This window comes from Pongo abelii, chromosome 5 (genome assembly GCF_028885655.2).
Source record: "Pongo abelii isolate AG06213 chromosome 5, NHGRI_mPonAbe1-v2.0_pri, whole genome shotgun sequence".
Classification (NCBI taxonomy): Eukaryota; Metazoa; Chordata; class Mammalia; order Primates; family Hominidae; genus Pongo; species Pongo abelii.
The window spans coordinates 171,189,693-171,261,202 of record NC_071990.2 but is presented as its reverse complement, the minus strand read 5'-3'; the positions used below and the strand labels follow the sequence as shown (position 1 = coordinate 171,261,202).

At 48.0% G+C, this 71,510-nt stretch overlaps 1 protein-coding gene and 1 long non-coding RNA gene across 2 annotated transcripts; one reads left to right on the top strand and one right to left on the bottom strand.

Moving 5' to 3' along the window:
• Window positions 1-15,315: 15,315 nt before the first annotated feature.
• Window positions 15,316-54,817, top strand: THBS2 (thrombospondin 2). The gene is made up of 23 exons (XM_024248277.3): window positions 15,316-15,434; window positions 15,528-15,700; window positions 18,699-18,772; window positions 20,549-21,105; window positions 23,420-23,504; window positions 27,890-28,086; window positions 29,159-29,299; window positions 30,056-30,152; window positions 31,955-32,125; window positions 32,404-32,580; window positions 34,787-34,960; window positions 37,356-37,483; window positions 37,558-37,710; window positions 38,181-38,399; window positions 40,739-40,846; window positions 42,177-42,336; window positions 44,172-44,290; window positions 45,064-45,298; window positions 46,974-47,201; window positions 47,992-48,263; window positions 48,935-49,032; window positions 50,158-50,297; window positions 52,782-54,817. Exons 3-23 carry the CDS (start codon window positions 18,721-18,723, stop codon window positions 52,787-52,789), a joined length of 3,519 nt encoding a protein of 1,172 aa, XP_024104045.1. The 5' UTR covers window positions 15,316-15,434; window positions 15,528-15,700; window positions 18,699-18,720; the 3' UTR covers window positions 52,790-54,817.
• On the bottom strand, window positions 30,085-31,977 carry LOC112133779 (uncharacterized). Its single transcript, XR_008526606.1, has 3 exons — window positions 31,749-31,977; window positions 30,984-31,079; window positions 30,085-30,526 (listed from the first exon to the last, which is right to left on the bottom strand). It is a non-coding gene; the product is annotated as an uncharacterized LOC112133779 (long non-coding RNA).
• Window positions 54,818-71,510: the final 16,693 nt, after the last annotated feature.

Genomic DNA, 71,510 nt, shown 5'->3' with positions numbered 1-71,510 from the left:
TATAAGACCTTGGCACATCATTCTGAGGAAGAGACTCTGGACTGCTTCTGGGACAGCACAGATAAAACAGGGTTTAGACATACTAAATCTCTTGTCCCTGGGCCCATGGCCTGTAATGTTTGAATGAGGAACTGACTCATAGATTTTGCTTTCAATTTCATCTCTCTTACAACCACAGCAGTTTCCAAATTTTAACTTCTTTTCTAAGTTCAGCTACTTATTTTGGGATTTCTCTGTTGCTGTCAACTCCCACATCACGAGCAGAAGGCTCTTTCCAACTTCTGCTCCAGCTGACATTCTCTCATCCAGCTTACTTCCCACTTATTATAGTAAACAGGGTCCAGAGCCCCACCTGCCTCCGTCATTGCAAAACAACTGAGCTGGAACATGCATGAGCAAATCTTGGAATTCACTTATTTTGTTAAATTTTATCTCTACTTTTATAGCAGGCAATGAAATGAACTTTACTCTCGGCAATGACAGCAACAAGGGTGCATGGCTCCATGCAGGGTCTCAGCAATGACAGCAACAAGGGTGTGTGGCTCCAGGCACGGTGTCGACAATGACAGCAACAAGGGTGCGTGGCTCCATGCAGGGTCTCGGTGAGGATAGCAACAAGGGTGCATGGCTCCGTGCAGGGTCAGTATCCCACAACCCATCTCTTCCACCCTTGGTTCCTGCACCAGCAGTTCTTAGCCCCTGGTTTGAGGAGTTGAGCCTGGACTTGCAGTGAGAAAGGCAGCAAGATTCTGGCCTTCCAGGCTCATTTTGCGGAGGGTATTCAAAATCCCTGGGCTTCTGTGATTTATCTGCTGTTAATGAACTACTGTACAGGGCAGATGCAAAGACCAGAATAAGAATGTCATGGGAAAACTCATTGCTGGTACTTAATGGCCCTGGAAGAAAAGAGACTAAAAATCTATGTTCTCATGGAGCTTTTGTTCTAGCACAGCAGTTCTTTATAAATTCCAAAGTTCCAGGTAACTATAGGCAGTAACATTTAATCCAGTTAGAGCCATGGGCCTCTCTGTAGTATAACTGAAATCCATAGACCTTCTCCCCAGAAAAACATCCACATATCCACACCTATATTTTCATTTAATCTCAGCAGTTTTAGTTGTTCAAACATTGATTCTACCCTAAAAGCCTCTCCGCATCTAAATGCTCTTCTAAATGAGTGAAATAAAATACTTGACAATCAAAACTTTCCATCTTTTCCATTTTTCATATCTTCAAAAATTAGAAGCACACCAAAATGCATGTGATAGGAAGCACTTTCAGGATCAAAGATCTAAACTAAATGGGTTCCTTTTAAACCCCTCCTGCTATGGCTCGTTTTTTATCCCCCCTCCCTTCCCTGAAGCTTTAAGGCAGTTGCTGGAGGAGTGAGTGTGTTCTTGATAAGTGTCATTGCATGGCTCATGGCTGACCTGTGCTCACTGGGAAACTCCACTCAACAGAGGCCATCCGTTTGCTTTTTCTTCTTTTGGGGCTTTTAATTTTTGCTCATGTAAGATGTGAAGGTTAATTTTATGTGTCAACTTGACTGGGCCATGGGTGCCCAGATATTTGGTTGAATGCTACTTCTGGGGTATCTGTGAGGATGCTCTGAATGAGATGAACCTTCGAATTGAAACACTGAGTAGAGCAGATGGTCCTCCCCAGTGTGGGTGGGCCTTGTCCAATCAGCTGAAGGCCTGAACAGAACAAAAAAGCTGACCCTCCTCCAAATAAGAGAACTCCTGCCTGATTGCCTTTGAGCTGAGGCATCAGTCTTTTTCCTTCTTTGGGGCTGGAATCAAAGTATTGGTTCCTCCTGGGTATTGAGACTGTCAGCCTCCAGACAAGAACTACACCACCAGCTCCCCTGGGTCAACAGTTTGCTGACTGCAGATCTTAGGGTCTTGTCAGCCTCCCTAATCACGTGATCTGATTCTTCATACTAGATCTCTTTCTCTTTCTCTGCACACACACACACACACACACACACACACACACACATTCTATTGGTTCTATTTCTCTGGAGAGCCCTGGGTAATACACAAGGTTTGCCAAGCACTTTTCAAAACTGTCCAAAACTGAGTAGAAAATGAAGGACCTGAGGCCTCTTTATGAGGTCATACACTTTAGGGAATCTTGCAAAATTTGGCCTTATCACTAACTTACAATGACACTGAAAAGAAAGATACTCTAAACTCTTTCCATGATGGCCTTTTGCAAAAGGTTAAGCTTGCTCAATATTGGGAGTCATATTTACATCTGTCATGCTAGCTAAGGTATTTTATAATCACTGAAATTCTTCTGCCCTTTTTGACTAAATAATAAATTCCACAATAATAAGGCGCGCACATGCACACAGCAAGTGAGTGGTGAGCACAAAGGCGATGGCTGAGCGTCCTCAACTTGGTCTCCATGCTCAAATTCCTGCCTAATTACAAAAATATTGTGCAAATGTCAGTCACATGAATCTGTTTGTGAAAACGCCACGGCCATGTGTGCATCCTCCCAGGACACCACACAGAGGGTGACTCAGGACCAATATGTTTCCCTGCAGAAGATGAATATTGAGAAAACACCCCTGAAGTTAAGCAAATGAGGACAGAATCCTGCTGAAACGCGACATGAATGTTCATTCTTCTTAATCACATATGATGATAGGAAATAGGCCCAACTGTGTCTAAAACAGCCATCCCCATTCCTAGATCTGGTTGGTGTGGCAGAACCTGGTTTTTTCTATATTATGACTAATAGGATGACAGCCTTTAAGATTTGTAAACAATAAAAGCACCAGGAATCGCTACCAAGTTAAACAACACAAATGCATACAAGTGGATCCTTGTTGAAGATGTGATGGAAATCCTTTCTTCTCATTGAATGAGGCTGCTGCTCTGCAGGTTCAATAGCCGATGAGACCTTATGAGTGTGAGCAGAGACCGCCCAGCCCAGGTTCTGCATGGAACAGAGATGGCTGCAGCCACCCCCAGAGGATCTCTCAACCAACCCCTGTGTATGGGGAGTGACAGCACACCCCCTACCCCACCCCCGGGGGCCCTGGGACACACAAGCTCCCATGCCAGAGAGAAGGGTATTGGCTTGTTCATAAGAGGAAAAGGTTGCTCCCTCACTAACAACGGCACAGGATCCAGTCACGGGAAATGCCCTTAATCTCTCTTCACTCTGGCTTATTCTTCTATCCCTGTGTTCCCTGTATTCTCCCAATTCAAGAACCTTCTAGAAATGGGGCCACCCTAAGCCCAGCTCTCCCCTTCTGCATGGGTCCCTCCTGACAAGGCCAGAAGTAGGTTTTTAGCCCAGCCCCAATATCTCCTGGTCCTGGGGCAATGCTTCTGCACACCCACAACTCCATGCATGAGCCCACCTTGGATTTTCTCTCTTGAACTTGGCATCCTCACTAAGCCTGGACCCTTTTAGAACCTGCGCTGGCTCCTGCAAGGCCCTGGCCCCCAGCCAGGCCTGTTTCTCACTCCCTTCATCAGAGGAGCAGGATTAGATTCCTGGTCTCTCCCCACATGTTGCTGCCAGGGCCCAGGTGACCTCAAGATTTTACTGTGGCCCCAATGTCCTCCACCGCACAGTAGCCTTGCAGAATTAAAGAACCTGACACCAGGGTTTGCCTCCAGGAAACCTGTGTGCATTGGAGCCGGGTTGCCGTGGGGCGTGGGCACCTGCCTTTCTGTCACTATGGCCAGGCCAGTGTCTCCGGCTTCATCTGTTCCGTTTCAGCTGCTCCTCCCCTCCCTCGCCTCCTGATCTCCTTCTTCCATGGCCTGTTTAGCTGAGGCCTCGTGTGTGGCCCCTGAGCCCACACTGTTATGAGGCAACATCACAGAGTGACCACGGCTCAGAGACAGGAGGTGGGGAGCCGGGAGAGGCCCAGGTGGTGGAGAGACACTGCCTGGTGCCTTACGAGAACTCAGTCCTTCCCGAGGGCGCTGGCTGCTCCCCTGCTTCCCACAGACGAGCTCGTCTTGCGAATCACTCCCCTGTCCCTGCTGCTTTTCAACCCGCTATCTGCACTCGCGGGGCCACAGGCACCTGTCTGGGTTCCAAGACTCTTCCTTTGGGTGCCTTCACATTCTGCCCTAAATGCCACCCCAAGCCAGGATTAGCGCCTCGCCTCAGATGCGAGCTAATGCTATGTGTGTGGGCACTGCACCTAAAGTTCTGATTCCTGCCACTTCATAGACGGGGGTTTCCCTGCACTTCCTTCCTCAAGTGCTTTCTCCACCTCTAGCTGGATCCTCTCCCAGAGCCTGATCCACTCTCGTGGCACTGACGTCTGCTTCTGTGGATGTTGCTATCAGTCAGCCCATCCTAATTGCAAAGCAGTTCCCCCCTACCCTGCCTTTGTGCCAGCTTCAGGAGGAGGAGGGTACATCAAGGGACCCCCACACCCTCAGGGAATGCACTGGGGGATCTCAGGGACGCATTTGAAAAAGGGCTTCTAGCCCTCCTATTTCTCCGAGGTCCATGCTGTGTTTTCCGTGGCATGCTGGGCCCTCAACCTGGCACCTTCACTAGTACTTCCAAGAACTCTGAGTATCCCAGTGATGTTTGGGGACAGGCACAGAGCTGGTGCAGGCCCAGCAGATGCCAGCGGGCTCTGCTGCCCTTGGCCTGAGCACATTACTAAGCTTCTTTGATTCTCAGTCTCTGTAAAATGCGGCCAGTGATTCTCACTGCTTGTGAGGATCAGAGGAGATGCATTGAACGGAAGGCCCAGACATGGCGGGCATTTATCCCTGTGGATGGCGTCTATCCCTGTGGATGGCATCAATCCCTGTGGATACAAAAAGTAGGTCCAGACCTACCCCTTCTCTTTTTGCTGTCAAGAACTCACCCACCAGTAGTCTGGGGTTCCCACCTGCATCTACCTCTCAGCCTCCATTTGGGTACATTGGATCCGCCCCTGACGTTTCTCTTTCCTCTGAGCACTGACTGCTTCCGGCGTGCAGAGAGGCCTGGACCTGTGCTCCTGTGCCCATCCCTGTGAAACAACTCAGTGTCCAAAGCACAGGACCAGGCCCTCTGCTTCCTCCGCCATCCTCAGAGCCCCTGCCCCACTCTCTCCCACCATGCTGAGCAGCGGCTTTCTGGGGCCCACAGGAGAGGGGATTCTGAGCCTGTGACAGTGAAAGCTCTGCAGAGCCAGCAACGCTCACAGGAGATTTCCGGTAGCAGAAGCCGTCCTTCTCAATTCTGGAAAGTAGGAGCTCAGCTCTGTTCCTTAGATTTGAGATTGATGTCTCAGATAAAGAACTCTGTAAGAAGCAGCCTCAGAACTCATCATTGCACTGGATTCTCCCTCCACAAAAGCAGGGTGCTGTGTGCTACGTTCACAGCCGGCACCTGCTCAGGGTGCTGTGTGCTAGGTTCACAGCCAGCACCTGCTCTGGGTGCTGTGTGCTACGTTCGCAGCTGGCGCCCGCTCTGGGTGCTGTGTGCTACGTTCGCAGCCCGTGCCTGCTCAGGGTGCTGTGTGCTATGTTCACAGCTAGTTCATGCTCATTGACTAGCAGAGTCCTGGGTGTATGGTATTTAGTAAATTTATGATTGACTTAACAAATGAACAAAGATATTAGTTCATTCACTTCTGTGTGAAAACCAGAGTTTCTTCTCCGCATGTGGTGAGCACCAGTCAGATTCTGGTCAGACCAGCTTGGCTACTTTCCATCTCTCTCAGCGAAACACCAACACCCAGGCTCACAGCCAGGAGTGGGCCCGTCTGCCAAGAGGCTCATGCCCTCAGCCAGTGTCCGTCGCTGGCTCTGTGCTTCACTCTGCTCTGGATGGGTGATGCAGAGCAACCGAGAGAGGAAGGTTTGGTGCTGGTCCCCGAGATTCTCTTCTAGAGGAGCTCATGCTGGTGGGCAAGAAGCCGGATGTGCGTGGTAGATGGCCAGCAAGCTGACCTCAAAGACAGCCAGCTGACAGATGCTGAGGGACTGGGGTGCAGGGTGGGGGATTTGGGGCCGGTGGTCAGAGAAGACCCTTGGAGGAGGGTTTGGGCCTGGGGTCTGGGTGACTAAAGATCCAGCCTCTGAGGATGTGGTGGGAGAAGGACAGTGAGCTCAAGGACGGCATCTGAGGCACAGAAAGGCAGCCGGGAGGGAGGGGAAGCCTGGAAGGGGCAGGGCCAGACTGTGGGAGGAAGCTGTGAGAGTCGGCTCTTACTAAGTGCACTGGGAGGCCCCTGGGGGCTTTTTTTCCAGCGGGGTCTCCATCACTGATGTCCCTGTGGTTGCTATGTGGGGAGGGACTGGTGAGAGGGTGGGTGCAGGGACGGAGGATTGGGATGCCTGGCACTAGTGAGCCACTGACCTCTCTCTGCTGTTAGGCTGGGATCTGTTCTGAGCACTCTGTGGGATGTGGCCTCAGCTCCCCAGGAGAGGGCCCCAGGCTCGTCCCCATTTTATTATGATTGTGCTGGTCAGAAGGCGGCTAGGTGGCTTCCTGGGGACACTGAGTGAGGATGTACGCTGACCACTCCCATGGCCGGGATCCAGAGGGAGAAGATAGTGGAAACCTGGCTTTGCAGTAGTGGCCGCGGGTGCAGGAGGCTTGGAGGGGCCTGGTGGAACCCTGGTTTTGCAGTAGTGGCCACGGGTGCAGGAAGCTCGGAGGTGCCTGGTGGAACCCTGGCTTTGCAGTAGTGGCCACGGGTGCAGGAAGCTCGGAGGGGCCTGGTGGAACCCTGGGTTTGCAGTAGTGGCCACGGGTGCAGGAAGCTTGGAGGGGGCCTGGTGGAACCCTGGGTTTGCAGTAGTGGCCACAGGTGCAGGAGGCTCAGAGGGGCCTGGTGGAACCCTGGCTTTGCAGTAGTGGCTGTGGGGGCACGAGGCTCAGAGGGGCCTGGTGGAACCCTGGCTTTGCAGTAATGGCCGCGGGTGCAGGAAGCTTGGAGGGGGCCTGGTGGAACCCTGGGTTTGCAGTAGTGGCCACAGGTGCAGGAGGCTCGGAGGGGCCTGGTGGAACCCTGGCTTTGCAGTAATGGCAGCGGGTGCAGGAGGTACAGAGGGGGCCTGGGCCAGGGCTGTGCTCTTGGGACTTGCAGGTGGATTGGACTCCAGTTCCAGGGAGGGATAAGAATCAGAGGTGACACAGAGGTCTTGCCTTGTGGAGCCTAGTGATCAGGACACTTGCTGGTTTGGGGGAGGTTGGGATGGGGTGGCCTCTGTTCCTGGGGAGCGGGGAGGAGTTTTACACCTGATGGGCGTATTTCAGTGGAAGCCCCATGGATGGGTCTAAAGCTTGGGCAATCCTTCATTAGACGTGATGTTTAAATCCATGGGCAGGAGACAGGTGAGGCCACTGGAAAGAGGGAGGCGGAGAGGGGCAGACAGAGCCCCCGGGACATGGACCTCTGGCTGGAGCTGAACCACAGGTGTGGTGAGGGAGAGGGCTCCCTTCTGCCCCGGAAACTCCTGTCCCTGAACCATGATTTCCGTTGTCCGGTTGTGCATGGACTGTGTCAGAAACAGCAAATCCTGGTGTGGCTCTGTTCCTTTCACAGTGACAAAGGGGGTTGAAAAGCAAGCGGACACATTGAATGTGCAGAGGCCTGAGCTGAAGAAAAGAGCACGGGCTGGGGACCAGGGCCAGGCACACTTGTCACAGCCCTTCTGACTCAGAGGTTTTTATATCACCTCCCCTTGCTCTTCTCTCTGGCCTGAACCTGCTTCCTAAGCACCCCAAGGTGATCTGGGGATACTTGCCAGATGGGCGCTGCTTGGTGCAAGAGGCCTAGCTTTCAGCCTGTCTCAGCTTTTGATATGCCTTCCTCACTAAGCTTAATCAGTTCTAGCTTTTGATTTGCAGTGAGAAATCAAAACTCTCCCTTTCACTTGAATTCTTAGAGGCCATTGTAGGTTATTAATTGGCCTAATTTCAATATTGTTGCATCTCAGGGAATAGGGAGGCCCGAAGAGAGGGAGAGAGATGGAATGACCATTGGTGGGGAAGTGAGAGCACACACAATCCTCATCGATTTTGTTCACCATCTTACAGGGGTGCAATTTTTGATGGCCCCAAACAATTAAAGTAGTTAACACTGAAGGTCACTGATCACAGATCACCAGCACAGACAGAATAATAATAAAAAATGTGAAATAGCATAAGAATTATAAAGCATGACACAGAGCCGTGAAGTGAGCCCTTGTTGTTGGAGAAATGACACTTGCAGACTTGCCACAGACCTTCAGTTTGTTAAGATGCAGTATCCGTGCAGATGCATTGCCTGAAACTTCCATTATTCCAGAATGGCATGAGAAGGACCGTGGGCTCTGTGCACAGTCCTGGCCATGAGCGTTCCTGTCAGTGACCAGTGCCACAGAGGAGACAGCCAGCAAACTCACATCTGTGACAGCCCTGGAGGCAAGGTCAATATGTGTGATGAAGGGGCAAAAGGTCTCAGCAGGTGGAAAAGGCAGCCCAAGCTAGTCATCCAAATGGCCCATGCAGAATAGGAGGAAGCTTGCCTTCCAGGGGCACCAGACTGGGCCAGATCAAAGTCTCCACAATCTGGAAACCAAACTCCCCAAATGGAGGGCAGGTGAACGTAGGGGCTGAGAGGCAAAGAGGGGAAGTGAGGGAGACATTCAGTGTCTGGAACACTGGCACTTCCAGTCCAGCAGGAAACAGGCATGACCCAGGAAATAAGGGGCTCTTGGGATAGGGAGGATGAATTGGGTGTCCAGGCAGCTCAGTGCAAGAGGATGAAGTGACACACATCCACCTGCTGAAGCATGACCTCCACTCCAGGCATGACCTCCACTGCAGCGATGACCTCCCTCCACTCCAGGGGTGACCTCCCTCCACTCCAGGGGTGACCTCCCTCCACTCCAGGCATGACCTCCACTCCAGGCATGACCTCCCTCCACTCTAGGGATGACCTCCACTCCAGGGCAGGCGATAGGGGGAGGGGGCTTGGGCTATGCCCGCAGGAAGCCTGGGCCATGAATGCAGCCCCTGGGCCTCCTGATGTGGAGCGCATGGGCTCGGGTCCTCGCTGGGTTTACAAGGGGAGTGATAGCTGGGCAGGTGAAGAAGGGGGCCACACAAATGTCCAAGAAGGCCCTGCCACTGCCTTGGAATATTTGCACAACACCTGGGAAAGGGAATCTGTAGTTTTCGGGACATAATTAGAATTTATGCACAACAGAAATGAGTAGAAGATTCCTGCTCACCCCTTACAGCTGCCTGTGAGGCAGGAGGCTCCAGTCACACAAGACACAGAGCATCAGCTGATGACCACAGTTCCACAAGGCTTAGTGGGAATTCAATTAGGCAGCAGGCCAGGCTACATAGGCGCCCCAAAGGGCAGGAACCTGTTTATGCCTCATATGTACCGTGCTGTTTGCAGTGTCTGGGATGTGTTAGGTGCCACAGATGCTCAATGAGTATTTTTTGAATAAATGGATGAGCAAACGGAGCCTTAAACAAATCGACAAAGTGGCCCCTGTTCCTTTTCCTGTGTATGCTCCAAGTCAGTGCAGCTTGGGTGGAATCAAAGCCAGAGGGACTGGCCTCAGCCCTGGCCCTGGGAATTCTGGGCCCCACTCCAGGGAAGGATCCTGGTCCCAAGGACCCTAGGGTCGACAAGGCGAGGCCAGAGCCAGGAACTTTGATTTCTCCTCTGTAGAATGAGTGTGACAACAAACCCACCCCAGGGTGGTGGCCAGGATAACAGTGCCCTGCTGAGTTCCAGTCACTAAAGTCTTGCTGCTCCAAGCGTGATCTTGGAGCAGGGGAGCTTGTTCAAAACCCACCATCAGATTCCCCAACCCCACACCTACTGAGTTGGAATCTGCCTTTGGGCCAGGCCCAGTGTCCTGTGTGCGCATTTCAGCTGGAGAAGCCGTGCAGGGGAAGTCTGTCTGCTTGCTCTTTTGATAATTTTAACAAGCTCCAAGCAGCGCCCATCCGGCAAGTATCCCCAGATCACCTTGGGGTGCTTAGGAAGCAGGTTCAGGCCAGAGAGAAGAGTGAGGGGAGGTGATATAAAAACCTCTGAGTCAGAAGGGCTGTGACGAGTGTGCCTGGCCCTGGTCCCCAGCCCATGCTCTTTTCTTCAGCTCAGGCCTCTGCACATTCAGTGTGTCTGCTTGTTTTTCAACCCCCCTGCGTCACTGTGAAAGGAACAGAGCCACACCAGGATTTGCTGTTTCTGACGCAGTCCATGCACAACTGGACAACAGAAATCATGGTTCAGGGACAGGAGTTTCCGGGGCAGAAGGGAGCCCTCTCCCTCACCACACCTGTGGTTCAGCTCCAGCCAGAGGTCCATGCCCTGGGGCTTTGTCTGCCCCTCCCCGCCTCCCTCTTTCCAGTGGCCTCACCTGTCTCCTGCCCATGGATTTAAACATCATCTCTAAGGAAGGATTGCCCAGGCTTTAGACCCATCCATCGGGCTTCCACTGAAATATGCCCATCAGATGTAATACACACCATTGATAAGAAAGCAGAACAGCCTTATTGCTGATTGATAGGGAGAAAGTTTGAGTGTCCTGGAGAGAAAATCAAACCAGCCACAACATTCCCTGAAGCCAAAGCCTAATCTAAGCAAGGCTCTAACTCTGTTCAATTCTGTGAAGGCTGAGAGAGATGAGGAAGCTGCAGAAGAAAAGTTCGAAGCTGGCAGAGATTGGTTCATGAAGTTTAGGGAAGAAGCCATCTCTGTAAGACAAAAGCGCAAGGTGAAGTAGCAAGTGCTGTTGGAGCAGCTGCAGCAAGTGACCCAAAAGATCTAGCTAAAATCATTGTGGAGGTGGCTACACTCAACAGCCGATTTTCAATGAAGACAAAACAGCCTTGTATTAGAAGAAGAGGCCATCTCCAACTGTCATAGCTACAGAGGAGAAGTCAATGCCTGGCTTCAAAAATTCAAAGGCCAGGCTGTCTCTTTTATTAGAGGCTAGTGCAGCCAGTGACTTCAAGTTGAAGCCTGTGCTAATTTACCAATCTGAAAATCTTCAGGCTCTTTTTTTTTTTTAAACAATTTTAATTAGTTGAATATATTTTTATTTTATTTTATTTTATTGTTATTATACTTTAAGTTTTAGGGTATATGTGCACAACGTGCAGGTTAGTTACATATGTATACATGTACCATGTTGGTGTGCTGCACCCATTAACTCGTCATGAAAATCTTCAGGCTCTTAAGAGCTATGCTAAATGTATTATTATTATGCTCTTTAAATGGAACAACAAAGTCTAGATGACAGCAAGTCTGTTCTCAGCATGGCTGACTAAATATTTCAAGCCCACTGTTGAGAATTACTGCTCAAAAAACGGTCTATTTAGAATATTACTGCTCTTGGTCAATGCACCTGGTCACCCAAGAACTCTGATGGAGATGCTCAATGAGATGAATGTTGCTTTCATGCTTACTAACACAACATCCATTCTGCAGCCCATCGGTCAAGGAGTCATTTGGACTTTCAAGTCTTACTATTTAAGAAATACATTTCATGAGGCTATAGCTGCCATAGAGAGTGATTCCTCTGATGAATCTGGGCAAAGTCAACTGAAAACCTTTTGGAAAGGATTCACCATTCTAGATGCCACTAGGACATTCATGATTCATGGGAGAAGGAAAAATATCAACACTGACAGGAGTTTGGAGGAAGCGGATTCTTCCAAATCCCACCATGAGGGATGACCCTGAGGGTTCAAGGCTTCAGTGGAGGAAGTCACTGAAGATGTCACGGAATAAGCGAGAGAGGTAGAATTAGAAGCTGGGCCTGAGGATGGGACTGAATTGTCCTACTCTCATGATAAAACTTGAATAGATCAGGAGTTATTTCTTGTGGATGAGCAAAGAAAATGATTTTTACAGATGAAAAGTACTCCCAGCGAAGATGTTGTGAAATGCTTCACTCCTGGGGAAGATGTTGAGATAACAACAAATAGTTTAGAATATTACATAAGCTTAGTTGAAAAAACAGCAGCAGGGTTTCAGAGAATGGACACCAATTTTGAAACAAATTATTGTGTGGGTAAACTGCTATCAAAAACCATGACATGCTACAGAGAAACGTTGGATAAAAGAGTCAATAGATGCAGCAAACTTCATTGTGGTCTTACTCTAAGAACGTGCTACAGACACTCCAACCTTCAACAACCACCACCCTAATCAGTCAGCAGCCATCAGCATTGAGGCAAGACTCTCCACCAGCAAAAAGATGACGACTCATTGAAGGCTCAAGTGATGGTTAGTAGTTTTGAGCAATGAAATGTTTTTTAGAATTAAGATATGCACATTGTTCTATTAGACATAATGCTACTGCACCCTTAATAGGCAATAGTGGAGTGTAAACATCCCTTTTATATGCACTGGGAGAGCACAAATCTATGCAACTCACTTTATTGCAGAGATGTGGAACCAAGCCTGTGGTATCTCCAAGGTGTGCCTGTGTTAGTTCCCTGGGCCTGCTGTGATGAAGTATCACAAACAACACACATGTATTGTCCTGTGGTTCTGGAGTCCAGCAGTTTTAAACGCAGCATGTGGCAGGGCTGCACATCCTAGGAATGTTCTGGCAGAGGCCCCTTCCCTGTCTCCCACAGTTCGGGGGTTTCTGGCAGCCCTTGGTGACCTTGGCTAGTGGTTGCATCACTGCGGTCTCTGCTTCCTTCATCAAGTAGAGCTCGCCCTGTGTCTCCATCTTCATATTCTCTATTCTTATTAGAACACTAGCCATTAGATTTGGAGCCTGCCCTACATCATTTCGACGACATCTACCCTTGATTTCATCCACAAACACTGTGGTATTTCCAGTAAGCTCATTCACAGGTTCGGGGTGGATGTGAACTTGGGGGGACATGATTCCACCTGCTGCGTGTCTGTCCCTCGTCCTCCCGTGCTCGCACGAGATGGTGTTTCCCTCAGCATCGCTACTTTCCCGCCGAGGCCTCTGACTACTTTTTCTTTCATCCTCACATCTCCCTTCCTCCTCACCCCCAGGGGGCCGAGGGAAGATGCTGACCAGGGGCTGTCTCCTCTACTGCCCCTCTGGTCCCCTGCACAGTGGGGCCACGAAGTCCCGCCTCACCCTGCCAGGAACCTCTCTGTGACTTCCACCGACTATGAAGCCCATTCCATGCACCTGGCCTGGGCGCCGCCCCAGGAACCTGCTATTCTCTGCACCGTGAACACCTACCCACTCTCTCTGCCTGAAATACTTTCTCAACCGGGGACACCCCATTCACGGGCCATGTTCCAATCGGCTTACCTTCTGTCTCCTCTAAACAGACTTCCCTGATTCTGGGCTGCAAGATTTTACAGAAGGAGGGCCCCTCTTCTCTGCACCCGCCCATCGGCAAGTGGAGGGTCATTACTACATTCCTTCCTCCTCCCCAGTGAGTGTCACGGTCTTCACCGCATGCTCCTGAAGTGCTGAGCAGCAGAGCTGCGTGTCTTCAGCTTTAATCAGGAAACACGCATTCTGTGCACTGAGGAACAGGGGAGGCCGGGGCACGCGGAGCAGGGGATGCCGCCTTCCATGTTCTGGCCCCAGGAAAAACTAACCTGGAGGCAGAAAAACTCAAACTGATGAATGGATAATTATCCACTGAAAATTCTTTAAGGGGAACTGGGTTATACTTTTTTTGAATTTGAGATAACATCAATCTATTTAAACTACTTTTTAATTCAAATGATGACTTTGTCCCCAATAGCTTAAAAAGCAAAATAACGTACCTTAAACATGACACATACACTCTTGGAGGCTTTTGTCTGTGCATGTGTCAGAAACTGATGTTTGCCAAGTGATAAATAAACAGGTGCCGTTAGGAAAAACAGAGGTTTTCACAAATGAAAGCTCCTTCCCTCTCCCACACCCGCTCGCATATCCTCCCTGAAGACAGAGGCAATAAAGTGAAGCTTGCTCTTCATGGTGCCTGCCAACCTCTGCAGCGCTGGACCCCTGTGGGGGAATGCCAGGAGGCTTAAGAGACGCTCCCCTGCCGCAGACACAGTAAGGGCTGTGTCCACAGACATTCGCTCTAATGTTCTCTAACTAAGACTTGACGGGTCCATGGCCAGGGTGACAACTCCACACAAACGTGGAGGAACCCCACAGGCAGGTGCTGACATGAAGCAGGTGCAGGTGGCTCCAAGCAAAGCAGCAGCTCCCCAGTCACCATCCACCCCACCTGGGGAAGTAGCACCTCCCCCATCCAAGGTCCACCCCAACCCGGGAGAAGTAGCAGCTCCCCAGTCACCATCCACCCCACCTGGGGAAGTAGCACCTCCCCCATCCAAGGTCCACCCCAACCTGGGAGAAGCAGCAGCTCCCCAGTCACCATCCACCCAACCTGGGGAAGTAGCACCTCCCCCATCCATGGTCCACCCCAACCCGGGAGAAGCAGCAGCTCCCCTGTCTGCCATTAACCCTGACCTGGGAGAAACAACACATCCCCAGCCACCTTTCACTCTGACCTGGGAGAAACAGCCCCTCCACCATCCACCTTTTACACTGGCCTGGGAGAAGTGGCACCTCCCCCATCCACTGTCCAGCCCAACTTGGGAGAAGCAGCCCCTCCCCCATGTACCATCAACCCCCACCTTAGAGCAGCAGCTTCCCCTTTCCACTGTGTACCCTGACCTGGGAGAAGCAGCCCCTCCCCATCCATTGTCCACCCTGACCTCTGAGAAACGGCGCCCCCACCCCCATGCAGAGTGCACCCTGATTGCGGGTGACTCCTGGGTGTGGGAGGGGCGGGGGTTAGCTGCTGCCACTGCTTCTGGTTCTCTCGAGTCCTTGCTCTGTGCCTGCACATCAGGCTGTCCCTGTGATGGGGCCGCGCGAAAGTGTGCACCAAGGGGACTTGGCCGGGTACTGCACATCCACTGGGACACACCCTTCTACGGGTATTGCACATCCGCTGGGAGACATCTTCTAGGGGATCCTCACTGAGCAAATGAAGCAGAATTTGGGTTAAAATGAATTTTCCCAAAGCTGCAGTACAGTTTTTCAGTCCTCTAACTGCCTGAGATAAATGTTGGCAACTTCCTTTTACATTAAATTTTATTTTTGACACATACTAAACTTGATTATTGACCATAATAACTTTATTAATATACAGACTGATTATTGATACTCACCGATGTATTTTATGTGTTATTGAGAGTCACTCATTTGGTTTAGAAAGACCAATATCACACTGAGTAATTCGAAACATATTTAAGGCATAGAACTTGCATTTTTTTCTCTTAAGCAAAATGAGGAGTTCTAGCCAATTTTGCTAGTGTTATTTATAGCATCTTATTTCCTGAGAGAAGACAGGAAAAGTGAGTCCCTGCCTTCCCTCTCTCTGTCTGGCTCCTCCCAGGCCTGTCTGGCAGGGGCCGGGGTGCAGGAGGAGGAGGCCGCCTCCAGTACAGAGGGGCTGGACTTGGACCCCTGCAGCAGGTACTCGGAGCAAATGGTGAGATCAGAAGGGGGATGATGTCATTCCTTCGAAGGAATGAATTAAACGTGCTTCCTCATGTGTCTGATTGACAGCCCTGCACAGGAGAAGCGGCATATAAAGCCGCGCTGCCCCGGGAGCCGCTCGGCCACGTCCACCGGAGCGTCCTGCACTGCGGGGCCGGTCTCTCGCTCCAGCAGAGCTGAGCCTTTCTGACTCGGTCCGGAACGCTGAAACCAGTCATCACTGCATCTTTTTGGCAAACCAGGTACGATTATCTCTTAAACTCAATCAATTATTTCATCGTGCTCTAATTTTAAGAAATTAGAGTTCTCGAACTCTAAGAAGGGGAGAAGAAAAAGGAGCAATTTAGATTCTTAAGATGGGTGGTGTATCTATTAACACTAAACGGCAAGTGTTTCTTCACGTGGTGTTTTTACTGCCCACTTGAAGCGCAAGGCACGTGGCCGCTCCTAAGCTTTTCCTCCGTGGCTGTGCTTTCACCAGCTGGGCACCCCTTCCTCTCTGAGGGTTGTGGTTGCTGCTATTTTAATACATATACCTGCCTGGGAACCCGGGTAAATGCTTTGTTTTCAGCTTCAGAATAAGAAGATTCCACATGAGAGTTTGTTATTGAGGAGGGAATTAGAAACAACTCCCGGAATATCTGAAAAGTAACCGGAGATTAGAGAGAGACTCTGATTGTTAACATCATTATTAGTAGATTAGAGAGAGACTCTGATTGTTAACATCATTATTAGTAATTAGAGGGAGACTCTGATTGTTAACATTATTAGTGGATTAGAGAGAGACTCTGATTGTTAACATTATTAGTGGATTAGAGAGAGACTCTGATTGTTAACATTATTAGCAGATTAAAGAGAGACTCTGATTGTTAACATTATTAGTAGCTGAAAAGTGGTTTTGAATGTAACTAGAGAGTATTTGTGATAAGTCTATGGAAAATCCTGTGACTGCCGGGACACACAGCGACTTTTAACAGTCTTGGGGCAGTTTGCATATGAAAAGCGAGCTGGCAGGTTGCCTGGCTACCACTTAAGGAAGGTGGGTTTGGCTTCCCAGGACTGGGGGCTGAGCACCCAGGAGTCTGATGTTTAATCAGACTGCTGTTGGTGGTGGATGGCGGGTAAACAATTAGCTCTCTGCAAAACTATCTTTTACTTTGATTGTTCATATGAAAAGAGTTTTAAAAGACCTTTGCAATTTCAAACTACATTCTGCTGCAGACAGGCACTGAAATCTTTCTTTTGGAAAAACACAAGCATAAATGTGGATGTGTGGTGTGCAGAGGCTGGGGCAGGGGCGAGCGGCACTGGCTCATCCGTGGCTCCATCCCTGCCCGGTGTCCCTGGATGGGCTGAGGCCAGGTAGCCTGGCTGCTCATCCTTCCTGTGGGATGGAGCCTCACTGTCCTTTGACAATCCACAGCAGGGGATGCTTTGTTAGCCTCCTGCTCTTATAAGAATCCACCTCAAGGCAGAGACAGGAGGATCTGGTTTCGTCAAAGGAGTTTGATTTACTTTTTCTAACCTGTCCTTATGAAGCTGGGCATCCAGAACTTTCGCATTTACCATCCTGTTCTTGGCTGGCCTCTGCAGGGCCAGCCCCACACAGCTGTCCTTAGGGGACTGCGATGTGCCCGGCAGTGTGGGCTGATGAGGTGGAGAGGTGGGAAGAGCCTGCCAAGGCTGTACCTGAGCTGTGTATTCTAGCACCGCTCTGTGGTGCTTACTGCGTGCAGGTACTGTTCTAAGCGAACGGCCAAGTGTTCACTCATGTCAAGAGTGAAGATGAGTGTGTTCAACCCTCTTAAGAGCTCCATAGAAAGGTCCTATCAGCACCACCATTATTACTGCGGCTGCCTCGGGTAGTTAGAGTAGAAAGCGCCCCAGACCCAGAGGCACGTTCTGCTCCTGTAACCCATGCCTGTGGCTGGCTGGGCTAAGTCAGCCCCTGGTGAAGTTTCGTTTGCCGAATTCATCTCTCATAACAACCCGATGAGGTGGGCATTTTACGTGACGCTATGTTTCATTCTACGGATGAGGAAACGGAGACAGAGAAGTTAAGTAAGTTTCCCTAGGTTGCACAGCTGGTGCTCAGCATTGCTCAGCCTGGTGCTGGCTCCGGCCACAGGCCGTGCTGCTTCCGGAGCCAGGACAGATGAAACAATTACCAAGGACCCCGGGGGCGGCACTGGGGGGAGCAGATGGTTTGGGGGGGTCCCAGGAGCAGATGGGTGGGGGGTCTGGAGGTGCTGCCAAGCATTTCTCTTCTTCTGAGGAACGTTTCTCTATTCCTGGAAGGTGAGGATTTCCAGGTTACCAAATGTTGTTTCTGGAGAGGGAGAGTCCTTGGATTAACAACGAGAAGTTAACGGCCTTTGATATTCTAAATATGGGAAGAATTGGGGTCTTAGTCTTCCCTTCAACCTAGAGCAGGGTGTGACCAATTGCTGGAAGGGACCTGGGGAGCCCTGGGACCCGCAGGCTCATGCTCGCCCGGGAGAGGAGAAGCTGAGACCCACAGGGTTAATCGCGCAGCCGGGCTTTGGACCACATCTCCTGACTTCGGGGCCAGCCTCCACTGAGCTGTGCCAACTTAAAATCCCCAAGAATGGAAAAACAGGCCTGCAGGAAAATAAAGAGACAGGGTCAAAATGATGGCTAAGTCAAGTGTTCTGTTTTTTTGTAAGTATAATTCACCAAATTAAGTTTATTTCTAACTTTTTTTTACAGTTGATATTCATTCTATTTAATTAGGTTATGCATAACTGTTTTTTGCTGGATATTTACACAAAATGCGTTCACAGATTCCTTTTGTCAGGCTGGATATTTTTCTAAATTCAAACTTTCTAGATCTAAGTCCTGTCTACGAGTCGTATAAACAGAAGTGCTCCAGGCAAGCGCTGAACTCGCCAATCTTCCATTTGTGCATCTGTAAAATGAGGACAGAGCACCACTTACCTCCCAGGCTATTATGAAGATGAAATAATAGGAATATTTAGAACGTGATGAGCACAGTGCTTGCCGGCAAATGCTAGCCCAACAAATCTTAGTTATAGTTAGAAGAATCCTGCTTGAAGAGTAAATTTCCTCCTTCGCTCTCAGTTTGCCACAAATCCAGCTGGTGCTGAGTTTTATGTGCAAACTGTTTTCAATGGTCATGAGAGTCACCGGTCCAGTCTTGCTCACAGGCAGGCTTGCAGCTGTGGACTCATCACTAACAAGGGTTTCCTGTATTCCCAGGAGCTAAGCTGCAGGAGGCAGGATGGTCTGGAGGCTGGTCCTGCTGGCTCTGTGGGTGTGGCCCAGCATGGAAGGTGAGTGTCCTTAGAGCCTGTGGTCTCTCTCCGGCTTGTGAGATGTGGCTTAGCTGCAAGGGGAGAGATGACAAAATAAAGTGTGTGGTTGGACAATCTTACCTGTGAGGACCTTCTAGCTCCTTTATAAATAAAATAGTAACTTACTTCTGAGCCAATATGACATGAGATAATTTATCTTTGGAAAATTCAGGTGTTAGAGAAAAATGTGATTCCACCTAGAGTCGTACAGTTTATCCTTTTTTCTCTAGAGGATGTTCACAGCACTGCAAGTATTTGGTGTTTGTTGAATTCTTTTTGCTCCACTTTCTTCCTCCTTTAAATATTTTCCCATGTGTTTGTTTACTTTTCTACAGTATGATTTTTAATGACCACATAATATTTCATCACAGATAAAGCCTGATCTTTTTCAATCAATTCCCACTTAGATTGGTTTATTTTCATTAGCATAAATGATGACACAAAAAATATTGACGTGGATAAATCTTAAGGAGCATTTGTGATTATATCCTTTGGATAGGTTACAAAATTAGAATTGCCGAATCAAAGCTTTTAATTCTTGCCAAGTAACTCTATGGAAAGTGGTCCAATGCCCACTTCTATCAGCAACCCTGTGTATGATACTCTTCTAATTTGCTAAATATTAGATGAAAAGGAAGGCTTTGTTTAAACTTTCCGTTCAGTGTATTACTTTTATTTTTATTTTTATTTTTTTTTGGGGGGACGGAGTCCTGCTCTGTCACCCAGGCTGGAGTGCAGTGGTGTGATCTGGGCTCACTGCAAGCTCTGCCTCCCGGGTTCCCGCCGTTCTCCTGCCTCAGCCTCCCGAGTAGCTGGGACTACAGGTGCCCACCACCACGCCCGGCTAATTTTTTGTATTTTTAGTAGAGACGGGGTTTCACCGTGTTAGCCAGGATGATCTCCATCTCCTGACCTCGTGATCCGCCCGCCTCGGCCTCCCAAAGTGTTGGGATTACAGGTGTGAGCCACCGCGCCCGGCTTTGAATTATTTAAACTGTTATGATTTTGGTGAGATCTGATCACTTTTCTTGCCAATAGCTTAGGTGGTGACTTAAAACCATTTGTTTCTATACTTGACACTGACCACTCTTTCAGATCCTTACCCACAGGGTGCATTAAGAGTTGGAAAATACATTTTTACAAAATAACAACCTGCTGACATAACTGGTTTTAGGCAGTTGATCTCAACAAGAAAGCGACATACAATTTAGCCACTTTCTGACACTCTATCAATAGCAAGGCTAAAGATCCATGTCTTTCCCAGTTTATTCATTTATTTGGTTTTTTCCTGAGCAATCAACTGGTAGACAGGACAGCTGCTTTTCAGCCTCAGATCTGAGACGGAAGAGCCAGACAGAGCGACCTGGGACATGTGCCAGAATGTCAGTCGAGGCCCGAATTCCCTCACCAAGAAGGTCGGGCTATGCAAAGGGCCAGCTGAACGGACAGGGCGCTGCCTGGCCCCACCGATTTACCTTCTGGCACACGCTCCTCGACCAGCCAGGGGCAGAAACTGACCCCACAGACCCGCAGCTGCGTTGGGACCACACTCTGAGTAGCAGCACTGGCACGGAGGATAGTGGCTTTTCATCGGAGGTGGCTCCAGCATTCCTATAAAAAAGGGAGAGAAGCTGCGGGATGTTGGGAGGCCTCGTTAATTTCCTTACACTCGAGGTTCTGGTTTGTCACCCTGGGTCAGGCCAACCTCGCCCTCTTCCGCTACCTCACCCTTCTCCACTGCGGTTCCCTTTGCAGCTGGTCACCAGGACAAAGACACGACCTTCGACCTTTTCAGTATCAGCAACATCAACCGCAAGACCATTGGCGCCAAGCAGTTCCGCGGGCCCGACCCCGGCATGCCGGCTTACCGCTTCGTGCGCTTTGACTACATCCCACCCGTGAACGCAGATGACCTCAGCAAGATCACCAAGATCATGCGGCAGAAGGAGGGCTTCTTCCTCACGGCCCAGCTCAAGCAGGACGGCAAGTCCAGGGGCACGCTGCTGGCTCTGGAGGGCCCCGGTCTCTCCCAGAGGCAGTTCGAGATCGTCTCCAATGGCCCCGCGGACACGCTGGACCTCACCTACTGGATCGACGGCACCCGGCACATGGTCTCCCTGGAGGACGTCGGCCTGGCTGACTCGCAGTGGAAGAACGTCACCGTGCAGGTGGCTGGTGAGACCTACAGCTTGCACGTGGGCTGCGACCTCATAGACAGCTTCGCTCTGGACGAGCCCTTCTACGAGCACCTGCAGGCGGAAAAGAGCCGGATGTACGTGGCCAAAGGTTCTGCCAGAGAGAGTCACTTCAGGGTACGCTCTGCAGGGAGGTGGCCGCCCTGAGGGAGGAAAGAGCTTTGCTGGGAACTGATCTGCTAGTGCGTCTGGTAATGCGATGCTTGAGCGGGTAATGCGATGCTTGAGTGGTACATTGCTCCCTCCCGGATGTGTAGGGCCTTGTAAATAAGTACATGGTTAAACTCAGTAATTTGAGTAAAAGGCCTAGAGATGCATAGCTTGTTGTTGAGTCAGTTTCTTATGGGTGTCCAGGAATTCCACACCATATAGGATTGGCCCAGCCCCATCGTAACTAAGAACCTGGCCTTAGAGAAGCACACTGCACATCCACACACGTGCTCACACACATGCATGCACACACTACATGCACATGCACACACTGTACACCACACGCAGCCACAGGCATGTGCACACATGCACACACACACCACACACATGCAAACACACATGCACACAAACACATGAACACACATCCAAAGACATACACAAACACTGCATATGCACTCACACTCGCATATGTATATACATCACACATGTACACACACCACGAAACACACGCACAGACATGCACACACACACCTCACCACATACACATGCATGTGAACACACCCTCACATATGCATGGCCATGTGCACACAAACACCATACATGGGCATGCACATGCAGACACACATAAACACCATTCATACACTCATGTGCACACAGGCACACCACACAGACATGTGAACACACACATGCACACACGTGCACACACCCTACATGGGCACCCATGCACATACACAAATAAACACCATGTATACACTCACATTTGCAGATGTGTGCACATGCCACACATGCACACACACACACCACACATACATGTGAACACACTCTCACACATGCACACGTGCACACAACCATATGTAAGTACTTATACATACGTGTGCACAAAACAAGTGTGCACACACCACACACAGCCATGCAATGCACACACACCACACACATGTGAACACACACATACACACATGAGCACAAAAGAACCATACACAGTCACACACATCACATGCACATACCTACACACATAAACACCATAAATACACTCACACTCACATCCCCCACACACATAAACACACGAACATCATATAGATGCACACACAGAACCACACATGTACACACACATACACGTGCACACATGCACACACATACACACATATACATACACACAAACACCTCATGCAAACTCATGCATGCACATACATCCATCTCACATGTGTACACAAACAGGCACACATGCACACATAATGCATGCAGAGCCACAGGCAGTTGTCGGCATATACATACTTTCACACATGCACTCACCCTTTCACATGCAAACACCACACACAAGCACACACACACACAACAATGCACGCCTTTCTAAGCCACGATTAATCAGAGAGGGCTGCCCCAGGTGTGCTTCCCTAACTGCACTAATCATCATCAGTTGAGATTGAGGCTGGTTTGATGATTAAGGAATCAACCCTATTCAAATGTTTCTAGCAATCCCAGACTCTTTTGATCACAACCGAAACCACTCCTAAATGTTTGCTTTAGTAGCGAAATGATGGGAGAGCAAAGTAGCAGGTGCCCTTTTCCAAGGGAAAGGGCTGGTGATTCATGAGGGAATGGTTTCATGTCCATTTTGGTTAAAATATGTTTGGAAATGAATCTTAAACTGCAGGTCTTTAGAATCACAATGGTGTGTGGTACATTGCTCCCTCCCGGATGTGTAGGGCCTTGTAAATAAGTACATGGTTAAACTCAGTAATTTGAGTAAAAGGCCTAGAGATGCATAGCTTGTTGTTGAGTCAGTTTCTTATGGGTGTCCAGGAATTCCACACCATATAGGATTGGCCCAGCCCCATCGTAACTCAGCTGCGGAAGGCGCTCCTGCAGGCCCAGGGTCTGTGTCTCTGAGTGGACCAGTGGGCCTCTGTGGGCCCCTTAGCCCAATGCAGAAACTCGCTAATCATGACTGACTTGCAAGGAACGAATGGCCTTGAACATCCACACACATGCCCAGCACACACAGCAGGCCACACCTCTCCAAGGGCCATCTCACTCTTATTTATGAAACATTTCCTTCTTCTAGGTAGATTTCTCACATTACACTTCCATTTCTTGTGTCATGCTTAAAAACAAAATTTCAAAAGTACTATATACAGAAAAACTGATTAAAAGAGATTGCAAACCTGCTACGTAGAAGGAAATACTCTCACTACTTGAAGATTCCAACTTGTATTTTTAGAATGTCAGTTAGCTTGGCATCAAACATCCAATGCTCTATTTTTCTGCTTGTGTGTATTTACAGGGTTTGCTTCAGAACGTCCACCTAGTGTTTGAAAACTCTGTAGAAGATATTCTAAGCAAGAAGGGTTGCCAGCAAGGCCAGGGAGGTAGGTGTGTTTTGAAAAATGCATTTTATATGCTGGCTTGGATGGGTTTCTATTGTGACATGGTGTGTGTGTGTGTGTGTGTGTGTGTATGTGTGTGCATGCATGCTTGTAAAAATTTAAGTAAAAATATTTGGGTAACTACCACTATTGTCTTTGAGTGACTTAGCTGGTCAACTTAGACATGTTGATATCTGAAAATAATAAATTGATTAAACAGTTAATTTTAAGTAGGTTTTAATAATCCAAACAATTTTATTATAGAAGACAAAATATAAATAGCTGGTACTTTAATATGAGTTGAAATATAGACAACTTTTCCAGTATATTAATGTGTGATGCTCGTCTGCCTAAGCAAAGTCATAGATATTTGTCGAACTTGACTTACGGAAGTATTCTTTTTTTTTTTTGAGCCAGAGTCTCACTCTGTCAACCAGGCTGGAGTGCAGTGGCACGATCTGGGCTCACTGTAAGCTCTGCCTCCCAGGTTCATCTCATTCTTCTGCCTCAGCCTCTCGAGTAGCTGGGACTACAGGCACCTGCCACCACACCCGGCTGATTTTTTGTATTTTTAGTAGAGACAGGGTTTCACCATGTTAGCCAGGATGGTCTCAATCTCCTGACCTCGTGATCCGCCCACCTTGGCCTCCCAAAGTGCTGGGATTACAGGTGTGAGCCACCTGGAAGTTTTCTTATACTGTTCATAGTTGTTGACTCCATCATATGATGGAAATCTGTGCTACTTAAATCATTGACAGATGATCTCATCTTTTCTGTTACAATTGTGAATGATATTTCCAAGCATACTTTCCAATATTTTCTTGAGCATTTAATTCTGAAGGTCACTATGACAGGTTCATTAAATGCCATACATCATTTAATCTTCAGAATGATTACATGAGATGGGCACTTTCACTTTCTTCGTTTTACAAAGATGAAGGCTGGTGCCCCAGGTGGGGCTGTGTGGCTGCTGCGTCGAGCTCCCCAGTGAGCAGGGAGCGGGGCTGCTGCCTGGGTCTGACAGCCTCAAGGCAGAGCTCGTGTCTGCCACACGGTGTGGCTGTGTGCGCATGAAGGCCAGGCCATTTCAATTCCAAATTATGACAAGTGTAAACTGTTATGTCATGAATCTATACATCAGGAATATGTGGGATTTGGTATCTTTGATGCACAATGACTCTGTGATCCCACCGCCTACATCAGAACCGGGGTGCGTACCCACTCTTCAGTTACACTTTGCAGGTCCTGGTCATTGCACAAGTCCTGTGAGGAAAGAGAACAAGGAGACATTTGATCATCAATGCAGGGAGAAGGGTGTTCTAAGACCAACCCTCATTCCAGCTCCAACTGTCACCCCACCATGACCCTCGCTGTTACCTGAGGGGAGATTTGCAGCACAGGCGGAGTTATCTTGGCTCCTGCACTCTGCGTGCCAGGCCTTCAGCTTCATGAGGCAGTGCTCTTCCTGGGGCTCCTGGGGTGCAGGTGACTCTGGGGCTTTTGGGTACTTTTTGTTGCAATAATGTTTTTTCAGTCTGATATATTTATATGTATAGGTGTGTGTCTGTGTGTGTGTGTGTGTGTGTGTATTTTCACTAATATAGAAAAATGTTGTTTTTATAAACAAAACATATATGCAAATATTCTTTGTATAAAAGAAATATACCCTTCGTGGTGTTCCTAATCACATGTTTGCACTATAATTTCACATGGGTTCAGTTAAACTAGAGCTAAGGTTGTCCATGGAATGTTGAGTCAGTTGTCATAATGGTTAGTGAGTAAAACCTACTATGACAAACATGACTTACACCTCGATGTGAGCAAACACCTTGTGTGTGTGTGTGTGTGTTACCAGCATATGCCCTTGTAGGTGCAGCCTCCTTCAGCAGGTATTTCCTAGGCTCACAGGTACAAGTCAATAATCCCTGGAACTATTAAAAGCAAACCTTTAAAACTTATGGGAAACTCTTAGATCTTCCAAAAAAAAAAAAAAAACACTTACAGAGAAATCTAGATCTGTTATCTCCAGATGTAGAATAAGTATGGATCTATATACATATACATATATCCACCATATGTGGCAATCACCCATGAGTTAGTCTACTCAAAGCCAGGTGGATGCCAATGTCCCATTTGGAGATCTTTGCCAACAAAGACTTCTTCTTCACTGGTTATGTCAGACTTAAGGAAAATTTGTCTTATAGAAACAGCTAGTTCATGGATTGGTGCTTGGTAACGAAACCCCCTTTTTCACTGTTTGTTAAAAGTGAGAGTAACCTTGTGAAGAGGCTGAGCCATTATTATTTCACAACTGAGAATATTGCCAGAAGCCTGGAGAAATGCAAGTTAGCTGGAAGGTTTTACTACCAGGTAAAAACTACATTCCTGTCACAGCCAGAGCAGAAGCAAAGATATATGCGGCCTTTTGTTTAACTTTTAAAGGAATGAAAAACAAATACCCTAGGTTAGTTAAATATCAGTGTGCTGGGTAAAATCCACTCAGGGTGGTTTCTTTGTCTCCATTAATACATTGATATTGACCTGATTGTACATGGTTATGGGCATCCTGAATCCGAGGCGAAGCTTCTGAGCTTAGTGTGAATTGCAGCACAGTTTATAACCAAGTGATTGAAAACTCGATGAGGGAATGCCTGACAGCGCTGTAAAATGTCTAAGTCATTCCTCAATAATGGACCGCCCGAGAGAAGTCAGGCATTTCAAAGATGGGCTCCTCACCCCTGAGAGGGAACGGGGTCCTAGATGGGGGTGAGGTGTGCTCCGGCCTAGAGCCTGGGGCCCAACTGCATCCACACAGGCACCGCTGACCTGAGGACTGGACCCCGCCTCCATCCCTGACTCACCTCAGGTCAATTTGTAAATTACATTCGATACCCACCCAGGTCCCAAGATCTGGGGCTTCAGAGGGAGTGCTGGGAAGGTGGGGAGGTGGGAAGGTGGGGAGGTGGGAAGGTGGGAAGGTGGGGAGGTGGGGAGGTGGGGAGGTGGGGAGGTGGGAAGGTGGGGAGGTGGGGAGGTGGGGAGGTGGGGAGGTGGGAAGGTGGGAGTGGTGGGGAGGTGGGAAGGTGGGGAGGTGGGAAGGTGGGGAGGTGGGGAGGTGGGGAGGTGGGGAGGTGGGAAGGTGGGGAGGTGGGGAGGTGGGGAGGTGGGAAGGTGGGGAGGTGGGGAGGTGGGGAGGTGGGGAGGTGGGGAGGTGGGGAGGTGGGGAGGTGGGAAGGTGGGAGTGGTGGGGAGGTGGGAAGGTGGGGAGGTGGGGAGGTGGGGAGGTGGGGAGGTGGGGAGGTGGGGAGGTGGGGAGGTGGGAGTGGTGGGGAGGTGGGAAGGTGGGAAGGTGGGGAGGTGGGGAGGTGGGGAGGTGGGGAGGTGGGAAGGTGGGAGTGGTGGGAAGGTGGGAAGGTGGGGAGGTGGGGAGGTGGGGAGGTGGGGAGGTGGGGAGGTGGGAAGGTGGGAAGGTGGGAGTGGTGGGGAGGTGGGGAGGTGGGGAGGTGGGGAGGTGGGGAGGTGGGGAGGTGGGGAGGTGGGGAGGTGGGGAGGTGGGAGTGGTGGGGAGGTGGGGAGGTGGGGAGGTGGGGAGGTGGGGAGGTGGGGAGGTGGGGAGGTGGGAAGGTGGGAGTGGTGGGGAGGTGGGGAGGTGGGGAGGTGGGGAGGTGGGGAGGTGGGGAGGTGGGAGTGGTGGGGAGGTGGGGAGGTGGGGAGGTGGGGAGGTGGGGAGGTGGGGAAGGTGGGGAGGTGGGGAGGTGGGGAGGTGGGGAGGTGGGAAGGTGGGAGTGGTGGGAAGGTGGGGAGGTGGGGAGGTGGGGAGGTGGGAAGGTGGGAAGGTGGGAAGGTGGGAGTGGTGGGGAGGTGGGAAGGTGGGAAGGCGGGGAGGTGGGAAGGCCAGGACGAACAAGGCACAGTCTCAAGGGGACTGGCTATTTGAGCAAGAGGATGAGTGAATTTTCTTTAAAGCAGAGCAAGGAGCCGTAAGAAAGGGTGTTTGGGGATGAAAAAAAAGGATGAAGAGTCGAGAGGAGCCGTCAGAACATATGGGGGATGTGTTGTTCAAGAAGCAGATTTGTGGTCGGAAGCTTTGGAAAGAGGGGACCTGGGTCTGAGTGACATGCGTGGCCGCTGCTGCTTCTGCGTTTGGACTGTGCGGGCCTCTCCTATACTGATGTGTCCCCCCACTCCTGAGCTAACCGCTGCTCTGCTCCTTCTGTGACGTGTGGCAGTGTGGGAAACAGCTGCCGTCCCCTGTCCCTGCTGTTCCTGGTGTCACCCAGCACCAGGCCGCTCTGGGAGCCAGGGCAGGTCATCCTCCCTGTGTTCCCGGCCCCTGCTGCTGGCCCCGTCCTCCGTGACGCTCACAGCCCCTCTGTGCTTCCCCTCAGCTGAGATCAACACCATCAGTGAGAACACGGAGACGCTGCGCCTGGGTCCGCATGTCACCACCGAGTACGTGGGCCCCAGCTCGGAGAGGAGGCCCGAGGTGTGCGAACGCTCCTGCGAGGAGCTGGGAAACATGGTCCAGGAGCTCTCGGGGCTCCACGTCCTCGTGAACCAGCTCAGTGAGAACCTCAAGAGAGTGGTGGGTACCCACACGGGGGCTGCAGGGGTCATAGGGCACGGGCAGCTCCGCCGCTGGCCCATCTCTGCAGGTCTCAACATTCCCTGGCCTGCCAGTGCCTTGTGCTGGATGTAAAAACCCACAGTTCACAGGGGAGGTGTCTGCCAGGCTCCTCAGGATCCTTGTTCAATATTCAGCATTGTTAGAGGGAAGTTGGGTAGATCTTGGGAAGTATTCCCAAGGAAAACGGTCCTGGGCACAGTCTCCAAAATAAATTCTTAATTTTGGGAAATTTACCTCCTTGGTAAATCTATAGGTACGAGTGTACACACACACACACATACACACACACACACACCCCTGCAAAGGAAAATACTTTTATTTAAAGGACTGCATGTTGGGGTAGCTCAAGAGACAGGACGGGAAGTTCCTGTGAGGCTGGCAGGAGTGAAATGGGTTTGAGCAGCACAGCATGGCCAGGAAGAGACAGAGATGCCTGCGGGGTTCAGGACGGGCAGCTCGCAGTTTAGAGAAAGGGACTGAACATAATGAGGTGCTCTGGGCCACGGTGCCCCACGATGTCCACATGGCTAACCAGGGCGCAGTGACGCTGACTGTCACTCATACCCAGAGGACATGAAGTAAATGATGCCAGGAGATGGAGCCCGGGGCAGGGAGGGGGGTCGAGGGCAGGAGCCCGGGGCAGGGAGGGCGGCGAGGGCAGGAGCTTGGTTGTATCCCTGCCTGTCGTTATGGCTGCTGCCTGGGGACCTTGCTCCCACCCCCAGTCCCACCTTGTGTCCCCAGCATTGCTCTGCACTGGTCCAGGTGTGATGTGAGCCATGCGATTCCCGCTCCCCGGGAAGGCAGGTGGATGGGGAGCCCCAGAAGCCCAGGCAGTGATGAAGCTGTGGCTCAGAAAGCCCCGTGAGGATGGAGGACAGCTTCCAGAACTTCCTCCCAGGGATGAGTCAAGTCTTACTTGACTTTAGAGCTTTTTAATGAAGAAGGAACTTTGTTTTTCATCCACAAGCATGATGACTAAATATGTAGTATTATTGTCTATACTTAAATGTTTCACTTCATTTTCCAGTCGAATGATAACCAGTTTCTCTGGGAGCTCATTGGTGGCCCTCCTAAGACAAGGAACATGTCAGCTTGCTGGCAGGATGGTCGGTTCTTTGCGGAAAATGAAACGTGGGTGGTGGACAGCTGCACCACGTGTACCTGCAAGGTGAGGCCCCAGAACATGGCTCTTGGGGGAAGGGGCCACCACTGGACACTTGGCAGAGCTTGACTGCCTGGAAATGCCAGCGTTCAGTGCTGATGTGTGAAACCTGTTCAGCTATGTGAGGAAATTTCAGTGTAAGAACCACAGAAGGGCCAGGAACCATATTTATGACTTGAATCAACCTCTTTGTTTGCACATAAAGAACCAGAGCCCAGACAGGGGGAGCAACCTGGCCAGCGTCACCAGTTGGTTAGAAACAGGAGGAACAGAGAAGCCAGACATGGCCCTAGACTCTGCGTTTAATTCCATCCAGTTCCGACAGAGCCTGAGGCTCAGCAGAAACGTTTGGGGGAAATACAAGCCACCGCCTAAAGTCTTATAGACAGACAATTTAGCTTTTAATGTTACTCTATTTCTGCTGACAATGGCCTCAGCATTACCTTAGATAACAGGAGTTCCTGCTGCCCGTCTTTTCTTCCCTCCTTCCAGGAAGCCTGGAGCTCTCTATTGCATCCTTGCTGCTCAGTGAAGGGAGAAAGGAATGGAATGGATGCAAAGAGCCATCTGGGGGCCCTGTTCTTGTTAGGCTCTCAGCACTAATGGGAGAAAAAGATGCCCTTATTTTCACATCTCTGTAACGTACGGTCCGTAGGATGGAAAACATTCAGCCATTCTGTCGACCCCTTCTAGTCTCAGCCCTTGTACCAATGTCCCCTCCTTTTAAATGAGTGTTGCATGCATGCCTTTCTTTACTTGTAGAAATTTAAAACCATTTGCCACCAAATCACCTGCCCGCCGGCAACCTGCGCCAGCCCGTCCTTTGTGGAAGGCGAATGCTGCCCTTCCTGCCTCCACTGTGAGTATCGCCAGCCAGCGAGCGCATCCTGCATTTTTAGGAGTTCTATGCTTGTTTGTTTATTTATTCATTGGTTGGTTTTGGCAGAGAAGAGTGAGGTTCAACCCCCTGAGTACAGGTGAGAGAATCAGAGGGCCACCCCAGGCCGCTGGTCATCCACTGAGGACTGACTCATGGCCAGAAAGGAGTGTGGAAGCCCTAGGAATGCGGGGGTGGGAAGGCCAGTCCGGATGCTTCTCAGACGAGGAAGCTGAGCTCAGTGGTCACACAGGTGAGCCCAGAGCAGGCCCTGATGGAGCCCCAGCTGAGAGTCAGAGAACACATGTAGATCTGTGACTGTGTTATGGCAGCAAGCGATCACTGTACACATACTCCTGGAAAAGAACAATAGAACATCAGACAAACAAAAACCAAAGACTTTTATCCAAAGAATATGTTCTAAGGGATAGAAATATATTCCAAGGAACAGAACCTGAGATGGAGAGGAACCACGTGTGGACACCCTGGGAGTTCCCGGGCCACCCTGGAAACTCAGTGCACGTTCAGAGACTGAGTTGGCCCCAATGCTGCCCTCAGGTCTCTGTGCTGCCTCCCACCCCTGCCCCGAGTTCCCTTCCCAAGTTTGCTCTGCTGACCCTACCCAGAGCTCCTGAGCCATCCGTGGCTCCCCAGTGCCATGCCATTGGCAAGGTGCTTCAGGTCCACACCCCGAGTTGCTGCTGCAACTAAGATCAGGCAACGCTTCTCCCAAACTAAACTAGTCACCGTCCCCCAAACATTCCCAGAATGTCCCTGTGGCCCCAGAGCTGTGTCATCCTCAGGGCACCTTACCTCTGATGTGGACAGAGAATGAAGGGACTCACAGCTCACGCTCTGCCACTCTGATTTTGAATAAAATGAGATTTTTCTGAGTTTCAAATTTATTGCCTGTAAAATGCAGAAAATGTATCCTCTATACAGTTAGTCTTATAATTAAAACCAACAATTCAATATGCGTAAAAGTGCCTGTTAGGTATTCACAAAGTCAGGTTGCTCCTGGCAAAGCATAAAAATATAATCTTGATAATCAAAGGGCCCACATTAGACTACAAGAGACATTTTATGTTATCAGGAGCATCATGACCAGGAAAAGACCTCCTTGACCATTTTTCTTTTCTTTCATTTGCCTGCTTTCTAGAACATTGAGTCATGGCGCATTCACTGGGCTTCTCTCCTTACGGGAATGATTTCTTGCGTCAGGTTGCTCTTTCCTCCCATTTAGGAGCTGTGATTACCTATGAAGAATTTCTTTACAGGGAATCTCCTTTTTATTAGCTTGTTTCAGTTTACTTGGAAATAAGTGACCTGTAATTTTCACCAATAATTGAAATGTTTCACTACATTATGTAAATCAGCGAACAGAGGTTAAATGGAAATACGTTACATCTTTGTAACTTTAATGAAACCTCATGTAGAAAAGATTCAACACTGTCTTTGACAAGCTATTTTATAAAATCAATTAAAAGACTTTCCTGGACACACATGGATTTAGCTCCCCTCAGCACCCTAACAGTAGACCCAGAAATGCGTTTTTGCTCTTCTCTTGAAAGGCAGTACCTGAACTCCTGTGCAGGTCACAAACTTGGGTCCCACGGAGCCACGGCCCAGCCACTGGGATGTCCACCTGCCCCAGCCGGGCAGTGGCCCCTCAGATTCCTGGATGCATGAACTGTGGTCCCACGCCAGCTGCCCTGTGCCTGTTCTGTTCTGTGGCACATCTGTGAGGCAGGGCCTGACACCACTGTGTTTGCTTCCTCTGGCAGCGGTGGACGGGGAGGAGGGCTGGTCTCCGTGGGCAGAGTGGACCGAGTGCTCTGTGACGTGTGGCTCTGGGACCCAGCAGAGAGGCCGGTCCTGTGATGTCACCAGCAACACCTGCTTGGGGCCCTCCATCCAGACACGCGCTTGCAGCCTGAGCAAGTGTGACACCCGCAGTGAGTGTCGGGCATGTGACACCCGCATGCCTGTGGGGGTGGGGCCGGGTTTCTCTCAGTCATCGGGACCTTTGCAAGGGACAGAGCTGTCCTCTCGAGGTGCTGGGCCTTTGCAAGGATTCTGGCCAGGTGAGGCTCTTCCTCTCGGCTGATGGGAGGGGTTCTCCTTCCCTCTCCTCAGCAGCTGTGAGATGCTTCTCAGTTAATAAGGCACACCGCTTACAGGCAAATACCCCTCTAGACGGCACAGCCTGATCTCTCTGTGCTTCTTGTGTTAGTCCGGCAGGACGGCGGCTGGAGCCACTGGTCACCTTGGTCTTCATGCTCTGTGACCTGTGGAGTTGGCAATATCACACGCATCCGTCTCTGCAACTCCCCAGTGCCCCAGTTGGGGGGCAAGAATTGCAAAGGGAGTGGCCGGGAGACCAAAGCCTGCCAGGGCGCCCCATGCCCAAGTAAGTACGGTGAAGGCGGGGCCCTGGGTGGGCGGGTTCGCAGGCGGCTCACAGTGAGCAACCACAGCTGGAGCCGGGATCCGGGGTGTCGGGGCCTGTTCCAGCCCAGCCGAGCAGCCAAGGGGCAGCCATCCCAGGCCTGGCTTGGTAATGAGCTCATCCTTTAGGATTAATTCTGCTCACCTGTGCTCAGCGCAAACCTCCTCTGAGATAGCCCCGTTTCATTCCGGTTTAGGACAGACTGTAATTAAAGGAAGAATGAGCCAGCACTGCAGCTCTGTCATGGAAGTGAGTGTGGATGGGGAGTGAGTGTGGACAGAGAGTGAGTGTGGATGGGGAGTGAGTGTGGATGGAAAGTGAGTGTGGATGGAGAGTGTGTGGACGGGTAGTGAGTGTGGATGAGGAGTGAGTGTAGATGGGAGTGAGTGTGGATGGGGAGTGAGTGTGGATGGGGAGTGAGTGTGGATGGGGAGTGAGTGTGGATGGAGAGTGTGTGGACGGGTAGTGAGTGTGGATGAGGAGTGAGTGTAGATGGGAGTGAGTGTAGATGGGGAGTGAGTGTAGATGGCAGTGAGTGTGGATGGGGAGTGAGTGTGAATGGGGAGTGAATGTGGATGGGGAGGGAGTATGGATGGGGGAGGGAGAGTGCGGATGCGGGAGTGAGTGTGGATGGTGGATGTGCAGTGAGTGTGGACGGGGGAGTGAGTGTGGATGGAGAGTAAGTGTGGACAGAAGTTAGTGTGGATGGTGGAGTGAGTGTGGATGTGCAGTGAGTGTGTACGGGGGAGTAAGTGTGGATGGAGAGTAAGTGTGGACAGAAGTTAGTGTGGATGGGGAGTGAGTGTGGATGGAGAAGGAGTGTGGATGGAGGAGTGAGTGTGAATGGGCAGTGAGTGTGGATGGGCAGTGAGTGTGGATGGAAGTGAGTGAGTGTGGATGGAGTGAGTGTGGATGGGGAGTGAGTGTGGACGGGGAGGGAATGTGGATGGGAGAGTGAGTGTGGATGGGCAGTGAGTGTGGATGGAAGTGAGTGAGTGTGGATGGAGTGAGTGTGGATGGGGAGTGAGTGTGGACGGGGAGGGAATGTGGATGGGGGAGTGAGTGTGGATGTACAGTGAGTGTGGATGGGGTAGTGAGTATGGATGGGGAGTAAGTGTGGACAGAAGGTAGTGTGGATGGGGAGTGAGTGTGGATGGGGAGGGAGTGTGGATGGGGGAGTGAGTGTGGACGGGGAGGGAATGTGGATGGGGGAGTGAGTGTGGATGGTGGAGTGAGTGTGGATGTGCAGTTAGTGTGTACGGGGAGTGAGTGTGGATGGAGAGTAAGTGTGGACAGAAGTTAGTGTGGATGGGGAGGGAGTGTGGATGGAAGAATGAGTGTGGATGGGCAGTGAGTGTGGATGTACAGTGAGTGTGGACAGGGGAGTGAGTGTGGATGGGGAGTAAGTGTGGACGGGGAGTGAGTTTGGACCGAGTAGTGAGTGTGGACAGAGGATGCCGCAGATGCACAGAACTGTGTCTCTCTGAAATAGCCTTTGCCTGCGTCTGTGCAGACTAGGGTGTGAGTTACAGAGCACTTGGCCCAAAGCATCAAGGGCTTCCCCAGGGAGGCCCGGCTCAGGAAGTGCATGGATGCACTGAGAAAAAGAGGGTGTGCAGGGATTGCCTTCAGTCGTGCACATGCCTCATGGAAACTGCCTATGAGGACATTCGGTGTCACACCAGGCTTCTGAGTTGAGGCCACCCTCCATGGCAGAGGGACACCTTGGTGAGGAGCTCTGAGCTTCTTGGTGTAAATGGTGGTGTGGGGCCGGGCATGGTGGCTCACGCCTGTAATCCCAGCACTGTGGGAGGCTGAGGCAGGAGGATTGCTTGAGGCCAGGAGTTTGAGAGCAGCCTGGGCAACATAGCGAGACCCTCTCTATTAAAAAAATTCTTTTATTAAAAAGAAGAGGTGGTATGATTTGTCTTCTGGAGCAAAGCCATTGGAAACACTGTCATCTGCACCACTCCTGGAATCCACCGTTGCAGCAGGCGTAGTGGTGCGATCACGCTCTAACCTGTAGTCAGCCAATCTGGGGAGAAACCAGTTTGTGGGGCTGCATAGGGAACACCATGTCCCACCTGCTCTTCCCTCTCACCCAGCCAACTCACGTTCTCCACCCCGGGCCTTGCTCTGAGCTCCTCCCGGTTGGCTTTCCCCACAGTCGATGGCCGCTGGAGCCCCTGGTCCCCGTGGTCGGCCTGCACTGTCACCTGTGCCGGCGGGATCCGGGAGCGCACCCGGGTCTGCAACAGCCCTGAGCCTCAGTACGGAGGGAAGACCTGTGTGGGGGATGTGCAGGAGCGCCAGATGTGCAACAAGAGGAGCTGCCCCGTGGGTGAGTGAGGGGTGGAAGTGGGGGCGCTGAAACCTGGGCTTCCATTCTGATGAAAAGCACAAATGCTTTGGGAAAGTAGATGAAAAACACAAAAGAAAAATCAATTTTAGTTGCACACGCAAAGATAACTGCTTTTAACATCTGTGTTTCAGTCCTTCTGTATTTCTAATGTAAAAACAAAAAAGATGCCATGTGGTGTGGCCTGTGGAATGTGGGCAGTTGTGTGGTGTGGTATGTAGTGTGTGGGTAGTTGTGTGGCGTGGAATGTGGAGTGTGGGTAGTTGTGTGGTGTGGCCTGTAGGATGTAGGTAGTTGTGTGGCATGGAATGTGGTGTGTGGGTAGTTGTGTGGTGTCGCCTGTGGAATGTGGGTAGTTGTGTGGAATGTGGTGTGTGGGTAGTTGTGTGGTGTGGACTGTGGCATGTGGGTAGTTGTGTGGCTGGGAACTTAGCATGTAGATAGTTATGTGGTATGGAACATGGTGTGTGGGTAGTTGCATGGTGTGGAATGTGGCACATGGATAGTTGTGTGGTCTGGAATGTGGCATCTGGGTAGTTGTATGGTCTGGAACATAGCATGTAGGTAGTTGTTCAGTGTAGAACATGGCATGTGGGTAGCTGTGTGGTCTGGAATGTGGTATGTAGGTAGTTGTGTGGTGTGAAAGGTGGCACGTGGGTGGTTGTGTGGTGTGGAACGTGGCACGTGGGTATTTGCACAATCTGGAACGTGGCACTTGGGTGGTTGTATGGTCTGGAACACGGCACGTAGGTTGTTCAGTGTGGAAAGTGGCATGTGGGTAGTTATGTGGTGTGAAACATGGCATGTAAATAGTTGTATGGTCTGGAGCAGGGCATGTAGGTTTTGCAGTGTGAAACACGGCATGTGGGTAGCTGTGCAGTGTGGAATGTGGCACATGCGTAGATGTGTGGTCTGGAATATGTAGTTGTGTAGTGTGAAATGTGGCATGTGAGTAGCTGTGTGTTGTGAAACATGGTGTGTAGCTAGTTGTGCGGTGTGGAACATGGTGCTTGGGCAGTGGTGTGGTGTGAAATGTGACACGTAGTTGTGTGGTCTGGAACATGGCGTGTAGGTAGTAGTGTGATGTGTCACCTTGCATGTAGTTATGTGTTGTAGAAGGTGGTGCGTGGGCAGTTGTGTGGTCTGGAACATGGCACATGGGTAGTTGTGTGGTCTAGAATGTGGCATGTAGGTAGTTGGGTGGTGTAGCACCTGGCATGTGGGCAGTTGTGTGGTCTGGAATATGGCACATGGTAGTTGTGTGGTCTGGAACATGGTGTGTAGGTAGTTGTGTAGTGTGGAAGGTGGCAAGTGGGTAGTTGTGTGGTCTGGAATGCGGCACATAGTTGTGCGGTGTGGCACCTGGGGTGTAGTTGTGTGCTGTGGAAGGTGGTGCGTGGGCAGCTGTGTGGTCTGGAAGGTGGTACGTGGTAGTTGTATGGTCTGGAACATGGTGTGTAGGTAGTTGTGTGGTGTGGAAGGTGGCACGTGGGTAGTTGTGTGGTCTGGAATGCGGCACATAGGTAGTTGTGCGGTGTGGCACCTGGGGTGTAGTTGTGTAGTGTGGAAGATGGCATGTGGGTAGTTGTGTGGTCTGGAACGTGGCATGTAGGTAGTTGTGCAGTGTGGCACCTGGGGTGTAGTTGTGTGCTGTGGAAGATGGTGCATGGGTAGTTGTGTGGTCTGGAACGTGGCACGTAGGTAGTTGTGCGGTGTGGAAGGTGACGCATGGGTAGTTGTGTGGTCTGGAATGTGGCGCATAGGTAGTTGTGCAGTGTGGCACCTGGGGTGTAGTTGTGTAGTGTGGAAGGTGGCACGTGGGTAGTTGTGTGGTCCAGAAGTGGCACGTAGGTAGTTGTGCGGTGTGGCACCTGGGGTGTAGTTGTGTGCTGTGGAAGTTGGTGCGTGGGCAGCTGTGTGGTCTGGAAGGTGGTAAGTGGTAGTTGTATGGTCTGGAATATGGCGTGTAGGTAGTTGTGTGGTGTGGAAGGTGGCACGTGGGTAGTTGTGTGGTCCAGAATGTGGCGCGTAGGTAGGTTTGTGGTGTGGCACCTGGCATGTAGTTCTGTGTTGTGGAACATGGCACGTAGGCAGTTGTGTGTTGTGGAAGGTGGCGTGTGGGTAGTTGTGTGGTGTGGCCCGTGGCCTGTAGTCATAATGTACACGTGCTTCTGCAACCCGCTGCACTGTGTCCACCTGAGCAATGCAATCTTGGAGATGATGCCTCTTGATGATCATCCAGAATCATACCAGAGTATTCCTGACTACACAATTTGATGACAAAGACATCCCAGAGTGTTTGACAGCACACAGGGCGGGCTTCCTTCTGTGCTGCGCAGGGTGCGTGGTGAACTCTGCTCCGCCTTCTCCCACACAGATGGCTGTTTATCCAACCCCTGCTTCCCGGGAGCCCAGTGCAGCAGCTTCCCCGATGGGTCCTGGTCATGCGGCTCCTGCCCTGTGGGCTTCTTGGGCAATGGCACCCACTGTGAGGACCTGGACGAGGTGGGTAACCCCGCCCTGGGCTGTGGGCGCCCTGGAGGTCGGGAGCGGCCTCTCATGTCTGCTTGTCCCCGCAGTGTGCCCTGGTCCCCGACATCTGCTTCTCCACCAGCAAGGTGCCTCGCTGTGTCAACACTCAGCCCGGCTTCCACTGCCTGCCCTGCCCGCCCCGATACAGAGGGAGCCAGCCCGTCGGGGTCGGCCTGGAAGCAGCCAAGATGGAAAAGCAAGTACGCAAGGCCGGCCTTCCTTGTGTGTTGCGCGAGGCTTTGCAAAAATCAGATGAGTTCAGAAAAGAAGCAGGAGAAAGGAGAGGAAGGGGTGGCGTGGCCCAGGAGAGACATGGGAGGGGCTGGCGCGGGGAAGCTGAGCACCTACACGGCTCGGCTGCTGCTCTCAGCGCGGGGCGCGGGGCTGAGTGCTCAGGCGGGGCCTGTGAGGGTCAGGCCGCAACCTCTCAGCTGTTAGCGGCATCCCTTGGTGAGCTGCAGCCGAGGCTCAGAAATGATGGCTGAGTCACTCACAGAGCCTCAGGAACGAACAGCACCTCAAGTGCACGTCCAGAAAGCCCTTCCCACTTCAGGACTTGGGTCCGCTTGGGACCGGACCTGCTGGGGGCTGCGGTGCCCGACGCCCCGCCTCGACGCCTCCGGAGCCATCGTCCTGCCGGTCGCTAACCACGCAGCCCTCCTCCCCGTAGGTGTGTGAGCCCGAAAACCCATGCAAGGACAAGACACACAACTGCCACAAGCACGCGGAGTGCATCTACCTGGGCCACTTCAGCGACCCCATGTACAAGTGCGAGTGCCAGACAGGCTACGCGGGCGACGGGCTTATCTGCGGGGAGGACTCGGACCTGGACGGCTGGCCCAACCTCAACCTGGTCTGCGCCACCAACGCCACCTACCACTGCATCAAGGTGAGGCGCGGGGCTCGCAGGGCACACAGGGCCACGGCGGTCAGCCCTCCTCCTGGCGCCGGGGACGCCACGTCGACGGGGGGCGGGGGGAGCACAGGGAATTTGGAAGCACGGTGACTTTGGAAGGAGGGTCTCTCAGGCCTCTTGCCTGATCACCAGGTTGAATGCATCCCCCCCGAAGCCCTTTCTGGAGGTCCTTAGTAGACACAGCCACACTCTGGCGCCGCCCACTGCTGGGCACAGAGAACCGCAGGCCCGTCGGCCCATATTTGCAATTGCGCGCGTCGTAACACCTGAAACTGAGCAGAGGGAGGATGCCGGCTCCGCTCTCCGCTCCAGGCTGTGCAGAGGCCATTGTGTCTCAGGCAGGTCTGGCCAGGCTGTGTCACTTGGAAAGAGTTAGGACATGGTTTTCTTCCCAAAGCCCAAGCGTGTTGCAGTATAAGGAGCTGCTCAGCTGGCTGGAAGAAGGAGCTCCTTCGGGGCCCGTCACAGGCTGGACTGCTTTCCTGTGGCCGCTGGAACGAACACCACGGCCCGGGAGGCTGAGAACAACAGAAATCTGTTATCTCACAGCTCTGGAGGCCAGAAACACAACGTCAAGGTGCTAGCGGGGCCATGCTACCTCTGCTTCTCCCAGCTTCTTTGGCTCAGGCGTCACTGGGCTTCTGGCGCTGGTGGCTGCACCACCCTGACCTCTGGTCTGCTTCACACCACTTTCTCCAGTGCCTTTCTCTCCCCAAACTTCCTCTGCCTCTCTTTGATAAGAACACCTGTGGTTGTATTTAGGGCCCACCCAGATAATCTAGGATGAGCCTCTCTGTTCAAGGTCCTTAATCTAATTACACTTGTTACCATATAAGATGAAATTCACTTCAGCCATATCAGGTGACATCCCTGGGCTCCAGACACTAGGACGCGGACATCCATTGTGGGGACCGCCACTCAGTCCACCTCACAGGGTGCCCCAAAATGTTTTAGTGCAGTTTTATGCCTTAAGAAAGTCAGACATGGAAATGCCACAAACTGACACAAAATATCACTTGAAAATATAAATATATTCATTTATTTAATATTTAATAATTCCTGTGAATTTTGTGTTAATTTTCTCTTTCGGTCCCTCTTGATTAAAGATGGCAAATACTGACTGGAACAAAATATGAATATGTTTTAAAATCAATGAGGCACTGATCCCAACCTATGTTACACCCCTTGGCTACCCAGCCTACCCTTCTTGAAGCCCCTGATTTCAGAAGGTCAGCTGCAGCTGAGTCCGTGCTGCTAGAAGATATCCTGATTATTCTTTCCATCATTTTGGAATTTTAGATGGAAATTTAATAACTTCGAAAATGGTACATAATTTATATATATATATATATATACACACACACACACATACACAAAAGGATTTAAAAGTGAGACTTGACAAGGGACCCCTATGCCTGTTCCCATATTAACCCGACACACAGGTGCTGGATCCTCCCCATTGCCAGGGGTCCCCATTTGGGATCCGTGTCCTCCATGACAAACAACATGCTCTCCTTTCTTAATCTGTAAGTGCTGAAACTCTGGGCTCCAGCACAAGACCCCAGGTTCTGTCTTCTGATTCAATGAGTGATGTGCTTTGAGCCACGGGGATGACACACCCCTTGGGGCTCTTATACACATGTTCATGAAACTGAAACGGATGCTCTACTCTCTACCTTTTACTGGATTTCCAATTCCCTCGAGTTGTTCGTGTTTGCACAGCTCAGCTTTAAATTGTGGTATAACTGGACTGAAATGAAAGGAGTTTTTTGCCCAATTACATGCATTACCCACTCACCATGAAAAGTTGAGTTGGCAGATAATTTCAAGTTCTCAGCCCTGGTTTCTGAACATATCACATACATATTTGAAAGACTCTTTTCTTTGAGATCTTTTGGCTGGTGAGGGTTAAACATTTATAAGCGTTGGCATTTTGATTTATGAGCTGAAGTCTGTGGGAAGGAAAGCACCACTAAAGCCTCTTTTCTCTCCCATGTTCTCTCAGAGCAGTACCTTGTCATTCTCTTCTTGTTTCTGCAGTTGTTTGGCAACCGCACTGGGATTCTGGGCTCCGAACACAAGTTTCTTTTGTCTCCCTCGTGAGTAGTGGTGACATAATTTCCAGGGCAGGAGTTGAGAAGAAATTCATGCGCCTCTGGCCTCCTGGCTCCTCTCTGAGCTCCCGCTTGAGATCGAGGACAGACGAGGCACGCTTCCTTCCTCAGCACCATGCTGGTTTCATTTCACCTGCATTCCTGAAAGAGGCGCTTTCCTAAATGTTTTTCCAAGTATTCTTCCTTCTCTAATTGCAGGATAACTGCCCCCATCTGCCAAATTCTGGACAGGAAGACTTTGACAAGGACGGGATTGGCGATGCCTGTGATGATGACGACGACAATGACGGTGTGACCGATGAGAAGGTAGGAGCGGCTTGTGCCGCGCACCTGCCCTGGGTTCCAGGAGCAGCGAGGTCCGCAGGAGGCCGCTTTATACCAAACAGCCCTTGTCAACGTAACTGCCATTGTCCTGCAAGTGTTTGTGCATAAGCAGTTCCCAAAGGTCACTATAAAGTTATTCGTTTGCAAAAGCGGATTTTACCTCAGTGCATGGGGCTGCCCAGGATGTGCTGCCGGAAATGTTTTGAATAATTTTTTCTATTTTAACTACACAAAAATAGAAGACCTCCTCTCCTTCTGCTGAGGAGCCAGTGATGGGCAAGCCTGACACCACCATGAGTGATAGACTTGCCTTTATGGCAACGTTTAAAATATTACAATTTTTCTGAGAAAATTGCTGCAAACACAAATGGTTTAACATATCTGTACACAAAACAGCTCTAGCAAGAATAGATCAAGTTTTTACTCACTGCTTTCTTACATCTGACTTTGATGGGAGAAACTGACTCACTAATCCATTCATTTATTTCATATTTACATATCTGTCCTCACCATGAAGTGTATGTTATACCATTTTTGCCTTAGCAATCTCCAAATTTTCAACAAAAGACTGATGCATAAATAATGATAAAATGATTTGATATTGAAAAAGTGGTGAGGGCTAACTTTTTTTTTTTGTCGCCCAGGCTGGAGTGCAATGGCATGATCTTGGCTCACTGCAGTCTCCACCTTCTGGGTTCAAGCGATTCTCCTGCCTCAGTCTCCCGAGTAACTGGGATTACAGGCACGCACCACCACGCCCAGCTCATTTTTGTATTTTTAGTAGAGATGGGGTTTTACCATGTTGGCCAGGCAGGTCTCGAACTCCTTACCTCAGGTGATCCGCCTGCCTTGGCCTCCCAAAGTGCTGGGATTAAAGGTGTGAGCCACTGCGCCCGGCCCTAACTGGCTTTTTAAAGTACTGGGATTAAAGGTGTGAGCCACTGCGCCCGGCCCTAACTGGCTTTTTAAAGTACTGGGATTAAAGGTGTGAGCCACTGTACCTGGCCCCGGTCTTGAACTCCTGACCTCAGGTGATCCGCCCGCCTCAGCCTCCCATAGTGCTGGGATGAAAGGTGTGAGCCCCGTGCCCGGCCCTAACTGGCTTTTTGAAATGCTGGGATTACAGGTGTGAGCCACAGTGCCCAGCTGTGTTTAAAGGTGTGAGTCACAGTCCAGCCCTAACTGGCTTTTGTGTTTGTTTGATTTCTATATTGATTTTCATCAACTTTGAGTACATAACTCATAAGTGCTAAACGGCCCGACACATATTCCTATGATCTTTGTTAAAGTCTTCCCTTTCTTGGTGTTCCAGGACAACTGCCAGCTCCTCTTCAATCCCCGCCAGGCTGACTATGACAAGGATGAGGTTGGGGACCGCTGTGACAACTGCCCTTATGTGCACAACCCTGCCCAGATAGACACAGACAACAACGGAGAGGGTGACGCCTGCTCCGTGGACATTGACGGGGACGGTGGGTGCTTCTGCTCCTTTCCACGTATGCACTATTTTTTTTTTTTTTTTTTTTTTGAGATGGAGTTTCACTCTTGTTGCCCAGGCTGGAGTGCGATAGCACCACCTTGGCTCACTGCGATCTCCACCTTCTGGGCTCAAGCGATTCTCCTGCCTCAGCCTCCTGAGTGGCTGGGATCACAGGCACGCACCACCACGCCCGGCTAATTTTGTATTTTTAGTAGAGACGGGGTTTCACCATGTTGGCCAGGCTGGTCTCAAACTCCTGACCTCAAGTGATCTGCCTGCCTTGGCCTCCCAAAGTGCTGAGATTACAGGCGTGAGCTACCGTGCCTGGCCCAATGCATGTGTTTTAAGGGTCACAATTGGAGGCATTTGCAAGTTTCATGTTTTATTCTGAATTTTGATAAGCTCCTTTCATTTTTACACTACTATAAGATTAAATGATTCATTCAGTTATTCCAATAGGGGCCCATGCTTATTCTGCCTTGCCTTTTCCTGAGGGTCAGGGGACACCAGCCACAGGACCGCCCTAGAGAAAGCTACGCATTTGGTATCCTCCTCTTTCTGACCCCAGCCTTGCAGTCCTGGGCCTCGTGCTTCTTCAGGGTGTCTTTTCTAATGTTCACCCTTCATTCAAAAAGTCCAAGAAGGCATTACGTGTTTTCATCAAACTGAGCTTCTAGGAGTTAGAATAACATGGGTGTATTGTGGTTACCTCTGCCACTGCTCCCGGTTGCTGCTTCACCCGGAGAGTTCGCTGGCCTTGGTAAGTGAGCTCTGCAACCCAGTGCCACCGTCACCGCACGGCCGTCCCTTCTCTCGGGGTGCCTGGAGACCAGGCGAGTGCTTCTGTAGAACCAGCAGGAGCTAGGGGCAGGCTCACGTCCACGCTGGAGCTCGGCCCCAGCTCCTCCACCCTGCGCCTCGTGAAGTCCTCTTCCCAGCCCTGCACCAGCCACCCCCCTTCTGAGCTGCCCCAACCTGCTGTTCTGTCTCACAGCGGTTTTCTCAATCTAACCTTTTCCACTGATTTCTGCCTCCACCCTCGTCTCGGTCTCCAGGAACGTGCTGGGTTGCTGTCTGAGGGCTCGTGGTGGCCAGGGGCTCCTCGGCTCCCCATCCAGGATGGCGTCTGTGATGTGCTGGATGCAGATCTCAAGCTCCAGTCCCTTCCATTTTTATTTTTTAGGGGCTCCTTACTTCCCTTCTCCAGACCTCACCTGACCAAAGCAAAGCGAGCGTCTCAGCTCAGTTCTGGCTCTTCCTGTGGACTCGCTGCCGTGTAACATTTTGCTCTGTCATTTGTGACGCTGTCACTGATGGTATTGTTTAGTTCAGTGCTAGTTTATATTTTTATAACTTCAATATCAATGCAACTCATTATTTTCAGATTTCTTAAAATAAGATACGACATCTAAAAGCCCTGCCAATCTCTGCCATTGTCTTTTTCCTACTCATGTGCATGGATGATAAGCTCCTAGGAACTCAACGCATACTTTCCGAGTGGGTATTAGGGAGAAATAAGCAATTTAGCAAGCTCAGATTTACACGGCGACAGCACATTCAACTACCCCTCCTGCAACATTACCCAGAAATCTCCAAAAGTTGGTTCTATTTCAAATGAAAGGAATTTGAATTGTAATGAAATATGTCATATGTTCTTCTAAAATCTAATAGTCTTTATATTTTACTATATTCTTAGGCGTCTTTTTATTATAATTAAATAGAAGTGTGACTGTAAGCAATTTCGTGTGATAGGAAAAACAATGTGCTTTTTCTAAACTCACCTGTCCTGATTTGTTTTTGTTTTCTTCCCCCTTTAAACACCTACAGATGTCTTCAATGAACGAGACAATTGTCCCTATGTCTACAACACTGACCAGAGGGACATGGACGGTGACGGTGTGGGGGATCACTGTGACAACTGCCCCCTGGTGCACAACCCTGATCAGGTGAGGGCAGCCGCAGGCAGGCGGGTTTGGGGGTCCTCATCAGAGGGACGTGGACGGTGGTGGTGTGGGGGATCACTATGACAACTGCTCCTGGTACACAACCCTGACCAGGTGAGGGCAGCTGTGGGCAGGCGAGTCTCAGGTCCTCATCAGTCCCCTCCATGGGGCCTTGGGAGTTTTCCATGAGCTCCACAAAGACAGGATAACATGGAGTTTTCAATGATTTCAATTGAAAACATTTACTCAACTCAAATCTCAGCACTATTCTTGTATCTCAGTGGCCACAGGCCAAATGAATAGACACCTTCACCTCATCAGCTGGAGCGAGGTTGTGTCTGCACAGAATTCTCTCCCCATTTTCCTGATGCCAACATAGGAATTGGCTTCATTTCCAGGTTTGCGTTTGAAAGAGACAAGGGAGGACAGTTATCTTGATGCAGCTCATAGGATATATTATAGCAAATGGTGTAAAAAAGAGACATAATTACCTGGTAGTTCATGCTTTTCCAGTGAAGAAGCACGTCTTCCTTTAGTGAAGTGAATTACTGTGGAGAGGTGGCAGAGGGTGGAGAGATTCCTGGACCGAGGGGCCTGGCCCCAGTGCTGGTCCTGACGTCAGGGTCAGTGTGACCTCGAGCCAGCCGCCCCTGCATGGCCCTGGGGCTTGTGCTGTAGGACAAGGAGGCGGGCTCTCAGGCTCGTGTCCTGCTGGTTCCTCTCCACCTCCTCAAACTGGCGCTCCTCTGCTGTTTCTCTCATGCCCCATCCCCTAGACTGACGTGGACAATGACCTTGTCGGGGACCAGTGTGACAACAACGAGGACATAGATGACGACGGCCACCAGAACAACCAGGACAACTGCCCCTACATCTCCAACGCCAACCAGGCTGACCACGACAGAGATGGCCAGGGCGACGCCTGTGACCCCGATGATGACAACGATGGCGTCCCCGATGACAGGGACAACTGCCGGCTTGTGTTCAACCCAGACCAGGAGGACCTGGACGGTGGGTGCTCTCTCAGCTCATGGGCGTGGAGGAAAACGGCTTCTGAGCAACCCGCCAAGGCAGAGATATGTATGCACGGAGATCATCTTAAATCTGCTGCTGGAAAAAGGGCAATGACTTTGGGCCTCTTAAAGCTGTGGGTCCATGCAATATGAGTTTCTTCTGCCCTGATGCTCAACACATTCTTGGCTGTGTGTGTGCCCTTCAACAGGTGTGCTGCCTCAAGTGTGTGTGCATGTCGGGAGGAGGAGAAATCCCTGCCTCCATATAACTTCCAGATTGTTGACGATCTCCTGGAAAGAATGCGGGTTACAAACGTAGGATGAATTGGGAATTTGGTGTATGGGGCCAGGCAGGGGACAGGGAGGATTTTTTTGAAAGCACAGCCAACAAAAGTGGCATGAGTGTGAAGCATGAGAGGAAGAGCTGCTTTGCTCAGCAGTGAGCATGAATAGGTAGCCCATAGCCACGGGGACCTGAGGAAGGAGCTGGATGGGCTGCAGTCCTCTAAGTCAGTGTCCCTGAGTAATAAACAAGGGCACAGCTGTGCTCTGGGGCTTCCGGGGAGGCTGTGAGAAAGTGGCCCTCACTTGGAGTGGGGCCTGGCTGACACAGGCTCTCTTTGGAAGCCGCGTCCTTGACAGATGGAGATAAGGACTTGAGGGGCATCTGAGACAGCATGACTCAGAAGTACATGGGAGATGCTGGGATCAGAAGGGCAGCTCCTGGGTTCTCCCCGAGCAGCATGAAGGGATGGAGTGAGCACAGCAAGCCTCATCTGGATTCCGTGTTCGGGCATGCAGGGGCTTGCTCCCCAGGCAGCCTTTCCCCAGGGACAGGGACAGAGAGAAGCTGACAGGCAGAGCAGCATTTCAGCATTTCAGAATGCCCTGATACCAACTACGTGCCTAACACGTGGTAGGTAGAGTATGTTCTTGAACAGAATGGAAACTAGTTGAAGAATATGATGAAATATTCAATCCAACTTGCCTTTCCTCCTTCTAAAACAGCAGGCCATGTGGTAGCTAATTCAGTACATTGCAATCTGCCTGTCAGGTTATCGTCATTGCCGTAGACTGATAGACTGGACACGTGGCAAATTCATGGTCCCCCTGTTTGCACCAGGCCCACCTCATCCCCACTCCCCACCATGCCACAACCCCACTGAAAACTTGACAAGGACCCAGTAAACAGCAGAAGTCCATGTCTCCCTAGGAAAAACCATTTTAGTGTGAGTTCTGCTTTAATGCCAAATAGACTATAAAAAGCAAGGATGACTAAGAAAAGTAATAACAGACATTCAGAAAACTATCCAAACACAAAGCTGGAAATGCAGGTTGATATTACTTGACAGCCATTCAGGTTTTATACCTGCAGCATTGAGTTTGGAACACGGTGAGAAATGGCTTTATGTGAATTTGCTGTGCTGGCCTTTGCTGTGTATTTATCACAAAAATGTCGTGAAAAGAGTTGAGGCTCCTGTGAAGTCAAATGTTTTGGAGACTGTAGGGCATGAATCCACAAAACACTGCAAAGCACTCAGTCTTAGATGTTCTGGGAAAGATGCACTCATGTTTCTCAGACATAGAAAAGCAAATGGCAAACCACCGACTTTGCTTCTTTGTTTTTTGTGTTTTTTCTTTTTCTTCTTTTTGTGCTTGTTCTTTGTGCATAGGTGATGGACGGGGTGATATTTGTAAAGATGATTTTGACAATGACAATGTCCCAGATATTGATGATGTGTGTCCTGAAAACAATGCCATCAGTGAGACAGACTTCAGGAACTTCCAGATGGTCCCCTTGGATCCCAAAGGGACCACCCAAATTGATCCCAACTGGGTCATTCGCCATCAAGGCAAGGAGCTGGTTCAGACAGCCAACTCGGACCCCGGCATCGCTGTAGGTGAGTCTCTGAGACACGGCGGTGGTGGCAGCATTGCTCCGGGGGAGGCGCCTACAGAGGATGCAGACTGCGCTTTAAGATCATGCAGGTGGGATGCCATGTGGTCTTTCTGGAAGCCCCCATCCTTCCATGGTCTGTGAAACTGTCTGCCTAAATAACCTTGACAGGTACATGCACCTGCCGCTCTGAAGTCTCTGAAATTTCAGTAAACCATTTTATTTTATAGACTTGGTCTATGAAATGGGACCTCATAATCCTCTCAGAACTCTTGTAAGTTGGATCTAAAAAAAATCCCTTCTATTCCACTAATCTCATGGTAAAAGAGCCCAGTGGGATGAAGAGGGGAGCCCGCCCCGCCCACTGGGCATCCACTGTCAGATGGTCACAGGGCCAAGCTGGGGATTGCCTGAAACCTGTTTCTTTTTTTCTTTTTTTTCTTTTTTTCTTTTTTTTTTTTTTTTTTTGAGATGAAGTCTTGTTCTTGTCGCCCAGGCTGGAGTATAGTGGTACAATCTCAGCTCACTGCAACCTTCGTTCCCGGGTTCAAGTGATTCTTCTGCCTCAGCCTCCTGAGTAGCTGGGATTACAAGTGCCCACCACCATGCCCAGCTAATTTTTGTATTGTTAGTAGAGACGAGGTTTCGCCATGTTGGTCAGACCAGTCTCAAACTTTTGACCTCAGGTGATCTGCCCACCTCGGCCTCTCAAAGTGCTGGGATTACAGGCATGAGTCACCACTCCTGGCCACCTGAAAGGTGTTTCTAATGAAACCTTATGGTGTTGCATCCAGGTTTTGATGAGTTTGGGTCCGTGGACTTCAGTGGCACATTCTACGTAAACACTGACCGGGACGACGACTATGCTGGCTTCGTCTTTGGCTACCAGTCAAGCAGCCGCTTCTACGTGGTGATGTGGAAGCAGGTGACACAGACCTACTGGGAGGACCAGCCCACGCGGGCCTATGGCTACTCCGGTGTGTCCCTCAAGGTGGTGAACTCCACCACGGGGACGGGCGAGCACCTGAGGAATGCGCTGTGGCACACGGGGAACACACCAGGGCAGGTGAGGTTGGCTGGCCGGGCCCACGCATCTCCTCTGCGCCACTGCGGCTGTGGGGCGTTTCAGCAGTACTAGCCCAATCCAGAGACCCCACTTTTGTTTTTATTAATTTTAACTCCAGGCACAGTTATTTTAATAATCTTACTTTATTATAGGCACTGTGCCTGGGGTTACAACTCAACACAGTTGATAATTACCAGTTAAATACAGTTGCTAATCCTTTTACAAATTAAACCTCTTTTACCCTCTTCTGGAGATAGGGAATGAGCATAGGACATAATGATCAAAGATATAATATGAAAAAATATTTTAAAAATTGAAGCTAGGGAGAATTGAATATCAAAACTTTTAAGTATTTTGCCCAACATCCCATATTAAGGAAAGAGAAGATCCAGACATGAACCCAGGAATCTGAGGGTCAGGTGCCTGGGCTCTTCAGTCCAGGAATCTGAGGGTCAGGTGCCTGGGCTCTCAGCCCTGAGCCACACTCTCTGTCCATGGGCTTCAATCCACAGTAGAGATTTGGATGATAAACACATCAGAGAGATATGGAGCACCATGAGTCTTAAGCATGAACTTGCAAAGTCATGTTTTTGCTTCCTGCTTGGTGTTACAGAGCTGTGGTTAAGGCCCCGGGTGCCCATGGCACTCAAGAGTGCTATGTTCTCTCTCAGGTGCGAACCTTATGGCACGACCCCAGGAACATTGGCTGGAAGGACTACACGGCCTACAGGTGGCATCTGACTCACAGGCCCAAGACCGGCTACATCAGGTGAGGGCAAGTCAGCACAGCTGCATTTCTTCCAAGGGGCTGCATTTCTTCCAACATGCTTCCATCAGACGGCACGTTTGAACATTAATAGACAAATAAGCTCAAGTGAATTCTAACTTTTTGTTTTACTCTGGATGATTCTTCAGCATTAACTGCCTTCTCTTTTCTATCCTGCATCTCTACTAAATATTAAGTATTTTTAAAAAATGGTTGAAAAGGAGAATATACAATCTGCTTTGTTTTGGGATGATAACCGTATTTTCTCCTAATGAATACCCCAGGCAGGGGAGAACAACTGCAATTAAAATAACTGCATCTTTGCAGAATTAGCATGTGCTTTATTGGAGACTAGGTTTGTACCTGTTTCTGATGATGTAAATGGCTGAATTTAAGACACAGTTGTATGAAGTTTTGACACGGTTAGCCCAACAGAATCTTTTCCCTTGGTTTAACAGCATTTCTAATTGATTTTTATTCAAACAAAATGTGGTAAATTTAAAATCAAGGTGTTTTTGTTTTTGTTTTTTCAAAGTTAATAAGCACCAAGATCAGGCCAGACTCTGTGCAGATGCCAGGAGTGTGTGAGTCCCTGGCAATAGTGGGCAGATCTGTGTGGGTGAAGTGCAGGCTCGTGGCCTGGCTGGAATGTTTTCCTAGGGGGCCTCCTGTTTATTCACTTTTATGTCCCATCCTCCTGTCGGGGGCTTGGTGTATCCAGTCCTGCTCCCACGCAGCTTCCACAGTGGAGAGGAGAGCTGGTGAGCTCATGGTTTTAGCACAAGGTGAAGTAGGGAGAGTCCAGTGCGTCTTCCCAGGAAGTGGAAAGCTTCCTCCTCACCCCACCAAAGGTAGAGTCTCCTCTAAAGCCCTTGCCCAGGTGACTGTAAGTGAACTCACAGATTGTGACAATACTGTGGTTGCAAGAAGGAAGGTGTGCCCTGGATCAGTGCTGCACCAGGGGTGGCTGGAGCTCCAAAGGAGAAAGCCAGCAATGCCCCCTGGGGCACTGAAGCCCTGGGCAGAGTATCCACAGCTTGTGTCTGGAGCTGACCTTCCACCACTGCTGAATGCTTCACAGAGTTCATGTTCTCTTTCTTTCCTCTTCTTTCTAAACACCATTTTTAGAGTCTTAGTGCATGAAGGAAAACAGGTCATGGCAGACTCAGGACCTATCTATGACCAAACCTACGCTGGCGGGCGGCTGGGTCTATTTGTCTTCTCTCAAGAAATGGTCTATTTCTCAGACCTCAAGTACGAATGCAGAGGTGAGTGTGAGCACTTCAGATTAGTGGGGAAGGCATGTGGCACCCGGAAAGGGAAAGGGGTACACAGTGCACTCTTCCACTTACAAAAGCTGCCGGAAAGAGAAAGGGGTACACAGTGCATTCTTCCACTTACAAAAGCTGTACATCAGGGCAATAAACCTAATGCACAATACCACACATGAGCCCCCTGTACATTCCAAGCAGCCATTTCATTTGGTCAGCTTGGATTGTTTTGTTTTTAATTGCATTTGGATGCCTCTGGTAGAACACTTTCCAATTATTTACAGGTCCCACCCATCCTCATTGTGCCATATCCTAGAGTTTCCTAGATTTCCTCCACTTCCAGGCTCCTGACGCCATTTTAGATTGGTACCCTTGCATTAGCAATGGCAGGCACGCAGGAAGGAAGGAAGGAAAGAAAGAAGGAAGGAAGGAAGGGGTTTCTCTATAGTTATCTCACTACAGGTATATTTGAATCAAAATATTATAGACCTGGAAGATAACTTGAATCCCATCTGCTCTAATTCCTTGCCTTCAAATGTGCATTACCCTTCCATAGATGCAGTAAATAAGGCTCAGGATGCTTCTCAAGAATCACACATTGAAAATCATGTGTTTGGCTGGGGGCAGTGGATCATGCCTGTAATCCTAGCCCTTTGGGAGGCCAAGGTGGGTGGATCCCCTGAGGTCAGGAGTTCGAGACCAGCCTGGCCAACAGGGCAAAACCCTGTTGGGGTTGATTTCTCTGCTTGCTTCTGTGGAGGTTTTCTTCTCCTTAAGTTAGGATGTCTTTCAAGGCATCTCATTTCCTCCCATCCATATCATTCATCCACCCACCCATATATCTCATCCATCCACCCATCCATCCATCCATCCATCCACCCAACTGCCCATCTCATCCATCCACCCAACCATCCATCTCATCCATCCATCCATCCATCCACCCACCCACCCACCCACACACCCACCCATCTCACCCATCCATCCATCCACCCATCCACCCACCCAACTATCTCATCCATCCATCCATCCACCCACCCATCCATCTATCCATCTAATCCATCCACTCACCCACCCACCCACTCATTCATTTCATCCATCCATCCATCCACCCACCCACACATCCACCCAACCATTTCATTCACCCCCACTCACTCATCTATCCCATCCATCCATTCATCTCATCCACTCACCCACCTACTCATCCATCCATCCACCCACCTATCAATCCATCCATCTCATCCATCCATCTATCCATCCATCTCATCCACCCACCTACTCATCCATCCATCCATCCACTCATCTCATTCACTTACCCACTCATCATCCATCCATCCACCCAGCACTTATCCATCCATCTTATCCATCCATCCATTTATCCATCCATCCATTCATCTCAGCCACTCACCCACCCACTCATCCATCTCATCCATCCATCCATCTCATCCACCAACCCACTCATCCCTCCATCCACCCACCCACCCATCCATCCATCTCATCCACCCACCCACCTATCTCATCCATCCATCCATCCACCTATCTCATCCATCCATCCATCCATCCATCCATCTCATCCATCCATCTACTCATCTGCCCATCCATCTCATCCATTCACCCAACCATCCATCTCATCCATCCATCCATTCATTCATCCATCCACCCACCCACACACCCACCCATCTCATCCATCCATCCATCCACCCACCCATCCACCTATCCATCTAGTCCATCCACCCACCCATCCATCTCATCCATCCATCCATCCACCCACCCATCCACCTATCCATCTAGTCCATCCACCCACCCACCCATCCATCTCATCCACCCATCCATCCACCCACCTATCCACCCATCCATTTCAACCACCCCCACCCACTCATCTATCCCATCCATCCATCCATCTCAGCCACCCACCCACCCATCCATCTCCACCACCAACCCACCTGTCTCATTCATACATCCATCAATTCATCTCATCCACCCATTCATCTCATCACCAACCCACTCATCCATCCATCCACCCACTCATTTCATCCATCCACTCATTCATCTCATCCACCAACCCACTCATCCATCCATCCACCCACCTGTTTCATCCATCCATCCATCCATCTCATCCACCCACCCACCCACCCCATCCATCCATCCACCCATCCATCCATCCATCCACCCACCCATTTCATCCATCCACCCATCCATTTCATCCATCTATCCACCCATCCATCTCATCCACCCACCCACCCATCTCATCCATCCACCCATCCATCCATCCATCCATCCATCCATCCATCCATCCATCCATCCATCCATCCACCCACCCACCCACCCATTCATTTCATCCATCCATCCATCCATCCATCCATATGGTAGATCTCATCTTTAATTAAAGTAATTATATTTCAGGTTCTAGGTAAAACAAAATAAAACACTACCCATGGCCCAGTTATGCTAATTCTGTTTATTGCTTTTTTTTTCTTTTTGTAGATATTTAAACAAGATTTGCTGCATTTCCGGCAATGCCCTGTGCGTGCCATGGTCCCTAGACACCTCAGTTCATTGTGGTCCTTGCGGCTTCTCTCTCCAGCAGCACCTCCTGTCCCTTGACCTTAACTCTGATGGTTCTTCACCTCCTGCCAGCAACCCCAAACCCAAGTGCCTTCAGAGGATAAATATCAATGGAACTCAGAGATGAACATCTAACCCACTAGAGGAAACCAGTTTGATGATATATGAGACTTTATGTGGAGTGAAAATTGGGCATGCCATTACATTGCTTTTTCTTGTTTGTTTAAAAAGAATGACGTTTACATATAAAATGTAATTACTTATTGTATTTATGTGTATATGGAGTTGAAGGGAATATTGTGCATAAGCCATTATGATAAATTAAGCATGAAAAATATTGCTGAACTACTTTTGGTGCTTAAAGTTGTCACTATTCTTGAATTAGAGTTGCTCTACAATGACACACAAATCCCATTAAATAAATTATAAAGAAGGTTCAATTCAAATTTGAAGTAATGTTTTAGTAAGGAGAGATTAGAAGACAATAGGCATAGCAAATGACATAAGCTACCGATTAACTAATTGGAACATGGAAAGCAGTTACAAAAATAAACGAACTCTCCTCTTGTCCTACAATGAAAGCCCTCATGTGCAGTAGAGATGCAGTTTCATCAAAGAACAAACATCCTTGCAAAATGGGTGTGACATGGTTCCAGATGTGGATTTGGCAAAACCTCATTTAAGTAAAAGGTTAGCAGAGCAAAGTGCTGTGCTTCAGCTGCTGCTTGTGCTGCTGTGGCTTCGGGGAAGCTCCTGCCTGAGCTTCCTTCCCCAGCTTTGCTTCCTGAGAGGAGTCAGAGCAGACGCACAGGCTGGAAAAGGCGCATCTAACTCGTATCTAGGCTTTGGTAACTGCAGACAAGTTGCTTTTACCTGATTTGATAATACATTTCATTAAGGTTCCGGTTATAAATATTTTGTTAATATTTATTAAGTGAATATAGAATGCAGCTCCATTTACCAATAACTTATTTTAAATATGCCTAGTAACACATATGCAGTATAATTTCTAGAAACAAACATCTAATAAGTATATAATCCTGTGAAAATATGAGGCTTTATAATATTAGGTTGTCATGATGAAGCATGCTAGAAGCTGTAACAGAATACATAGAGAATAATGAGGAGTTTATGATGGAACCTTAATATATAATGTTGCCAGCGATTTTAGTTCAATATTTGTTACTGTTATCTATCTGCTGTATATGGAATTCTTTTAATTCAAACGCTGAAAACGAATCAGTATTTAGTTTTGCCAGGCACACCCAATAATCAGTCATGTGTAATATGCACAAGTTGGTTTTTGTTTTTGTTTTTTTGTTGGTTGGTTTGTTTTTTGGCTTTAAGTTGCATGATCTTTCTGCAGGAAATAGTCACTCATCCCACTCCACATAAGGGGTTTAGTAAGAGAAGTCTGTCTGTCTGATAGGGGGCAAATCTTTTTCCCCTTTCTGTTAATAGTCATCACATTTCTATGCCAAACAGGAACGATCCATAACTTTAGTCTTAATGTACACATTGCATTTTGATAAAATTATTTTTGTTGTTTCCTTTGAGGTTGATCGTTGTGTTGTTGTTTTGCTGCACTTTTTACTTTTTTGTGTGGAGCTGTATTCCCGAGACCAACGAAGCGTTGGGAGACTTCATTAAATGTAGCGACTGTCAACAGCGTGCAGGTTTTCTGTTTCCGTGTTGTGGGGTCAACCATACAACGGTGTGGGAATGATGATGATGTGAATATTTAGAATGTACCATATTTTTTGTAAATTATTTATGTTTTTCTAAACAAATTTATCGTATAGGTTGATGAAACGTCATGTGTTTTGCCAAAGACTGTAAATATTTATTTATGTGTTCACATGGTCAAAATTTCACCACTGAAACCCTGCACTTAGCTAGAACCTCATTTTTAAAGATTAACAACAGGAAATAAATTGTAAAAAAGGTTTTCTATACATGATCTCTCTCCCTTTTTTAAAAAGAACTAGCAGGGTTTCTACCGGGGGGAAAGGGGTCGAAGGAATTGGCATTTTGCTTCCTGTAATGTAAGCAGGCCTGTGGCGTGATCACGGGCTATCTCCTCGCAAGTCACAGGTTAAAATGCAGGCTGAAGGGCCTGGTGGAGAAGGAAGCCCTGCTTGACACAGGTCTCTGTTCTGCTGAGCCTCCCAGCACGGCGTGGGATACAACTATTTAGGAATTCATCTCTCCTGCCTCTGCTCATTGTCAAACGAGGGAACAGAACCTTGTAGGGAATTTGGCAAACATGATTGAAATGATTCAGAAAAAGGCAACAGCACACACGGGACCCTCTCCCTAATACGAGCTGTTCTTCCCTCTTGACTTATTCTTTTGAGTCAGGCGGAGGGAAGTAGCGGACCCCAGAGGAAGGGCCCATTTCCAACCACAGCACTGCCTAAAAATGGGCCGATCGGGCTCACCAGTTGGAGGAGGCAACGGCAGCAGCACAGGACGCTGGGGTTTCTTTAGCAGCTCCAGCTGCTCTTGTTGGGATTTCTGAATATTATGGAGCCAGACACAGAGAAGAAAAACAGGGAGAGAGGGAGAGAGGGCATCCAGAGAGAAAGGGGAAGAGAGGGAGGGATGGGGGAGAGAGAAAGAGACAAAGAGAGGGAAAGAGGGGGAGTTGGGGGAGGGAGGAAAAGAGAGCAAGATGAATAAAAACAAGTATACTTGGCTGAAACACGCTGGAGTGAGTCAGACAGTGAAGCAATAAGATATAGGAAAGGCCATTTGAGGCAACGGGCTGTGAACTGAAGGCCCTGGCTTTGAGTTGTGAAATGAGTGAGTTTTATTTCATCAATATGGAGGAAAAAGCTAGACCTACATGTGTAAAAGAAAAGTTTAGAAACAAAATAATGATAGCAGTGATAGTGGCTGGTCTATGGACAGCTATTGGAGGAAGCTCAATGCACATTTTACTCATGAAACAAAAAATACATATAATATGTTGAATAAGGATGCTTAGAAGTCAGGCATTAAAATGAGATACATTTCTCGTGCATTCAGGTTTTGTTGTCATTTATCGAAAAGTTGAGGTTTCCTGACAACCATGTTCCCTGTCGATGGCCTTAGCCACATCAGAATGGTTGTCTCCAAGGATTAATGTGTGGTGCCTTTGTGAGCTGACCTGGGAGGAAGGTGTCCCTGGACCTGGATGACTCCGTGCGAGGACCTGCCCTGTGCCCCTCCATCTCCCTTCTGTGAACGGCTGCCAGCACACCACGGCAGCTCCGCACCTTCCACCGTGGACGGGGAGGGCCGTCGTTCTAGACGCTGATGCTGCTGCTCACAGGGAAAGGTTCGGCCCAGGCCCACGCTCTGAGAGTTGTCTGTACAAGGCTCAACCAACTCGCCCTCAGGGCAGGCACAGGCCTTGGTCGTGTGGAACGAGTCGGTGGGTGAAATAACACATCTTCATTCCCAAGTATCCAAGCTTGGGATCTGTAATTGCCGGGAGGAGAGAAGCCTTCATACCGTGACCAACTCACTGGCTGCTGCGTGTCCCAGCTATACGCTACATGGGGGCAGAGAGCTCCTTCCGTCATTCCTGGAGGACCAAAATCTTAGGCCAGCTTTGCTCAGTCTGCGTTTCACACAGTGATGCTTTTGGAGCAAGTAGTGCCTAGGCCTTAAGGAACGCAGGTGTGGGGTGATCCGGGAGCTGCCACTCAACAGCTCCATGGCCACAGCCCTGTGGGCTGCCAATGCCCAAATGGGAGGGCCCTGCTGAGGGCTGAGATCACCCACAGGAGGCCCTTAGCCCAGGGCAGGTACCTGCACTGATGCTTCCCACCCTCTTAGGAAAGTCGTTCGGGAGCCACCAGCCTGGGGGCCCAGGGGAGGGACTGAAGCAAGCCGGGACACTCCTGCTTCGCCCGGGTGTCAGCCCTGTGCCCAGGGGAGTGAGCTGAGGGCCCAGAACAGCTTGTGGCCCACGCAGCCGGCGTTAGCCTTGGGGACCACGGGGGCATTTGTGAGAAAGGTCCGGGCCCGAGCCCCCCCGCCCCGTGCAGTCCCACAGGGACCCCTGACTCACCCTTCCCTAGCCCTTGCTCAGGGGTCCGGCCCCTCTGGCTCCCCTGAGTCTGCGCTTGGCCCCTTGCGGGTGGGGTGGGCGCGGAGCCTCGGCTGTCCCTTCCGCGTGGCCCACCCAGGGGGCCCGCCGCCCCTGCAGCAGTAGCAGGATCTACTGCCAGCTTCTCAGTTCCTGCCTCGGCCATTTTCAGGCCCTTGAAGACTTTTGCCACTTTTCTGACTTTTTTTTTACCACATAAGGGCTTTCTCAACCCCAAAGCACATCAGATGCAGGATGGGAAGTGATATTCGACTTTCCGGCTTCCAGCGCACACCCCCGACGCGCGCGGACTGCAGGGCTTGGGTCGGGGAGTCCCTAGGAAGCTGAGCGCGTTCAGCCCCGGCGAGCTCCGCCCGTGCGCGTCCCCGAGAGCCGGAGGCCCCGCCGAGCGCATGCCCAGCCCTCCCTGCGCGCCTGCGCCCTCCCTGCGCCCTCTCCTGGGCCCTGACTGTGCTTGAATGACAGCTTCACTGCAGGGTAACCGGAAACCTTCAAAAGGTCGATTCTGCAAACAAAATGGTGTAAAAAGAGGAAGAAAGCATTAGTGCAACAAAACTCAATTGCGCTTCGTTTTATGTACGATTTATTTACTTTTAAAATATTTATTATTCTTTCTGTTTTTAGATTTATTTTTCTACTGAAAAATTGTTTAGTTATCTTGAGGTGGGACAGAATCTTCATATGACTTTTACCATTTAAAAATGTAATTATTTTTAAATATGGCTTTAGGAATAAATTACAGTTGTTAAAATGGAGATACTTATTATTTATATTTATGTATTGATTATTGAATGGTATATACGTAAGCAACATACACGTGACTATACATATGCATCATGAATACACAAACCTTCTCCCTTGTCTCAGGCCATACTTATTCTGGATTTTAAAGAAGTGGAAAAGTTGGCAAAGTGTCAGAGAACAAGATCAACACATAGAAATCAGTTGTGCGTCTGTATACCAGACAGAAACAATTTAAAACGGAAGTTAAAAGTACAATACCATTTGCAATAACATACAAAACAATAAAATACCTCGTAATAAATGTAACTTGGGAGGCAGAAGACTTGTACTATGAAAACAGAAAAACAATGCCAAAATAAATTAAAGAAAACCTATATAAATGGAAAGACACCCCCGTGTATAGTTTGGAAGATTTAATTCTAATTGATTAGAATATCTGTAATATTCTTGGGTTATATGTGATATTTTGATATCTGTTTAAAATGTGTAATGATAAAGTTAGGGTAATTGGGATACTCATGACCTCATACATTTTTGTATTCTTTGTATTGAGAACATTACAATTCTTCTAGCTATTTTGATATGTACAATAAACTATTAAGTATAATAGTTTATTATACTTAATATAATAAGTATATATATTACTATACTGCATGTGATAGCTCATTCCTTCTGAATGTATTCTTGTACTCCTTAACCAGCTCCCCTTCATCTTCCTCTCCACCATTCCACCCCAGCATCTGGCATCCGCCATCCTGCTCTCAACATCCACAAGACCCACTGTTTTAGCTCCCACATATGAATGAGAACATGCAACATTTGTCTTTCTGTGTCGTGCTTATTTTACACAACAAAATGATCTTCAGATATATCCATCCTGCTGCAAATGACAGGATTTAATTCCTTTTTATGGCTGACTAGTATTCCATTGTGTGCATATACAATATTTTCTTTGTCCTTTCACCTATTGATGAACACAGGTTGATTCGATGTCTTGGCTATTGTGAGTAGTGTTGTAATAAACATGAGAGGGCCGATGTCTCTTTGATATACTGATTTCCTTTCTGTCAGATGTATACCCAGCAGTAAGATTGGTGGACCATACCAAACATAGTTCTAGTTTAGTTTTTTGAGGAACCCCCATACTGTTTTCCCTAGTGGGTGTACTACTTTACATCCCTACCAACAGTGTATGAGTGTTCCTGTTTTTCCACCTTCTCATCAGCATTTGCTATTTTTTGTCTTTGTGATAATTCTAAATGGCGTCAGATAATATCTTCTTGTGGTTTTGAATTGCATTTCCATAATGACTAGTGATGTTGAGCCTTTTTTCATGTACGTGTTGGCCATTTCTTTTGAGAAATGTCTATTAGGTCTTTTGCCCAGTTTTTAATTGGGTTGTTTGAGTTTCTCATATATTCTGGTTACTAATCCCTTGTTGGATGGGTAGTTTGCAAATATTTTCTCCCATTCTGTGGGTTGTCTCTTCACTTCGTTGACTGTTTCCTTTGCTGTGTAGAAGCTTTCTGGTTTGATATAATACTATTTTTCTATTTTTGTTATAGTTGTCTGTAATGTTGAGGTCTTACCAAAAAATCTTTACCCAGATCAATGTCCTGGAATGTTTCTCCCTATTATTTTTTAGTAGTAGTTCTATCGTTTTGTGTCTTGCATTGAAGTCTTTAATCCATTTTGATTTGATGTATGTATATGGTAAAAGAGGGGGGGTCTCGATTCATTTTTTTCTGCATGTCTAACTTTCCTGGCAGTATTTATCAAAGAGACTGTCCATTCCCCAATGTATGTTCTTGATGTCTTTGCCAAAAATGAGTTGGCTGTAAGTGCGTGGATTTATTTCTGAATTCATCATTTTATTTCATTGGTCCACATGTCTGCTTTAGTGTTGGTACTGTGCTGTTCTGGTTACTATAGATTTGTAGCAAAATTTGAAATCAGGCAGTGTGATGTCTTCAGCTTTGTTCTTTTTTCTCAGGATGGCTTTAGCTATTTGGAGTCTTTTGTGGTTTCCTACACTTTTAGGAATGCTTTTTTCTGTTTCTGTGAAGAACATCATTGGTATTTTGCTGGAGATTACATTGAATCTATTGATCACTTTGGGTGATTTACAGTATTCGTTCTTCTAATCCATGAGCATGGGATATCTTTCCATTTGTGTCTGTGTACCTCCTTCTTCTCTTTCATCAGTGTTTTATAGTTTTCCTTGTAGAGATCTTTTACTTCCTTGGTTAAACGTATTCCTAGGTATGTTTTTTGTACCTACTGTAAATGAGATTGCTTTCTTGATTTCCTTTTTAGATTGATCTCTGTTAATGTATATAAATGCTACTGATTTTTATATGATCATTTTTTATTCTGAAACTTTATTGAGTTAATTTATTGGTTCTGATTTGTGTGTGTGTATGTGTGTGTGTGTAGTCTTTAGGTTTTTCTAACTATAAGATTGTGTCATCTGCAAACAAGGATAATGTGATGTCTTCCTTTTCCAATGTGGATACCCTTACTTTCTTTCTCTTGTCTAATTGCTCTGGCCAGGACTTTGAGTACTATATTGAATAAAAGTGGTGAAAATGGACATCCTTGCCTTGTTCCGATCTTAGTGAAAAGCCTTTCCATTTTTCCTTGTTTAGTATGATATTAAATGGAGTGTATCATATATGGACTTCCTTGTGTTGAAGTACATTCCTTCTATACCTTATTTATTGAGAGTTTTTTAAAAATCAGAATGGATGTTGAATTTTATTAAATACCTTTCAATATCTATTGAAATGATCATATGGTTTTTGTCCTTAATTCTGTTGATGTGCTATGTCATGCATATTGATTTGCACATGTTGAACCATCCTTACATCCCTGGAATGAATCCCACTTTATTACAGTGAATGATCTTTTTAATGTGTTGTTAAATTCAGTTTGCTAGTATTTTGTTGAGAATTTTTGCATCCATGTGTATTAGCGTTATTGGCCTATAGTTTGTGTGTGTGTGTGTGTGTGTGTGTGTCCTTGTCTGATTCTGGCATCAGGGTAATGCTGGCCTTATAGAAGGAGTTTGAAAGCATTTCCTCCTCTTCAATTTTTTGAAATAGTTTGAGTAGAATTGGTATTACTTCCTATTTAAGTGTTTGACGAATTGAGCAGTGAATCCATCAAGTCTTGAGATTTTTTTTTTTGATGGGAGATTTTTCATTAATGCTTTAATGTTGTTACTTATTATTGGTGATTTCTTCATGGTTCAATATTTGTGGGTTGTATGTGTGCAGAAATTTATTCACTTCTTATCATTGTTTTCCAATTTGTTGGCATGTAGTTGTTTAGTTTCTAATTATCTTTAGAATTTCTGTGGAATAAATTGTGATGTTTCCTTTTTTATCTCTGCTTTTATTTATTTGGGTTTTCTCTCTTTTTCACTGGGTCTGGCTAAGGGTGTTGATTTTGTATATCTTTTCAAAAAACTAACATTTTGTTTTGTTGATATTTTGTATTTTTTAGTTTCAATTTTATTTATTTCTCTTCTGTACTTCATTATATCTTTCTTTCTATTAATTTTGCTTTTGGTTTATTCTTAACTTTTCTAGTTCTTGCAGTGCATTGTTAAGTTGTTTATTTGAAGTCTTTCTACTTTTCTGATATAGATATTTATTGCTATGAAGTTCCCTCTTAAAAGTATACTATAGCTTTTGATGTGTTGTATTTCCATTTTTGTTTTAATAAATTTTGTAATTTCTTTCTTACTTTCTTTATTGATCCATTAGTCATTCATGAGCATGTTGTTTAATTTCCACATATTTGTACAGTTTTGAAAGTTCCTCCTATTATTGATTTCTAGCTTTATTCCTTGTGGTCAGAAAAGATACTTGATATGATTTCAATTGTTTTAAATTTCCTGAGACTTGTTTTATTGCCTAACATGTGGTCTATCCTGAAGAATGTTCCATATGCTGAGGAGAAGAATATAAGTTCTGCAGCAGTTGGATAAAATATTCTGTAATAGTCTGTTAGGTCCATTTGATCTAGAATGTAATTTAACTCCAATGTTTCTTCGTTGGTTTTCTGCCTGGATGATTTGTTCCTGATTGAAAGTGGGTGTTGAACTATCCTACTATTATTGTATTGCAATCTATGTCTCCCTTTAGTTCTATTGATATTTGCTTTATATATTTGCATGCTGTGGTGTTGAGTGCTTATTTATTTCCTCTTGCTGAATTGATAAATTCCCTTTATCATAATTTTCTTTGTGTTTTTCTACAGTTTTTGACTTAAGATCTATTTTATCTGATATGAGTACAGTTACTCCTGCCCTTTTTTGGTTTGCATTTGCATGAAATATCTTTTTTATTCTGTCACTCTCAGTCTATGTGTGACTTTATGGATATAATGAGTTTCTTGCAGGCAGCACATAGCTGATTCTTCTTTTGAAGAAAAGTCATTCAGCCACTCTATGTCTTTGAATTGGATAATTATTCCATTTACATTCAATGTTATTATTCATAGGTAAGGACTTTCAACTACCATTTTCTTACTTGTTTTCTAGTTGTTTTGTAACTCTTCTTTTCCTTTCTTCTTTTTTTTCTGCCTTCCTTTGTGGTTAAGTGGTTTCTTCTGGTTGTATGTTTTAACTCATTGAATTTTATTTTTAGTGTACCTATTATAGGCTTTGGCTTCGTGGTTACCATGATTCTTACAAAAAGCATTCTATAATTATAAGTAGTTATTTAAAATTGACACCAACTTAACTTTGATGACAAATGAAAAGAAAGAAATAACCAGGAAAACCTGTATACATTAACTCCCTTCTCCCACTACATTTTAAATCTTGATGTCACAATTTGTATTTTCAATATTCTCAGTTTCTTAAATATTGTTGTATTCATTTTTACTTCAATTGCTTTTCCTTTTAGTCTTCTTAGTAAATACACAAATAGTTTACACACCATGATTACCATATTAGTGTAGCAATCACATTAGCATTATTTTCTTTCAGTTTTAAAAACCCCTTCTAGCATTTCCTGTAGAACATGTTTGGTAGCAATAAATTTTCTCAGCTTTTGTTTTTCTGGTCAAGTTTTTATCTCCCCTTCATTTTTAAAGAGCATATTTGCTGGGTGTAGTATTCCTGGTTGACAGTATTTTTTCTTCAGCGCTCTGAAAATATTGTCCCATTCCCTTCCTACCTGTAAAGTTTCTGCTGAAAAGTCTGCTGCTAGGCATATTGGATCTTCCTTATATGCCATTTCCTACTCTTCTCTCACACTTCTCTCACTTTCAAGAGCTTATCTTTGTTTTTGACCTTGGAGTGTACTTGTAGCATGTTTTGGAGTATTTTTAATTTGGTGGAACCTGACTGGTGACTTTTGACTTTCCTATACCTGGATATTCATATCTTTCCCCAGATTTGGAAAGTTTTCTATTATTATTAATAATTAATAATGATAATTATTATTTTAAGACAGGATCTCACTGTTGCCTAGGCTGGAGTACAGTGGAGAGATCCTGGCTTACTGCAGCCTTACTCTCCCAGGTTCAAGGGATCTTTCCACCTCAGCTTCCCGAATAGCTGGAAGTACAGGCATAAACCGTCATGCTTGGCTAATTTTTAAAAAAATTACTGGAGACACAAGAACTCACTTGTGTTGTCTAAGGTGGCCTCAAACTCCCGGGCTTAAGTGATTTTCCTGCCTCAGCCTCACCAACTCTTGGGATTATAGGCATGAATGACTGCACCCAGCCTTAAGTTTTTGCATAAGGTCTCTACCCATTTTTATTTTTCAGTTTTCTCTTTATCTTCAATAACCTGAATATTTGATTTTTGCATGTCATCCCATAGAACCTATAAAGCTTTCTTCATTCCATTTCACCTTTTCCTTCTCTTTTCTTTCCTTTTTTTTCCTCAAACTGTTAGTCTTCAAGCTCACTGATTCTTTCTTCTCTTTGGTCAATTTCTGTTATTGATACTGTTTATTTCATTTCTCATATTATTCATTGTTATTTTCTGCACAGGATTTGTTTGATTTTTCCTAAAATTTATTTCAATCTCTCTGTTAAATTTCTCTGGTAAATTTCTGAATTGATACTTTGTATTTTCTTGAAGTTCATTGAACTTTCTTAAAACTACTATTTTTACTTAATTGTCTGAGAGATTACATATCTCCATCATTTTAGGGTTGATCTCTGGCACCTTAATCTGTCAGTTTGGTGAAGTCATATTTTTCTGAATGTCCTTGATGCTTATGGATATGTGGTAATGTCAGCACACTGAAAGATTACGTATTTATTTTAGTCTTCACAGTCTGGCTTTGTTTGTGCCTGTCCTTCTTCTAAATAGAAAAAGTATATTCTAAGTAGATTGACTGTTGAGTTCCCTGAGCTTGTGACCACTGCAGCCATATTTGCACTAGAAGACACTCTAAGTCTAGGCTTGCTACAAGTCTTGTAAAGACTCTGAGGTTGACATGGCTTTCCACCTGAGATTAACTTGGGGAAGACCCAGGGAAGGTACTTGGGCTGTGTGGGAATGCTGGCCAGCAAGCTGAGTCCAGAAGGCTGTGTCAATGGCCCAGATGGATGTGCCACCCAACAGGTCTCTGCACAGTTGGGCTGGGTTCCCAAGTGCAGCAAGAGTGGCTGAAATTGAGACTGGGTCCCCTAGAAATCTGCTGTTGGAAGAAAGCTTATGGGTCTTTCACATTGGCTCAGGTGGGTATATATCTCCCAGGCAGTTCTTGCACAGATAAAGTCATTCCATAACTGCAGCAGAAGGGGCTGGAGCTGGGAGTGGGCCCCTTTGGAATCTGTTGTGGCACAGAGGTTGGAGAGCCTGATCTTGGTTTAGAGTGATGCGTGTTGCCTACCAAGTTCCTGCATCAATGAGATGGCTCACCAACTATAGCAGGAAGGGCCAGAGCTGAGCCTGGGTCCCCTGAGGATCTGCTGTGGAATGCAGGCTGGAGAGCCTGGTCTCATTGGCTCAGAGGGGTGCACATTTCCCTGCAGGTCTCAGTATAGATGGAATAGTTCTCTGATTTTATCAGAAGGGGCCAAGCTGAGACTGGGTCCCCTGAGGATCTGCTGTGGCATGTGGGCTGCAGAGTCTGGTCTCATTGCCTCAGAAGGGTGCAAATCTCCCTGCAGGTCTCAGTATAGATGGGATAGTTCTCTGATTGTAGCAGAAGGGTCCAGAGCTGAGACTGGGTCACCTAAGGATATGCTGTGGGAGAGAGGTTGGCAATCCTATCAGGCAGTCTCAGACACCTGGGCTGCCATAGATGGGTGAATGTTTCTCTGGGTCCTTGTGCAAGCAGCTCTGAGCTGGCACCTCAGCTTGGGGGCACTGGGACTGAACCATAGGGAAACTGTCAGGTTCACCACTGAGACTGATGTTAGCAGGAAGATGAGCCCTTCTGCCAAAGCGCCAGTGTGTGTGATTCCTTCCAGATCCCTTGGCAGGTGGTTTGGATTACAGCCTCAAGGCCAAAATGGGGCCGTAGCCAAATCCCTTGGAAGACTGAGTCATTTCTGGGTTTGAGCCTGGGAGCAAGTTCAGCAGACCAGCCACCCGAGAGTGGGTCTGAACTCTTAAAATGACTCTCCACAGTGTTGGGCTCCAAACTCCTACCTGAATCCTGAGGCTCCAGCAGAGACGTGACTGTGGATGCATGCAGAATTCTTATTGTTGTGGGAGGATATGAGCTAGTTACCTTCTATTTTGCTTTATTGGTGACATCACCTACTTAATATTGTAAAGATGGTAATACTGCCCCACAGTAATCCACAGATTCAGTACAATTGCTATCAAAATTCTAATGGTTGGGTGGTTTTTGGCAGTATTAGAAAAAATTATACTCAGATTCATATGTAATAACAATGTCTTCTAAAAATTCAAAACAAGATTGAAAAAGAACAAAGTTGGAGGATTTACACTTCTTGATTTCAAAACTTACTACAAAGCTACCATAATCAAATAGTGTAGCATGGACATACAGATAAACATATAGACCAATGGAGCATAACTGAGAGTCCAGAAAGAAACACATATATGTATAGTGAATTGATTTCAACAGAGTCTTAAGACCATTGAATAAGGAAAGAGCAGGCTCTTCCACAGCTGGCCCTGGGACAACTGGATCTCTACATACAAAAGAAAGAAATGGTTCCTACCTCACATTATATACACAAATCAACTTAGAAATGTATTGGTGATCTACTGTTAGGGCTAATACTATAAAACTCTTAGATAAAACATAGGGGTAAATTTTCAAGACCTTAGATTTAGCAATGGATTCTTAGATATGCCACTGAAAGCATGAGCAACAACAAACAAAACTAGATAAATTGGTCTCTATTAAAATAAAATTAAAACCTTTTGTGTAATCTCATAAGTAAACTATTTACTTATGAAAGTAAAAAGATGTATGACTCAATGGGATGAATATTTGCAAATTATATATTTTATAAGTGTCTAGTGTCTCAGCAACTAAAAGACAAAGAACTCAACTCAAAAATAGTCAGTGGATTTGAATAGACATTTCCCCAAAGAAGTTATATAACTGGCCAAAAATAACATGAAAAAACCCTCGACCTCATCAGTCATTAGGGAAATGAAAATGGAAACCACATTGGGGTGCCACCTGCCACTCACTGGAATGGTGATAATAATAATTAAAAAGGGAAGTATTAGTGAGAAATTGGAACCCCCATATATCACTGTTGGTGGGAATGTAAAATGGTGCAGCTGCCCTGGAAAACAGCTTCACATTTCCTCAAAAAGTTAAGTGTGGAATTACCACATGATCCCAAAGTTTCACTCTTAGGGATATATAGCCAAAATAATTGAAAACAGATCTACAAACATAGTTTCATACCTGAATGTCCATAGCAGCATTATTCACAGTAGCCCAAACATGTAAACAACCCAAATGTTCATCCATGGATAAATGGCTAAGCACACTGTGGCATGTACATACAGCAACATTTTGCTCATCTGTAAGAAGTAATTTAATACTGATACAGCTACAACATGGATAATCCCCTAAAACATTGTGCAAAGTGAAAGAAGCCAAACACAAAGGTCACAATAGATATGATTCTGTTTCTATGAAATATACAGAAAATGTAAATCCATAGAGGCAGAATGCTGATTGGCATCTGCTGGGACTGGGGACAGGGGAAAATGAGGGTGACTGCTAATTGGGTACAAGATTTTCTTCTGGGGTGTTGAATATGCTTGGTGATAGTTTAACAACATTGTGAATGTACTAAGTGCCATTGAATTGCATACTTTAAAATTTTTAATTTCATATTATGTGAATTTCACCTTAATAAGAAAAAAAGAGGCTGGTGTGGTGGCTCACGCCTGTAATCCCAGCACTTTGGGGAGCCAAGTTGGGTGGATCACCTGAGGTCATGAGTTTGAGACCAGCCTGTCCAACATGGTGAAACACCACATCTACTAAAAATACAAAAAAATTAGCCGGGTCTGGTGGCAGACGCCTGTAATCCCAGCTACTCAGGAGGCTGAGGCAGGATAATTGCTTGAGCCCGGGAGGTGGAGGTTGCAGTGAGCCGAGATTGCGCCACTGCTCTCCAGACTGGGTGACGGAGTGAGACTCCATCTCAAAAAAAAAAAAAAGAAAAGAAAAAAATGGGAAGCAATCACAACTATAGTAAACACTCAGTAAGTGAAACTGTCAGGCTAATAAACTGACCTTAAGACATTTTCTTTTCTTTGAGCAGCCCAAACATGTATCATCTTATACATGTAAAGTTAACAGTTTCTGAGAACCTAGTGTACAGAACAGTGACTACATCTCATACTAATGTATAATATATTGAATACTTAAAATATGCTGAGAGTAGATCTTGTATTCTCACCACATACGTGCACACGCACACAGTAACTATGTAAGGTGAGGAACACATTAAGCAGCTGGACTGGGGTCAACATCTCACAGTGTATATGTACAGAACCATCACATTGTACACCTTGAATGCAAACAATTTTCATTTGCCAATGCATATGGTTTGGATCTGTGTCCCCGCCCAAATCTCATGTGGAATTGTAATCCTCAGTGTTGGAGGTGGGGCCCGGTGAGAGGTGAATGGGTCATGGGGGTGGAGCCCTCATGAATGGGTTAGTGCCATCCCCTGGGTGCTGTTTTTGTGATAGTGAGTTCTCGTGAGATCTGGTTGTTTAAAAGTGTGTGACACCTCCCTTTCCCTCCTTCCTCCTGCTCCAGCCATGTATGACGCGCTGGCTTCCCCTTCGCCTTCTGTCGTAATTGTAAGTTTCCTGAGGCCTCCCCAGAAGCTGAGCAGCACCATGCTTCCTACATAGCCTGCAGAACCGTGAGCCAATGCAACCTCTTCTTTATAAACTACCCCAGTCTCAAGCATTTCTTTATAGCAGTGTGAGATCAGCCTTAAACACCAACTATCTCTCAATACAGCTGAGAAACAAAGGTAAGCATGTGGACCATGGCAGACCCAGCTGTGAGGAGTCCCGAGTCTCCCTGCTTCCCCAGGTCCACCTGTTCTCATGCCTGCTGCTCTCCGGTGGTGACACCGATGTGGAGGGAAGAATGCACTCTGGAGTGGGGCATCCATGTGTGATGTCAGCTTCACCATGCCAGCCACACTGTAACTTATGTTCACTGAGCCTCACTGCTCTCATCTCTAAGATGGGAACACACCGTCTGCCTCCTTGAGTTTCCACGAGGCCAAATGAGGCTGTGTATTTAATGCACGCGTGTGCACGGCACAGAGTTTCCCACGTGTATGTGTTCTTTTCCCTCCGCTCTGCTTCTGTGCACAGACAAGTTTCAAGAGGCGGAGGAGAAGCAGTGGCAGGAGGCCTGCGCTGGAGGCGGAGGAGTGCAGGTGGCCGCCTGAGTCTGCTGCCTCTGTTTGCCAAGGAAGCGCTAGAAAAGTAGCGAAGGAGAAAACTGTAGGCTGAGGATCTTCATTCTGAGTGATGTTGGGCCTCCTGTGGCTTCCCCTGAATTTTCCCGGGGCCCCCTCTGCTAGGCCCTCTGCAGTTCCCATCGGGGGTCTGCGCCGTGTGACTAAAGGTATCGACTCGTCACATTCTCACGGAGATTCTCTACCCGCTGCCAGGCTCCCCGAATGCTCCATACTGGATTATTATATATACAGCGCCTTTTGTTTTTCTGGCTGGTGATTCCATTGCTTTCATTGTTTCTGGAAGGGGTCATGATTTTAAAATTTCTAAAAACTGTTGTATTGGACAGAATGTTTCTTGACATACCATAGCGCTTCCTGTGTGTATGTGTGTGTACGTATATTCAGTGACTGAAGGCTGTGTGTCCAGCCCTGAGATAGATGCTACATGCCCATTACATTTTTAAATCATTCCTGTGTTCACTACCTATTTCTGGGTCTCACATGAGGAAGCTGGAGCTCAGAATCGTGGAGGCCCTGTCTGAGGTCCCTCAGCCCGTCCTGGCTGTGGCAGCACAGGGATTCTGGACCTCACAGCCCACAGGGATTCTGGACCTTGCGGTGGGTGCTGTGTTGTGTGTCTCATCCAACAGCGCAGACCAGATGGTGCTGAGGACGTTCTGCTGGAGAGCAAGCTCAGGGGCATCTGGAGTTTTCTTATGAGGAATTCCACCGTCTTGCCAGATTGGATTTTGGGAAGCCGCTCTTTCCTGCCAGAGTAATCATGCTTTCTTTTGATGAGGAATGAGGGTGGGAACTTCCAAGCTGGCCTTTGGGATGGACGGTATTTTTGCCCGGGGCTCCCGGGCTGTGTCCAGAGGGCTGTTTGATGGCTTCACCATCTGCCCCGTCTCTTCCTGGCCTCTCAGGAGCGGAGTGGGGCTTCGTGGCCTCACTGGAGGAGAACGTGCTTGCCCCAGCTGGAATCCTGGCATGTCTAAACATTAGTGCATCTTATACCACCCAAAGCTTAGCTCAGTTCAATTGTCGCCTGAGTAGGTAACGATTACACAACCTCTGTGTACCTGGGGAGGCTGATGGCACGAGGGTACGACTCCTGCCTGAGGTGGGGATGTGTAAATTCCAGCGTGTCTGCTGCCTGACTTTTGGGTGCCTCCGGGTTCTCATGTGTGGAGTGAGGATGCCCATTTCAGCACTTGACTGAGTGTTTTGATGGCAGAATGACGGGACATGGGTGAAGCTCTTTGTAGAATCCCTGACACATAATATGCAGTCAGTGAAATTTAATTATTATTTTTTATTTGCAGAGAAGTATGTTATTGACCTCACCTTTGAGGAAATGTGAAGCTTTTTGGGAGCATGTATCGTGTTGAGGCTGGTGAGCACACGGGGCCATGTCCCTCAGTCTGGCTCAGCCATTGACTGCCTGTGTGTCCCTGGGAAAGTCACTAGCTTCCCCTGAGCTTCAATTTCCTCATCTGTGATACGGCAGAAATAACATATTCCTCATGGGGCTATTGTAAGAATTAACTTAAATTAATGCAATAGAAGAAACAAAATGGCTAATTTGAGGTGTTTTGGAGTAGCTATTAGATGAATAATAAAATGGCTAGCGGGAGCTAGAGGGTAGGCAGAGGGGTTTGGGGGAGGGAGCTGTGCATAGAGCCCCCCCTTGGAGAGGGCGATGGAGAGTGGGGGCACGAAAGCACCCACCCAGGGGAGAGTTGCATTGAAGACACAAGGCAGGGTTCAGCTATGGGGAGTTGGAAAAATGCTTCCCAGAGGAATGGGAACCGACACAGAGTTACGTGTGCCGGGAGCTTGGGCCCTACTCATGCTTGCCCCTGACCCAGTCCATCAACCGTGTGTAGAGCCTGGGATCTCAGCCTGCAGGTAATGAGCAGGTGAAGATGCCTCCCTCAGAAGAAGTGATGGTGCAGGAGGAAGAGATGGCTGCACTGACTGGGCTGTCTATGGGGACTTCTACCCCTGGTGTCCCCTCTCACCAGCATCAGGAGGCAGGTCTGGTGCAGCCTGCACCAGGGTGATTCTAAGGGTGGAGATGAGCAGTATTTACCAGACCCCCAAGACGGCCCCAAGGGGAGCAGAGGCCACATGCTTGGCCTCGTGGCTTTGCAGTTGCATAGGGTCAGCACGCTCATGGGGAATGCGGAAAGGATCTGTGGGATCTTGAAGAGGAAAACTGTCTACTTGAGACATGTCACAGCCCAACATCTGCACCCCTGAGGCTGAGAGGAAAAGAGCAGAGGACACATGTTCCCAATGCGGCATGAAAGCAAAGGTCTTGGTTGTAATTCTGGAACACAGGCATCTCCAAGGAATACTCAGGAATATTCACCTGCCCTAAAACATTTCCCTCAAAGAGAGGGAGCAGACGTGCAAAGGTGATTGGCCATTCATCGACAGAACTTTCTGTGCTTACATGCTTTCAACAAGTGATTTATCTCAGCATCAACAAAGCTACAAGCAGAGAAAAGGCACATTGATTCTGCCCCAAATCAAAAGATGTCAAAAGCAGAATACGTGGTCATTTTCATCTTGACCATCACATTGTTGTGTTTCTGTGTGTGTGTACACAAGTACTTGTGAAGGTTCATGTAAACCTGCTTATGAGGAAAATTGTAGACTCAGATTACAAGCATCTTTGCACATCACATGTACTCCAGAAATACGTACAATCATTGATCACCAATAAAAAAAATTTAAGCCAGGCATGGTGGTTCACATGGTGGCACTTTGGGAGGCCAAGGCAGGAGGACTGCTTGAGTCCAGCAGTTGTAGACCAGGCTGGGCAACATAGTGAGACCCTGTCTCTACAAAAAATTTAAAAAATAATTAGCCAGGCATGGTGG

Bases quoted from the DNA above. Each gene is read 5' to 3' on its own strand.
- THBS2 (XM_024248277.3), top strand. From the start codon at position 18,721: ATGGTCTGGAGGCTGGTCCTGCTGGCTCTGTGGGTGTGGCCCAGCATG. The intron at 34,961-37,355 runs GTGAGTGAGGGG...TCTCCCACACAG, and splicing joins CAAGAGGAGCTGCCCCGTGG to ATGGCTGTTTATCCAACCCC. The intron at 49,033-50,157 runs GTGAGGGCAAGT...CACCATTTTTAG, and splicing joins CCCAAGACCGGCTACATCAG to AGTCTTAGTGCATGAAGGAA.